Genomic DNA, 72,089 nt, shown 5'->3' with positions numbered 1-72,089 from the left:
CCCGCGGCGTTGTCTGAACAACTCAATCAAGCACTCTCCTCGTTTATAGGAGGTCACCTTTGTTCGCTTTGAAAACCAATAACATTGCTTATATTCAGCGGTTTTTCTTATCTAATTGGCTGACAAGAGGAGCACGCTCTAGTGGAGAGGGTTTCGATGGGGCCGAGCCAGCACAGTGAAAATAGATAACCGCATGAAGAGGGTGGTGTCAGCTTCTCCGATTGGTCCGCTTTGCCTTACTTAGCTTGCGGTGGCTGGTCAAAAATCGCGGCAACGTGCAATGGAAGAATAAGAATGCCGCTAAAACGGATCCTCAGCAAGGAAGAGTTGGCAGAGCGATGTTGTATGCATGGCGAAAAGGCTCGATAACGTTTTACTCATACACAAAAATGTTTATCATGCGCAAATAATTACATGCTCACCGGCTGGTACGAGTAGCGAGAGCCTGAGTGATCCGCGGGCAGCCATATTTTATTCCTTTCGGAATGGGGCAGTCTGTGGCTATTAAGAGAAATTTTCCGTTTTATTCGGCATAATTCATTTTTTTTCGCATACACGTCACTTTGACGTGGTGAGTTTTCGCAGTTTTGTGAGGTTGCGTGACAGATAGGCGAAGTGGGCGTATCCAGAAAACATTGGATAATAGCAGAGGGCTAATGGCGAAAAGGCGTCGAATCAGGAATGATTATTTTTCTTTTGTGCGGTTTAATCATGCATAATCAGTGTGTACACGTTATATCATTTGGGGAGCTGTCGCAGTTTTCGTGACGTGACGTGACAGACAGGCGAAGTTGGGAATGGCTTGAAAATGTTTTGGACCAATCGTGGAGGCTGATTGCAGAAATTGGAATCAAAACAGTTTGGAATCTTTTTACGTTATAGCGCCCCTGAAACACAATGATGACGGAGAAATGTGATGAGCAATTAACAATACATATACATATGAAACGGTGCGGATCAAATATACAAGAATAACACATAACAGCATTTCACTAAAATAATGTTCCAAAGAAAACAGCGATGTCATACGCGTGGCCGGGCAGCAGCAAGACCATAAACCGTGAAGTCGGCGTGCGAAGCTTTCCGGAAGAATGCTGGCGGGCCGATCTTGCTGAGGTGGCTGCAATTGCTGGGCTGGATTTCCCGGGAGTCTAGATTTGACGTCTTCTCTTAAGCAGGTTGAGCTAACTTAAGGCGATCTACCGTGAGCTTCGTTGCAGACGTTGGTTTGTAGTCTCGTTCGTCAACTAGTTCCTCGGAATTCCGACGTGGCCAGGCAGCCCAGGAGATACTGGACGGCACTAGCCCCCTGATGGCTTCTCAGCAGCACATAGGTTCAGCTTCTAGACTAATTAGCTGGGACCAAAACGTGCACCTAAATAGCCTCTCCTTTCTCTAGTTCCCTATGTAGGGGAACTGCCGGTATGCAGAGTTCACCTAATTAATTCATGACTCCCCCCAAAAGTCTTGGCCGTGCCCCTTTCAGCATGGACGAAGGATGGTAGATTGCCCTCTCTCCAAGGTCGAGCCCCGGCACTGCATGCACCACACGGACGCACACCTCTAGGTCCGTTAATCGGCGTGTCGATGTCTCGAAACGAGATGCCACCCCGTGGGGCCACGACATTTTTGACGCCCGTTAATCGGCCTGTCGCCTTCTCGAAATTATACGCCGCACAGTGAGGACACGACGTTTTTTTTTTTTTTGGCGGCCGTTAATTCGCGTCAAAACCACTCGAAATCTCGAAAATATGCCGCTCCGTGACAAGGATAGCAACCCCTTTATATTGTGCTTACACAAAAGCATTAATATACTTTCATGATCAGTAAGCTTTCTTTGTTGTCATTGCAGGACGAGAGGGTTCCACTCACCCCCTGTGTGGTGTATTCTGGCCACAACCTGGAACAGGCAGAGTTTCTCCACCTCTGTGTCGACAAGGAGCGGCTGTTCATGGTCAAAAATGCGGAGGAAGGGGTCATCGCAATCATGAGTGCATTTTTTGTATTGAACATAGTATATGGGCCTAAATACTTCAGCACCAGTGCAGTACTGGAACGATTGTTTTTTGGTTTGAATGTAATAATGCCAAGTGGTTGTTACAAAGTTTGTGAACAGAGTTGTGCAGGCAATGCGACACCGAGGTTCATGTACATTACCATACGAATGCTAGCCTGACAATTTTGTGCAATAGCTTGAGCAATAGTTTTGTGCAATTTTTAATGTATCATTTTCTTTCTTTTTGATCACGATAATAGCATGATCCAGTAACTTCTTCCGCTGCTTGTGCCAACCACCTATAGACTGCACCTTTTTTTGTTCTGATGACTTGACAGAAAATGTAATAGTGCCCAAGTGTAGGTCAGCAAAAAACAAACGTGGTGTACTGTACTCTGCACGTACTTATCGAAAACGTTGCTGGGTGTTGCTATGTGCTGAAAAGAAGATTACAATACGTCTAGTTCTAATGAGGTCTGCCTTAACATTAATGTGTGTGAAACAATTGTCAGCAGTTTTATACAAAGATTATAGCTTGCTTGCTCTTCCTTAACATAGTTCGTTTATGAAACCTATTTGCCAGCCAGGGAACAATGTCCCAGCTTATAAGTACTGCATGATACAACTGTAAACGTTTGTATTCCCTTATAGGGCACATCAACACTGGCAGCCAGTGCTCAACTTTTCGTAACATGCTGCTTGGTCAATATTTTATATTTTGCGCATGTGTTGCATTGTGTAACCTTTCCAATACAAGTGAAAGTTTTTGTGGTTTGACTGTCCTTTTATGAACTATGTTTTATGTTTATTATGTATAACTTAGCAGCTGAGGCCTGACATACTAGTCAAAACGCAACAGAGTATCCAATTTTTATAAGGTTTTACAAGGTTTTTACAAGTTTTCGATTGTAAAACAATGTTGCGTGGAACAATTGTCAGGCTGAAGTACTGTTACATTGTCATGAATACCGGCAGCCTTTGCTTAACCTTTATGAATCTGCTGGCAGGCTGTAGTATCTTTAGCTCGTTTATTTTTTGTACATGTGTTGCCAATGCCTCATCCGAGTGAAAGCTAGTCGCTTATATCTACATATACTGGTGTTTCTACAAAGAATTTACGTAATATTTAAAAATAGCCGTTCTGAAGTACAAGGACGGCTCGTTAGAAGACAGCAATGCTGTCAGTGGTGCCGACCATGGGTGGATGGCTGATATCTGGTAATTAGTTGCTAATTAACAATCTAATATATCTTACTTTTAGTTTCAGCAGACTCATTGTAACCAGGAAATTAAAGCAAGCTCTCTGCATAAGACATGTGAACTTTTGGATCTGGAAAAATACAATTACTCGCAGAACTGTGGCGTGATGAATTTAGGCTGTCTGAGCACGTGAAACTGAGATGCTGCTGAAACTCAAGGCAACATTTTGCTTACGTCGCCCAGAAGCGGGCTACCAGCACACTGCACGAATCCCTATTGCTGCCCACTGTTGGGTGATGTGAGCAGAACGCCCCCTCGAAGGGCGCGTCTGTGCTCACTGTAGCCTCGGGTACAGTTTCGCGTGCTGTGATAGCCAAAGTTCATCGTGCTGCAGTTGTGTGGGTAATTGCATTTTTTCCAGATTCTAAAGTCTATATAATTTCCCGATTACGATGAGTCCACTCAAACTAATGCATTTTATTTTTGTTATTTAGCAACTAATTACCATGTATCACCCATAACCTCGTGGTCGACACTGCTGGTGGCATGTCTCCAAAGGAACAGTTGTTTTATTTCAGAACGGCTGTTTTTACATATCAGCAATGTGTTTGTAGAAACACCCTTACAGGGTTGTGTCATATTACTGTTGAACAAATCTTATTGTGTACTCAGGTGAAATATGCACAGATGAAGAGCAGATATATACGTGGTGTCACCTCTGTTAATGTACTATAATTTTTTTGTGTGAAGACCACCACACAGTTTTTTTTGCAAATGGCTGCTCTGCTTTTACTCACTCGTACTCTCTCACTTGTACTCAGTATACACGTATATTATACCACAGATATACTGTGATCTATGTGAATTACTGTGATCAGTTGCAAACTATATATTGTTAACTGCAGTGATACTTTACAAATAATGTTCGTATTTTATTGCTCCTTGTATGAAATACAATAAAGTTCATTCACATTTTCTTTTCAAATTGTTACATATATATGTCTCGTATATATGCTTCACCATTTAGTTAAGCTTTGCATTTTTGTACGAATGCAGCAGTGACTTCTTTTGCATGTCCATGGAGTGAAGCAGAATACATATTAGCCAGAGATCTAAGACATGCTAAATGTGATGTTTTTGTGTGTGTATAGTGCATGTGTACGATACGTATAACTTGTGTTTGAATTGTATAGCTTGAGCAGATTTTTAAAAAAGTGATACATCTCCGATGACTGAGACCATGATGCATATTGAACTCCTGCATGAGACAACATGGACTTTTCAAAGCACGGCTCATGGAATAATATTTTAAATCTCCACATGCATTATACATATATATTGTTTAACTATAATTTAACTTAAAAAAACATTTAAGTTCAGGCAACTGTAAGCAATATACCATAGGTCTCATTCATCTATAAAGTGTTCCACTTTAAAGTTCGGTTCAAGCTATTTGACATCTCGTACAGGGGCTGTACACCCATCTGGCACCCTCCACAGTGGGTGTTAAATAAGGAAAAATAAATGAAGGGTGTAGCTGCCACCCTTCGGTTGGGGTGTTTTCACAACACCCTACAGTTTCTTTACATGGGCACCCTTGTTTTAGGGTGTGCCGAAAAGGCACCTTGTAAAATAGGTGCTAACTTACACCCTTAGGGTGTCGTCTCTGCGACAAGCCTATTTACACCCTTCTGGGTGTAAAAACTTTTACTGTGCAGAGGCCAAAGGGCATGACGGTGAATTTATACAGGCCATCAGGTGTTACAAAGGCTGTCTTTTGGCGATCGGCCTCTGCCATCGGCACTTGCCAGTACCCGGAGCACAGATCCAGTGAAGAAAAACATTCCGCACCCTGTAGGCTGTCCAAGGCATCGTCGATGCGCGGCAGAGGATAGACATCTTGCGCATTATGCGGTTAAGGCAGCGATAGTCGACGCAGAACCTTATGGCGCCGTCTTTCTTTTTAACGAGGACAACCAGAGATGCCCAGGGACTGTTAGAGGGCTGGATGATGCCACGCTGCAGCATGTCGTCAACCTGCTGGTCGATGATCCGGCGTTCAGCGGCCGACACACGATACGGACGCTGGCGCAAAGGGGTTTGCTGACCGGTGTCGATATCGTGAACGACTGCTGACGCTCGACCCAAAGACGGTTGGCCAATGTCGAAGGAGGCCCGAAAACGCTGGAGGAGCTGGATAATTTCCTCGTGCTGGACAGGTGTGAGTGCCGAGTCGACGGCATGAGCAAAGACGTCCCCAGGGGCATCGGTCGCGCCAGGAGGAGTGACGGCGCAAAGCGGAAGTGGTACCGCATCGTCAAACATGGTGGCTGGGAGGGCGCAGTCGAAATATTCAGAGCTTCCCAAGCACTCGCCGCGGATTATGGATGAAGGGCACGCGGAGGGATTGCACATGTAAAGGGCAGCAGAACCACCGCAAAAAGTGACAATAGCAAAAGGAAGCAGAAGGTTCCGACGGCTCGCACAAGAGGCTGACGGCGTAAACAAAACAGATGAGTTCGCGACAGAGTCACACGACACAGGGACCACAGCGGCTGAGAAAGGTGCGATGCCGATGTCCGTGGCAGCAACAACTTTAGTAGAATGGTGGTCGGGTCAAAGCACGGCACTGATAACGTAAGTTTGGCACGAGCGCAGTCGACAACAGCTTGGTTCATAGAAAGGAAATTCCATCCAAGAATGACGTCGTGCGAGGAACGGGATAGAACGACAAATTCGACAACATACAAAACGCCTTGAATAACGACCCGAGCTGTGCATGATGCTGAAGGCTGAATGCGATGCGAGGTTGCCGTACGCAGCGATAGATAGGTAAGTGGAGTGGTCACTTTGTTCAAATTGTGGCAGAGTTTTTCACTAATAATAGAAACGGCGGCTTCGGTGTCAATAAGTGCGTGTACGTTGACGCCATCTACAGACAGCTCAATTTTGTTAGCATGAGAAAAATGAGGCCTTGAAATGTTCGACGTAAACGCAGTTCTTGCCTCGGGAACTGCGACTGTTAGTTTTCCTCGCGGGCTGGGCTGAGTCGACGAACCATGGGGGAAAGGGATCGGCGACGTGGGGAGGGGGACCGGTGTGAATCGAAGGGGCGGCGACTAGAAGACGAGTCTGGAGGAAGATTAGACGCATCATGACGCGGAAGTCGAGCATGCATGTAGCCGGAAGCGCTCCCACTGCCAGGAAAACGGAAGTTGCGATGGCGGCAGAATCGTGCTACGTGGCCTGGGAAACCACAGGAATAGCATATTGGCCGGTTATCAGGTGTGCGCCACGGGTTGACGACAGGGGCTCCAGCGGCCAAGTAAGACACGGGAACCGGGCGTGAAGGTAGTGGCGGCACATGGAAAGTTCCGGTGGTCCGGTAGGCGTCAGGAGCCGGAGGAACATAAGGCCGGGCGACAACGTTAGCGTAAGTCAGTGGTCCAACAAAGGGCTGCGGATGAGGGGCAGGTGGCAGCGCCTCAGCAACTTGCGTTTGAAGCAACTGACGAAGCGAAGGAGCCAAGGATGTCACCGGCTCAGGAGGGCTAGTCGCCAGAGACAGTGGCCGCGCGACTTCCTGGCGGATGAACTGCTTTATTTCCGGCATTAAAGCAGAAATGTCGGCAGCATCGCGACTGAAATCCAAGGGAGCGATATCCTCGGTATCCTTCTGAGCAGCACAACGTGTTGCGGCACTCTGCTTGCGCAGCTCGTCGTACTGCTGACAGAGCTGAATTACCTCGGCAACCGTCTGGGGACTCTTGGCGACGAGCATCTGGAAGGCGTGGTCATCGACGCCTTTCATGACGTGCTTGATCTTGTCAGCTTCGTCCATGGATGAGTTGACGCGCCGGCAGAGCGAGAGCACGTCTTCAACACTGTCGTCATTGTTACGAACCATTCTACGGGCCTGCCTATTCTAAACTTCGGACCATACAGCCACGTTCTACTGCAACACATGGTCTTAGGCACGCTGTCATCTTGCGAAGACTACTTCTTGGCCATGACTGCTGAAACATCGTCTCAAGGTGCTTCATCGCCTTCTTCACCAGCTACCTTACCTGACGTCCCCAACATGATTTTACCTGATCTCGCGCCTTAGACCACCGACCAGTTACGTCGTCTCCTCGCCTCATTCCGCTGACATTTTTGACTTGGATGGTCGCCCTTTAGGCCACACTTCTATTGCTAAACACATCATTGACACTGGCGACGCCCATCCGATTCACAGGAGACCATATCGGTGTTCCTGAATGAGCGACAAAATATTCAAACGTAAGTCTAAAAGATGCTTTCTCGGGGAATAATTGAGACGTGTTCAAGACCGTGGGCGTCCCCTGTAGTCCTAGTTAAAAAGAAGTAGAACACCTGGCATTTCTGCATGGACTACCGGCACTTGAACAATATAACTAAAAAAATCACAGCATATCCACGGGGTGAATGATGATGAGTGGGGCGAAGCTCCGGAGGGAATCATCGGTAAACCGTGAAACTCTTCCATGAAATTGGCCCAGTGCATCATATAAAGAGCATGGTCATTCTTGATTCCGGACACCGTTACGAGATTATTGGAGGACCATAATCTGTCACACACACTGCAGCTGTGTCCCAACGCAACGTCTAGAAAGTCTCGCTTAAACCGCGCGTCGGCACCTTCGGGTTGAGCTCGCCTGATGCGTTTTGCAGACACCTCACGAGCTCTCGCTGCATCGGGTCTGCCTGCCGATACGCGGGCTTTCTCGCCGCTTCCCGTTCGCTGACGTTCTGCACATCCTGTTCACGCCGCAGCCGTGCCGCTTCGGCCTCCCGTTCTCGAACGGCTCGATCTTCGCGACGCTGCCGTGCCGCTTCGGCTTCCCGTTCTCGAACGGCTGGATCTTCGCGACGCTGCCGTGCCGCTTCGGCCTCCCATTCTCGAACGGCTGGATCTTCGCGACGCTGCCGTGCCGCTTCGGCCTCCCATTCTCGAACGGCTGGATCTTCGGGACGCTGCCGTGCCGCTTCGGCCTCCCGTTCTAGCACTGCGGAGTTTTCCCGGCGTCGCCGAGCAGCCTGACGACACGCTTCGGCCTCTCGTTCTCGCACGGCCGGATTCTGTCTGCGAGAGAGCGCTGCCGCCGCCTTGCGCGCTCGTCGCTCCGCAGCCTTCTCTTCCATCCGGCGACTCCGAGCGAAAGAGAAAGCGCGCCAAGAGCGAGCGCCTTTTCTTACTATTAGTGATATTATTTCCAAGGACATATACACAGAATATACACATATACACAAGTACATATACACATTGTATAAAATATTCACCAAGATAATTTCCAATAGAATCAGGGCAACACTTGACTTCAGCCAACCAAGAGAACAGGCTGGCTTCAGGAAGGGATATTCTACGATGGATCATATCCATGTCATAAATCAGGTAATCGAGAAATCTGCGGAGTACAATCAACCTTTCTACATGGCTTTCATAGATTATGACAAGGCATTTGATTCAGTAGAGATACCAGCAGTCATACAGGCATTGCGTAATCAAGGAGTACAGGAGGCATACGTGAATATCTTAGCAAACATCTACAAGGATTCCACCGCTACCTTGGTTCTCCACAAGAAAAGTAGAAAGTTACCTACCAAGAAAGGGGTCAGGCAAGGAGCCACAATCTGTCCAATGCTATTCACTGCATGCTTAGAAGAAGTATTCAAGCTCTTAGACTGGGAAGGCTTAGGAGTGAGGATCAACGGCGAATATCTCAGCAACCTTCGGTTTGCAGATGACATTGTCCTATTCAGCAACAATGGAAGACGAATTACAACAAATGATTGAGGACCTTAATCGAGAAAGTCTAAGAATTGGGTTGAAGATGAATATGCAGAAGACAAAGATAATGTTCAATAGCCTGGCAAGGGAACAAGAATTCAGGATCGCCAGTCAGCCTCTAGAGTCAGTAAAGGGGTACGTTTATCTAGGTCCATTACTCACAGGGGACCCTGATCACGAGAAAGAAATTTACAGAAGAATAAAATTGGGTTGGAGTGCATACGGCAGGCATTACCAAATCCTGACTGTGAGCTTACCACTGTCATTGAAAAGAAAAGTGTACAATCATTGCATTCTACCGGTGCTAACGTATGGGGCAGAAACTTGGAGGTTAACAAAGAAGCTCGAGAACAAGTTAAGGACCGCACAAAGAGCGATGGAACGAAAAATCTTAGGGACTAACGTGCTTAGGACTAACGTTAAGAGACAGGAAGAGAGCGGTGTGGATCAGAGAACAAATGGGGATAGCCGATATTCTAGTTGACATTAAGCGGAAGAAATGGAGCTGGGCAGGCCATGTATTGCGTAGGATGGATAACCGGTGGACCATCAGGGTTACAGAATGGATGCCAAGAGAAGGGAAGCGCAGTCGAGGTCGGCAGAAAACCAGATGGGATGATGAAGTTAGGAAATTTGCAGGTGCCAGTTGGAATACGCTAGCGCAAGACAGGGGTAATTGGAGATCGCAGGGGGAGGCCTTCGTCCTGCAGTGGACATAAAATATAGGCTGATGATGATGATGATGATTATACACAGAACGCCATCTATTGAGCAATTCATAAACTAGAGGTAGCAGCCTGACGACACACTTCGGCGTCTCTTTCACGTACGGACACACAACGCCATCTATTGAGCAACTCATAAACTAGAGGTGGCTACATACTACTACTACTACAGAGGAGGGAACGACCCACACCCTAAGGAGCTTCGCCCCTAAAAAAATGCCAGGCCTGCGCGGCACACGCAGCACAGTCACAGGGTAAGCTAGACGAGCGTTTTGACAGTACTATCTAGTAATTTTAGTGAATGCGTCACGAACGCGCTTGGGACACCGTCGCGCGTGCCTAGCGCCGTTCGGCCCAGCCAAGCACCCGACAATACAATGCAACTACGGCTCTCACATTCGCTCCCGTTGCAACGCGCCCAATCTAGTGCAATCAACGTGATCCCGAGCGTCCGTCGGTATGTTAGCGCCATCTACTTAAGGCGGCAGCAAAATTTACAGTGTCTGAAAGGTTGCGTTTGCCGGCGCCTTAACTAGATGGAGCAGCCTTAACTAGATGGAGCCACCATACCGGCGGAGGCTTGGGACCGCGTTGTTTGCGTTCCGCGTCTGAATCGCATCTCGTCGTCTGCGCCTGCGCCTGCGCGCCTGCATAGGGTGCGTTTATATGGCGCGTTTCCCGCTCCCAGGTAGGAAGCGCTTGCATGGATCAATGGTAGAGTATCCGCCTCCCACGCAGGGGGCCTCGGTTCGATCCCGGTGGAGAGCGGGTACTTCTTTAGGGGCGAAGCTCCTTAGGGTGTGGGTCTGTCCCTCCTCTGTAGTATGTAGTAGTAGTCGTCGTAGTAGTAGGTAGCCACGTCTACTTTTATGAAAAAAAATTCTGAAAGTTGTGTTCGTAGCGCGGAATCGAACCAGGGACCCCTCGCTTCCGAACGCGCGGCACTAACCACTATACGCCACGAAGCGCGCATGGACACACGCACCACGATGACAATAAATACCCAACATTAACGAAAGACTGCGCGTTTCTAACGCGTTGGTGCTAGCGCGTTACGGCCCGTGTAAGAAGCTGGTGTAAGACGCTGTGACCTCTCCGCCTTACCCCCGTATTCATAAACGCCCCTCGACTTGAACTTGACTTGCCACCGCCTTGGGCAGCGCTTCCGAAACGCGTTGAAGGCGGTGGCAAGTCAAGTTCAAGTCGAGGAGCGTTTATGAATACGGGGGTTATACTCTCTCAGCAGTCATGTGATGGCGTCGGCAAACGCGGTGCACGTTCCGGCATGTGTAAACGGCTGCGTAAGACGCTGTGGCCTCTCCCCCTTACTAGAGAGCACTGCACGTTTCTAACGCGTTTGTGCTAGCGTCCCCTTAAGCGGGAGATGGTGCAATTATAATGAAGGGCGCTGTTATAAAATAGGAATGACGTCACATATGGCGCGTGTAATTGGTGGAAGTCAATCGTTCGATTTAGTGCGGCGAGACTGAGCGAATTACACGGAAGATTCACGGTTTACCGATGATTCCCTCCTGAGCTTCGCCCACTCATCATCATTCAACCCGTGGATATGCGGTGTTTTATTGCGATAGCAATTATATGGACACTCCAAAGCAGATTTCTGCCGTCGGCGTCGCCGTCGACGTCGCCGTTTCCGTCGCCGTTTCCGTCGCCGTCGCCGTCGCCGTGAGGTTCCGTATGACGTCAATGGAGATGAAATCGTAGCCGCCCGCCGCCGAACGCTGTATGTGCGAGTGAAAGGGTGCGACGGACGCGCGCTTTCACGGGGAGTGAACCCACGGCGGAGAGCAAACACGCGTTCTGCGCCGTGCTCCCTTAAGGGCTGCAGAAGTAGGCGTCTCTTTCCTCCTTTACAATCACAATATATGTAGAGCAAACGCGCGTTCTTCCGACGCGCGAAAGGCCTTGGGGGGGGGGGGGGGAGGCGACGTTTAGCTGCGGCACCAAGTGTCTATTTGTATGAGAGGCTCCGACAACAGTCAGCAACGCCGCACGCATTTTGCGCGAACGCGAGCAAACCACCGACGGCGTCGACAACAGTTCTGCGTGTTGCCGGTGCTGCTGCATGTCCAAGTTTATACAGCTGATAAAGCTACTATCATTACTCCGTATAGCTCTCTACAAATTTGCTATCGCAATTCATGCTTCGCCGTTCAGGTTAAACTGCGACTTTTTTTCTTCCATCGACCTTCGGTCCGGCTACAGGCAGATTGCTGTAGACGACATGGACCGCGAGAAGACAGCCTTTGTAATTCCGGATGACCTATACCAGTTCAAAGTCATGCCTTTCGGCTCGTGTAATGCCCCAGCCACGTTCGAACGTATGATGGACGCACTTCTGCATTGACTCAAGTGGTCCATCTGTATTTGTTACCTAGATGACGTCATCGTTTTCGCTCCTACGTTTGCCACACACCTCGAGCGCCTTTCATTACTTCTTTCTGTATTTCGAAATTCCGGCCTCGAGCTTAATTCGTCTGAGCGTCACTTCAGTCACCGCCAAATCACTATCCTTGGCCATCTTGATGACTGACTCATCTGGTGTGTGCCAAGACCCAGATATAGTGCGGGCTGCGCAAAATTTTCCCGTACCGACAAGCGCCAAGGATGTACGGAGCTTTGTGGGCCTGTGTTCTTACTTCCACCGCTTTGTTCACAACTTTTCGGAAGTCGCCCGACCTCTTACTGCGCTTCTGAAAGCTGATGCTTCATTTTCCGGGGGCCCAGAGCAAGCGACCGCCTTCTCGAAGCTCATCCCCCTGTTGACATCTCCACCTATTTTGGCGCACTTCGACCCGTCTGCGCCTATACGGAAGTCCGCACTGACGCCAGTGGTCATTGAATCGGCGCCATTTTGTCTCAGCGTCAGCGAGGGAATGACCGTGTGATTGCATACGCAAGTCGTTTGCTTTCTGCTGCTGAACGCAACTATTCTATCACCGAGCGAGAGTGCCTTGCACTTGTCAGGGCCATCGCGAAATTTCGTCCTTACTTGTACGGTCGGCCATTTACAGTCACTACAGACCACCACGCGCTGTGCTGGCTCTCTTGCCGGAAGGACCATACAGGACGCCTCGGTCGCTGGGCATTGCGACTTCAGGAGTACCCGTTTACCGTGGCCTACAAGTCGGGTCGTTTAAACCAAGATGCCGACTGTCTGTCACGTCATCCTGTCGACCCTCCGGATATTTGTGCGACCGACACTCCTGCTCCCTCGCTCTCTGCATTCGCTGACCTCGCCACCGAGCAGCGCCGTGACCCCTACATACGTGACGTCACGGACAAGCTCGCGTCTGCGACGTCCGACCCCTCCCTTCGACGGTTTCTCCTCCAGGACGGCACGTTGTATCGGCGCAGCATGCACCCTATTGGTCCCGAGCTGCTGTTTGTCATTCGCCACCATGTGCGTACCACCATTCTCTCTCAGTTACACGATGCACCCACTGCTGGTCACCTTGGCGTCTCTCGCACGTACGATCGTGTCCGACACCGATTCTTTTGGCCCGGTCTATACCGGTCCGTCAGCCGCTACGTCGCTTCTTGCGAGCTATGTCAGCGCCGGAAAAAGCCACCTGTACTCCCTGCTCGTCACCTTCAACCTATCGACGGGACTTCAGAACCGTTCTTTCGCGTTGGGTGAGACCTGCTTGGACCTTTTCCTATGTTTGCTTCCGGCAACAACTGGATTGCTGTCGCTACCGACTATGCAACTCGGTACGCGATCACCAAAGCTCTTCCGACACCCTGCGCGACCGACGTCGCTGAGTTTCTTTTGCACGACATCATCCTTCATCACGACGCTCCTCGTCAACTTCTTACAGTCTGCGGCCGGTATTTCCTCTCCCGAGTTGCGGACGACCAACTCCGTTCCTGCGCCACCAAGCACAAGCTTACTACTTCCTACCATCCGCTGACAAACGGCCTTACTGAGCGCCTCAATCGCACCACCACAGACAGCATATGCTATCAATGTACGTTTCCGATGACCACCGTGACTGGGGCAATGCTCTCCCCTTCGTCACATTCGCGTACATTCCTCGCGTCACGACACAGCCGGTTACTCACCATTTTATCTATTGTACGGCCGTGACCTTGTATTGCCTTTCGACGCCATCCTGCCCATCGCTCAGTATTCTACGTCGGAATACGCCCGAGACGTCATTGCCACAGCCGAACAGGCACGTCAAGTTGCTCATCGTTGCCTTTCTATTTCCCAAAACAAGCAGAGGAGCACATATGACTGTCGCCACCGTGACGCTAATTTTTTCCCGGGGACCTTGTCCTTCTATGGTCTCCTAGCCGCCGCGTTGGCCTATCAGAAAAGCTAATGTCGCGCTACGCTGGTCCTTACCGGGTCCTCCACCAGGTAACAGCTGTAACATACTAAATATCCCCGGTCACGAATCCCGCTTGCTATGCCCAGCCTCCGCGTGACGTCGTGTATGTTGGCCGCCTTAAACACTACTAGTCTTCGTCCACATAAGACACACCGGGACGGTGCTTCGACGCCGGAGGGCCATATGTTAGAACGCTGGGAACAAGGCGGAAGAAGAGGGCACGTACGGGTGTCGGAAGACAACAACGTTAGGGACTTGCCTGCGCTGCCTGTCTTTTGTATATCAGCTGTAAATAGATTTCACTGTTACTTTAATCCTTGTGTCACAATATAAAATACGAGTGAGCAACTTACGAACATGGCACTCGGACTGCGCCCAGGTTTCCGCAGGACTATCAACAAGTCCGTAAAAGATCAAGTTGTGACATCGCGATTTATCCTCAAGTACATCGAGTCGCGAATCTAGTGTTACAGTTTCATTCTTAACAACACTGCTCACAATACCAGATAGGTTCTCGTCATGTCTAGATGAATCAAACCATTCAACAACGGATTCGACCGCAGAAATTCTGGTGGTTATGTCAGACACCTTTTGTTCCAGTTCCTTCTTACTTCGGCTAGTATTTCCTTCTTACTTCTGTTAGCATTTGCACCATCTCAGCATGACCTGCTTCTACTTTTCCTGACAATATGGCAATCGCAGCCAGAATGTCACTATCATTGGCAGGCCCTGGATTCGTTTCAACATCGCCAGCCAACAACAACAACAACATGCCAACATGCGCACATTCACTTGCAACATCCAAAAGAACTATTGGGCTTTGGAGGAGCAGCAGGCAAACATCATCTGAGCGTTTAGCGTGTAAATAGGGATATTTACTGACCTGCACAACGAAGCAGAAAGGATTAAAATTCGGCTGCACAGCCGCTGCTCCAAAGTGCCCACTAAACGGAAATGACAAGAAACAATGCCGACGATGCGTTTATGTCTGCGGTGGTGACTGATGCTGTTGCCGATGGCACTGTCCTGGTGAAGCCAGTCAATGCTGCTGTGTGCTCCCTCAGTGGCGAAGAACCGTTTGGAAAAGGCAGCACCGGTATCCCGGAAAATAACGGTACGACAGCGACTGATCCATCGGTTGGCAAGGGCGGCCATGCTGAAAACAAGGCAAGAATCTGCACGACGAAGCTGAAAGGATTGAAAATCGGCTTCATAGCGGCTGCTCCTCCGTGTCCACTATAAGACATAGTTCATTGAGCTTGTTGCCATTTATCTACACGTTTTAACACAATTCCTACGCGACGTGTACTTTGTTTATGTACACACGACCTGGTCGCATTTTGTGTGCTTAATCGTTAAATACGCTAGAAGGCTTGACTTCACGGGCTCGTGAGGTTGCGTTCGTGAGCTTGATTATGAAACCTTTAGATTCAGCACAGTCCTTTCCAGTAACTTCGAGGCTCGAACGTGAAACATCATCTTAGGAAGGCAACTCTCTGCCTTTTGTGGTTACTTACTAGCCTTCTTTAGAGCGAATAGCTTTGTCTGCTCCTTTCTTTTGTGTGGTTACGAAACCAGAACCAGAAAAAAAATTGCGTAGCTTGCACTGGAGGCGCAATGCTAAAGCGACCGCGGAGCTGATGGGCACTTAGCTAGTCCTGGCTTTTGGGCTAGGCTAAGCAATACCAGGTCATCCCAGCATTTTCCGAAATTTATTGATTATCGACCAATTATGGATTAGCTATTGATTAGCTATCGATTGGCTGTCACAAGGTATTGCCAACGTATTTGTGCTAGGCAAAGCACTGCGAAATCAACCACAGCATTTTCCGGAATTTATAGAATATTGATCGATTTATTGCTTGGCTATCGATTGGCTATCGCAAGGTATTGTCCACGTATTTGGGCTAGGTTAAGCCCTACCCTGATCATGAGAAAGAAATTTACAGAAGAATAAAATTGGGTTGGAGTGCATACAGCAGGCATTGCCGAAGCCTGACTGGGAGATTACCCCTGTCGTTCAAATGAAAAGTGTGCAATCATTGCATTCTTCCGGTGCTAACATATGGGGAAGAAACTTGCAGGTTAACAAAGAAGCTCGAGAACAAGTTAAGGACGGCACAAAGAGGGATGGAACGAAAAATGTTAGGCCTAACGTTAAGAGACAGGAAGAGAGCGGTGTGGATCAGAGAACAAACGGGCATAGCCGATATTCTAGTTGACATTAAGCGCAAGAAATGGAGCTGGGCAGGCCATCATGTAATGCCTAGGATGGATAACCGGTGGACCATTAGAGTTACAGAGTGGGTGCCAAGGGAAAGGAAGCGCAGTCGAGGACGGCGAAAAACTAGGTGGGGTGCTGAATTTGCAGGCGCAAGTTGGAATCAGCTAGTGCAAGAGAAGGGTAATTGGAGATCACAGGGAGAGGCATTCGTCCTGCAGTGCACATAAATAGGCTGCTGCTGCTGATGATGATGAAGCACTACCAAGTCATCCCCAGCATTTCCCGAAATGTATTGATTATTTATCCATTATCGATTAGCTATTGATTGGCTATCGATTGGCTATCAATGACTGACTAAGCTTAAGTAGTCCCAACCATGCTTAGCTAGGCCTAGCCAGGCTCATCTTCGCTAGTTCACAGGGGGTATGTTCCATTGCGCTTGGACGCTTTCTGCACAACCGCCAGGATCGGCCCACAATTTCTATTCGAACGTTGCGGAGTAACGCTCGGCTTAAACAGCTCCGCTGTTAAAAGCGGTTTTGTCTTTTCCGGATTCGGACATCAGTATCTGTCAGCAGCCAGACCGAGACTCACTTCTGTCGGCGCCATATATCGAATCTAGTGCGTCATCTATTTCTGGCGGGGTATAAACATCTTCACATGTGATTTTCTTTAGCGCACGACAGTCGGTGCAAAACCCCACTGAACCATCATTTTCCTACATTAAAAGGACTGCGGATGACTAGGAACTTGCGGAAGGGTGTAGGATTTTTCATCCGAGCATGTCAGGTAAATTTTCATCAATAACGTTGCGCTCGGTAAGGAATACACGATATGGTCACGGGTGAACAATGCAGGAGCTGTTAGTCTGTATATCTGATGAGTTGCGGCAGTAGTCTTACCGAGGACGGGCAAATGAACATCGTACAAGGTGCCGTGCTTTTCCAGCAAGGCGAGCGAATCCAAAAACTGGGCAGGTGTCACGTCTTGGCTTATGCTAGGCTACAGAAGTGTGAAAGGGGCACTGAGAGACAGCGAATTTGGCTCTGGTGGTGTAGTTGGGGAGGAAAGAGAAAAACAGAAAGCAGGGAGATTAACCAGAATAACATCCGTTTGGCTGCCCAACACCGGGGGAACGGGAAAGGAGACCACAAAGGTGACAGAGACAGTGAGGAGGGAAGGAATGAAGGAAATTAGCGATGAGTTCGCCGACGCGTGTTAATTGCACTATGAGTCAAAGACGTTCACACAAGCACGTCGTCCTACATAAGCACAAAAGTGCCTTCACCACTTTGTGGGCTGACGAGCGATGGGGTGGTGTTCCAGCAACACCTGCACGGAAAGCAGTCGATTGTCCAGTTTTTGTAGCGCGTTAGCAATTTTTTGTCTTTCTGAGGCATATCGTAGACAGTGGCACAGCTGGTGGGCGATAGTTCCTTCGGTGCTGCAGACCTCGCATGCTGCACTGTCGGTCACTCCGATTAATGTAGAGTACGCCTTTGTAAAGGCAACTCCTAACCAAAGGCGACAAAGAAGCGAAGTTGCACGTTGAGGAAGTCCGAATGGAGGTCGGAGTTGCAGTGAGGGGTTTAATCGATGCAGTCGTGTATGTCTTAAGTTTGGCGAGTTCTACTCGGTCAGAGAGACTGCGTGCCAGGTGTCCAAACTGCCTTGCGGCTTCTGTCCTTGAAAGCGGAATTGGAACGCTGTGCTCTTATTTGTGTAATGCGTGAGCAGCGTTATCTGCGGAATTATTGCCACTGATTCCACAATGACCCGGTACCCAGAGAAAGAAAACCTCGTGGCCTTTTTGTTCGACGTGAGGGTGAAGTTTCACGATTTCTTATGTCAGCTGTTTATGACATTCGCGTCGGGGAACTGACTGCGTGCACTATAATGCCGGTTTTGAGTCAGAAAACAGAGCCCATTAGGAAGGGGTCCTAGCATAGTGTCTGAGATGCGTAGGCATTGTCTCAACGGTAATGTGCGTCGTTATTGGGTAATCCAGCGCAATGGCAATTGTTTCAGCCGTTGACACACTGCGTGGTAAGCCAAGACATATCTTAAGCGCTTGAGCTTGAATGCTCTGAATTGTACGCAAGTTAGTCTTGCAGGTGATGGATATTGCAGGCAAGCGGTACCACAGGAATCCAACGAACAACACCATGTACAGCTGTAGCATAGCGTGTATAGATACTCCCCAACGTTTTCCTGCAAGGAACCTGAACAGGTGACAGATAGCAGTCAGCCGCTTTTTCACGTAATTCACGTGCGGAGTCCAAGACAGGTCTCTGTCAATTACGACTCCCAAGAACCTGTGACTTTGGCTGTACGGTATAAGTTGCCCGTTAATTGATATGCCGTAAGGACACATTGCTTTCCTGGTGAATGCCACCATTGCGCACTTTCCACATGAAATTTCAAGTCCTTATTGACGAAGGTAGCAAGATGTCATTGTGGCTGCCTTCTGAAGCCGAGCGCGAAGCTGAAGTCGTGTTACACCTGATGCCCAAATGCAGATGTCGCCCGCATAGATGGAAAGTCATACGGTGCTTGGCAGGTTGCCAACTGATCCATTGAGGCTTAGATTGAAAAGCGTCGGGCCCACCGCCTTGACGCACTCCTCGGCTACCGTAAGGCTCAGGTGTCGGGCCATTTTCTGTGTTCACGTAAATGATCTCCTCCGTAAGTAGCTGCACACCCACATATATATCTTACGACCAAGTCCTACTGCTTCTAACGCGCTAAGGATGGCTTCATGGCTGACATTATCGTAAGCCCCTTTAACGTCTAGAAACAGCAGAAGATAGTCGTTTACAGGCCTTCTGGTGTTGAACAAATGTTATCAAGTCAACAACGTTGTCTGTTGAAAAACTGCCGCGCCTGAATCCGGCCATAGCGTCTGGCTAGATTTCATAGTACTCCAAGTACCATTCCAGACGTGCTAAACTCATTCTTTCCATTGTTTTTTCGACACAGCTGGCAAGTGCGATCGGACGGTATGAGGAAATGTCCACAAGCGATTTGTCAGCTATTCGAAGTGAAATGACGTCACTTGACTTCCATTCCTGCGGAACCGTACCTGTCAGCCAGGAGTCAGTTGTATAGATGCGAGTGCCTTCGAGCTTGGTTTCCTAGGTTACACAGTACGTAATGCCATCAGGTCCTGGCGCTGAAGAACGCCAGCACAAAGCCAGTGCAGCTTCTAGTTCTTCCATAAAAATCAGCACTCCATGCAGGGATCGCGTGAGAACAGTAGGTGAGCGAGCGTCCCCGTTCCCCTTCCATCGGAATTTGCCTCGCAAGAAATCTTTCTGCAGAAAGACTCTGCGACGTCAATCGCTCTACATTGTAAATGGAGTGCCAGACATTTAAATGGGTGTCACTGATTGAAGGTTGTGCTAATACCACGAACAGTCCTCCCGTTTACCCATTTACCACGAATTGACGACGCTCTTGATTGTCTTCCCGGTGCCAAATACTTTTCGTCCATTGACCTTCGATCTGGTTATTGGCAGGTTTCCGTCGATGAGCAAGATCAAGAAAAGACCGCTTTCGTCACTCCAGATGGCCTCTACCAATTTAAGGTTATGGCGTTCGGTTTATGCAATGCCCCCGCCACGTTCGAACGGATGATGGACTCTCTGCTTCAAGGTTTCAAATGGTCAACTTGCCTTTGTTACCTCGACAACGTCCTTGTGTTTTCGCCTACATTTGAGACGCACCTTGAGCGCGTTGCAGCCATCCTTGACGTCTTCCGCAATCAAACTCATTGACATCGGGCGCCGACAGATTACAGTGCTCGGCCATCTCGTCGATGCTGCCGGAGTACAACCCGACCCGGAGAAGGTTCGAGCAGTAACGGCATTCCCTGTACCGCAGTCTGTCAAAGACGTCCGGAGTTTTGTGGGGCTCTGTTCTTATTTCAGACGGTTCGTGAAAGATTTCGCAGCAATCGCTCAACCACTCACAGAACTTATGAAGAAAGACGTGCCTTTTACGTGGGGTTCCCCTCAGGCTGCCGCATTTTCACGCCTTATCACGATTCTGACTAATCCACCGATCTTGGCCCACTTTGACCCGTCCGCACCAACAGAGGTCCGAATAAGTGGTTATGGGATCGGCGCCGTCTTAGCGCAACGCCAACACGGACACGACCGCGTTATAGCCTACGCTAGCCGACTCCTGACAACTGCAGAGCGCAGCTATTCGATTACCGAGCGCGAATGTCTTGCTCTCGTCTGGGCTGTTTCAAAGTTCCGCCCATATTTATATGGCAAGCCCTTCTCAGTAATCACAGACCCTCATGCGCTGTGTTGGCTTTCGTCGCTCAAGGATCCTACTGGCCGGCTCGGTCGTTGGGCTCTCCGACTACAAGAATATCCCTACACAGTGACGTACAAGTCGGGACGCCAACACCAGGACGCAGATTGCCTCTCTCGCTACCCAGTCGAAGACCCGACCTCTACGTCTGAGCCTGACACCGACGCCTGCGTTCTCTCTGTTTTCCACTGGTCCATGTCGCCGACGAGCAGCGCCGTGACCCGTCCTTGCGTGTCATCACTGACCACCTGGAATCTCCACTTGCCGACAGTTCCCTTCGCTTATTCACACTTCAAGATGACCTACTCTACCGCCACAACGTTCACCCCGACGGCCCAGCATTACTCCTTGTGATCCCTGTTGCGATTGGGGATGGTCCGAGCGGCCACGAAGGTTCCATGTATGATGCCGTGCCAGGTGCCAAGAGGAGGAGTTATCCAGGGAGATTAGAAAACTGTTTTATATACACTGTACATGGTATATTACAAGATGGGCTCCATGATATTGGAGCCGTCTACGTGCTAACATCTTTGCATGTGGTAGCGTTTACATCTCCGAGCGTTCTCCATGGTCGAGCGTGCTCTACATCGTCAAGCGTGCTCTACATGGTCAAGCCTCAAGCGTCACCACAACACTCAGGTCCCCTGTTTTATCCCTTCCGTTTCCCTCTTTCACTCGACGAGGGAATACACTGTAGTTCTTTTAGCCAATCAGCATCTTGGATCAGGTGGCCATATCCCGCACGTGATGTGTCGTCGTTTCCCGCCGGGCTCCGCCTCCAGTCTTGCTAGGTCGTCCCCGAACACAGGCAGCGGTTGACACCTTGGGAACCGAATGTTGATGTCGTTCCCCCGGGATTGCCAGACACTGGTCCTTTCAAGATTCGCCTCTCCATAGCGGTCAGTTCGCGGAACCAGATAGGGCGGTGGCTGTCTCGAAAGGGCGCCAGTTTGGCGCGTTGCAACTGGCGCCGGACCTCGTCGTGGTTCGGGCGGCGCTGGTAATTCACGGAACCGCACCAAAGGGCGACGCTGCCGTTGAGCGACGCATGAGGTAGCCTGGAGACCAACTGCTAATCCCTCAGTCCCAGGTGACGATTCTCGGCCGCGAGAAAGGGCGCCAGGTTGGCGCGTCTGAGTCGGCGCAGGCCTCCTTTGTCCCGAGGGACCGCCAGACACAACAGCACCCCCGCCGCCAGATGATGCATCGGGAGGTCGAGTTGTTCCATGCAGCTCGGCCGGTTTGATGCCTGCTTCGCTCAAAGCCATGGGGCCGCTGCTTCCAGGAATGGTGATCTTCCCGCCAAAGGCCTCTTCATAGGTGGGCTCTGACTGGGCTGCAGAAATGACAAGCTCCAAGCTCCAAGGAGCGACCTTTGTCAGCCACACACAATGCTGCAAGCGCCACTGTAAGCCACTCTCATCGCCAGACTTTACCAATTCCAAAAATCTGACTGCCCCCTATCTAAAGAAAACCCTGAAACACAAGGTGCTCGTTGATCCGGACAAGTACCAAAAAACTTCCGATGATGTGTCTTCGCAAATAGACACCAACTGGGTTTATGTAATAAAGCTAAGTAATTATGAATTAGAGCTTCCACAGATCAGGAACGCGAAGGGAGAACTGACCTTCAGTAATTCATAGTTCGTAACACTTAGCACAACAAAGCTACATAATCATTACATAATGCCGTAAATTCTAAATCGGAAAACCATCTATCCCGTGCCCAAAGTGGCTCACAAGGCCTAACATATTCTGCATTTTCCCCTGCGCACTTCGAAATTGTGCTGCTTTAATGCTATAAGCTCCATCTGAGCAGGTGGCCGTATTCATGTGAGATACCCTTTTGCAATATTTTGAAGAGAAAATAACTCTATCGCTAATGGCGATCGGCGCAACCTGTTCCTAACGCGCGGTCCTCTCCACGTGCGTGCGGGAACAATCATCCGACGTTTTCCAAAGTCAGCCGAAGTATACTGCCTAACAAAATTTCTAAAGCTCAAGGTCGTTGAAAAGAAATGCCCTCCAAGAAATTAAAATTAATAAACGCAACTTCGAAAAACGTGCCGTGAAAAAAAATAAGGACTGCCGTTAAGAAAACACGACTTTCTACGCACTCGAGCAAAAGCGCAGGTCATCAACTTGCGCAACCTGCGCGTGACCTTCTAAACTATTGCAACCCTGACACTAAGTCTATAGCTGACACCAAGTGTACAGCTGTCGTCGCGTAAACCCACCCCTTTAATCTGTGGGTCAAACCCGAGCCGAAAAGGCTAACAACTTAACAAAACACTGCGGTATTATTTACGCCTGTAAAACATTCAACACGCATCTCCCACAAAATGAATACAAAAGAAGAAGAAAATGCTACCCGTCTTCCTTGTTTACTTATTCTCGAGCCCCAATCGCACCCCTTTCTTTCAAACGAACTCGAGGGGGTCGCGCATTCCGGGGATTTCGCAAGGTGCTGTCGCGAATAAAGCAAAAGCCACTAATTTGCCTGACGCGCCTTGTAGCTGTGACTTTAGGACAGCTGCTTTCAAGTGCTGGGAGGGGAATGCACTGACAGACCCGTGCGCAAACTGTCCCATTATCTGCTACGCAGACCCTTTTCTTTTCCCCCGCGAGTGATCGGCCATTGTAACAGCCTACAGGACGCTTCCCTCTGTCCCTCTGCTTACAATGCGCTGTACGCCAGGCGGTTAGGCGACAGTTGCCATCCCTCTGTCTACAGTGCACTTTACGCGTTGTGGTCAGGCGACGGGCACTACGCCTGAGTCTTCGGGAAACTCTCCGTTTCGCGACGTGTGTCACGCCGATCCCCGATCTTAGCAAACGCCTAAGCTTGGGGTCTACCCTCCGTTGCTTTTTCGCCGTCTCTGGCTGGGTCGTGACCTTAGCGCATCTGCTAATGTCGCCTTGGCGCTTCACATGTTTGATTCTAAGCGCCTCGACCGCGTTCGCCTTTCGCATCCTGCGCTTACGCCTTTTATGTTTGGCATGCTTCGTTGGTCCTGCGGCATCAGCATACGCACTTGAAATTTCGTTGCCCTCTCGGGTTTCACAGTGCGTCTGCCTTTGTAATAGAACATGACCAGATTTGACCATTGAGCAAGCTGGCTCGTCATGAAGTCTACCTTCAGCTGGCCTAGCTCTATCACTGCCGTCGACAGCATGCAAAACTCCTTGCTGGCCTTCGAAGTCGGCCTCTGTTTCCAGAACAGCCTCGCTAAATGGCGAAACAGCTGTTTCTTCGCGCTTGTCACTGTGTCCGTTATCTAGGGGCACAATAACCCTCTCAGCGCACTCTAAACTAGCACTATCAAGACTAGCTTTGTTACTCTCGTCTTGGCCTTCGCAGTCGGCCACAAGTTCTAGGGCGGGAAAACCACCGCTCACTTCAGTGACCGAATTCACCTCGCTTCCGGCTACTAACACCTTTAACTCGTCACTGCTTGCAGCTGCCTCTGGAATCGTATCTTGGTCCTTTGACCGCTGCTCATTAGGGGACACGCCTAGCAGTCTCTGAGTCTCCTCATGTGCTTTTGCCCTGAAAGCTCCCTTACTGGAGAAGGAACTCTCCCTGCTCCTCCTTAGAGAAAAACTCTCCTGGTTCCTCTTTGGAGAAAACACTCGCCTTTCCTTGGGCGACTTTTCTGACCTATTCGACAATAAATAGGGCAACCTATCTGGCAGGCTGGCTGAAATTGCCGCCGCCGTACACACTTGGCCTAAAGGGCCTTCCGTTTCTGGTGCGGGAAAACCGCCGCTCTCTTCGCTTTGTGTGTGTGTCACTTGCATCACACCTTTTCCAAAGCTTTCTAATCTAGCCATCTCAGTGCTAGCAGTACCTTCGACAGGATGGGCTTCTCTCTCACTTGGGCCTTCGAAGTCGGCCTGCCATGCTACACCAAAGCGCCTGAACAAAGCTCTCTTAGCCCTGTCGTAGTCGCGCGCTTTCTCATCGGACAAGCAATGCAAGAAACACGCAGCGACACTAAACGGCAGCAGTGCTCCTAATCGCTCGGCCCACGAGTCCCGGCCGACACCCTCTTCCTCACACACTCGCTCAAAACGGGCGAGGAAATTAACTATGTGCTCGTCTGTCCTGAAAGTGTGGAGCTGGCAGTCGTGCTGTCTGCCATCTAAGCATCTGGCATTCCCGTTAAAGCTTTTGCATCCGAAGAGCGTGTTGTCGCGCTTCCTCCTGCATGCGCTTCTCTGTTTCTTCGCGCTCGCGCCTCTCGCACTCAGCTTTTTGCTTCCTTTCCTCAATCATCTCCCAAGCCTCGTCAGCCTCCCCGACCGTCACCTCTTCTGCTTTCATGACGTCGAGAACCGCTTCTATCGTTTTTGCGGAGTCGACCGAAATGCCTAACTCCTCGCAAATTAGAAGGAGGTCCTGCACTCTGAATTTCTCCATAGCGATCTTGTTTGCCTTCAAAATTCACCCTTCCTAAAATTCGCTATTTAAAGAAGGTGAATTTTCCAAAATGGTGCCCGCCAGAAAACACACAGTTACTCTCCTAGCAACTGCCTACTTGTACTAGAGAGTTCTGGCGACATGAAGCGCAAACTCCGCCACTAAGCCCGTCCTTATCGCTGCCACTTTGGGAGATTGCAGAATTTCCTCTCTTCGCTTACGAAACAATTTTCCTGGCCTCTCCGGCCTTCTCCCCACTCACTTCCTCATACTGTAAAAGCTCCAATTGTTGACTTTTGCCTACTGCAGGGACAACCAAAATGCCCATCGGCTCACAACTTTTGAGGAGTTCCTGGATTTCAAACTTATCCATATTTACAGTGCACCCTGTGTTTCTTCCCCTTAGTAACCTAGCCCACGAGACACTATATTCTTGGTCTGCGAGATGAAATCACTAACAACACAAAACACCATTAGCGACTTAGTCACCTGCGCTAATGAGTCTGGCGAAAAGAGAAGCAAACACGTAGCACTCACCACACCGATGTAGCCAACGCCGGCCGATCCCATAAGCTGCCAGCCACTGTTGCGATTGGTGATGGTCCGAGCGGCCACGAAGGTTCCATGTATGATGCCGTGCCAGGTGCCAAGAGGAGGAGTTATCCAGGGAGATTAGAAAACTGTTTTATATACACTGTACATGGTATATTACAAGATGGGCTCCATGATATTGGAGCCGTCTACGTGCTAACATCTTTGCATGTGGTAGCGTTTACATCTCCGAGCGTTCTCCATGGTCGAGCGTGCTCTACATCGTCAAGCGTGCTCTACATGGTCAAGCCTCAAGCGTCACCACAACACTCAGGTCCCCTGTTTTATCCCTTCCGTTTCCCTCTTTCACTCGACGAGGGAATACACTGTAGTTCTTTTAGCCAATCAGCATCTTGGATCAGGTGGCCATATCTCGCACGTGATGTGTCGTCGTTTCCCGCCGGGCTCCACCTCCAGTCTTGCTAGGTCGTCCCCGAACACAGGCAGCGGTTGACACCTTGGGAACCGAACGTTGATGTCGTTCCCCCGGGATTGCCAGACACTGGCCCTTTCAAGATTCGCCTCTCCATAGCGGTCAGTTCGCGGAACCAGATAGGGCGGTGGCTGTCTCGAAAGGGCGCCAGTTTGGCGCGTTGCAACCGGCGCCGGACCTCGTCGTGGTTCGGGCGGCGCTGGTAATTCACGGAACCGCACCAAAGGGCGACGCTGCCGTTGAGCGACGCATGAGGTAGCCTGGAGACCAACTGCTAATCCCTCAGTCCCAGGTGACGATTCTCGGCCGCGAGAAAGGGCGCCAGGTTGGCGCGTCTGAGTCGGCGCAGGCCTCCTTTGTCCCGAGGGACCGCCAGACACAACATCCCTAAACACCTTCGCTCGGCTGTTCTCCACGAACTTCACGACCTCCCCACTGCCGGTCACCTCGGTGTGTCACGTACCTACGACCGGATCCGCCGACGCTTCTTTTGGCCTGGGCTTGCTCGCTCCGTTCGAAGATACGTAGCTGCGTGTGATAAATGCCAGCGACGCAAGACACCATCGACGCTACCTGCTGGGTACCTACAACCAATCGACATTCCCGCGGAGCCATTCTTTCGAGTTGGTTTAGATTTACTTGGTCCCTTTCCTCTTTCTACATCTGGGAACAGGTTGATCGCTGTGGCCACAGATTACGCCACGCGCTACGCCATCACCCGAGCGCTCCCTACAAGCTGCGCCATAGATGTTGCCGATTTTCTTTTACGCGACGTGATTTTATTACATGGAGCTTCCGCGACAACTTCTCACAGACCGTGGCCGGACATTCCTGTCAAAAGTTATCGCGGACATCCTGCAGTCCTGTGCCACGAGGCACAAGCTATCCACGTCATACCATCCGCTAACTACTGGCCTCACGGAGCGTCTTAATCGCACTCTCACAGACATGCTCGCGAAGTATGTCTCTTCAGACCACACAGACTGGGACCTCACTCTGCCGTTTGTCACCTTTGCCTATAATTCCTCGCGCCACGACACAGCCGGCTATTCCCCATTTTTCCTCCTGTTCGGCCAAGAACCAGCACTGCCCCTCGACACAACTCTCCCTGTTCATGCGGCACCCACTAGTGAATATGCACTTGATGCCGTCGCCCGCGCTGCTCACGCAAGGGAAATTGCCCGTGACCGCCTTCTGAACTCCCAAGAGAGTCAAAGGCGTTTGTACGACCAGCGACACCGAGACGTGCACTTCCCGCCTGGTTCTTTGGTGCTTCTATGGTCTCCGTCGCGTCAGGTCGGCCTGTCAGAAAAACTGCTGTCGCGTTACACAGGCCCCTACCGAGTGCTTCGTGCCGTGACTCCCGTCACATACGAGATCGCCCCTGACGCCCCATCTGCTTCCCAGTTCAGCGATATCGTGCACGTTACACGACTGAAGCAGTATCACCCTCCCAGTGATGACATTTAAACGCTCCGCGACGTCGCTTCTGCCGCCGGGGGATTATGCTACACGCGTGTGGTATTTGATTGTTTGACCGAGGCGCGCGGGCGCCATCACCCGAGAAAAGAGGAAGAACGAGCTGGGCTCGCGCTGTGAATCTAACCGGTCAGCGCTGCAACCGCTGTTGTAAACACAACCTGTGAATAGTTGCCCGTCTTACTGACTCGTACTTCACGTAACAATATAAGCATCAAAGGTTTTCGGGGTTCCAGGGACTCGCAAAAGGGAACCCATCCTCGTGAAGCCAGCTTGTTCTCGTGACGCTGTATTTTCTTTTCTGTTCGTCTAGTCAATCTCAAATCATGATTGGACTTCGTGCGTCTATATCTTCGTTCCGCAAGACGGCGAATCGTTGGAAGTTTCTCGGGTTCAATGTCGAAATCAGTGCGGGCAGAGCTCTTCAAAAGGGAATGTGTGGTTGTTTGTATGGCATCCTTTATTGCGCCCTTTAGGTTGTAGGAGGTACCGTCACAACAACAGTCTTCCATGATTATTTTGTATTTAGGCCAATCGGTGCACTGGACGGCTCTGGAGGAGTTGGAGCTAGGCGAGCCTTCAACCTTCAAATAAGTTGGGATGTGGTCGCTACCCCGCGTTTCTAAATCCGAAAACCAGTGCACTCTTCTCGCAAACGAATGTGAAACGAAGGTAAGGTCCAGACAGCCAATATACGCTGAACCACACAGATAAGTAGGATTTGCATCATTTGACAGGCAAAGTTCGCGTTCAGATGTAAAGAACAACAATGTTCGGCCTCTAGAGTTCACTTTGGAGCTTGCCCATAGGTAATGGTGGGCATTAAAGTCGCCAGTGATCACCCATGGCGGTATAGTCGGTGTCAAAATTCCCAGTAAGCGCTCACAATCCAAACGATTGGATGGAGATAAGTAGGCTCCAAGAACTGTGAACGTGAGCCTTTTCTTCTTCACTGTTAAGCAAACGTATCGATTTACTTCGTCAGCAGGCACTGGGCGATGCACAGAAGTCAGGTCACGGCGTATAAACACAACAATCTTGCTGCACACTCCGTGGGTAGAGGACATAAAGTACTCAAACCCGGACAGTCTGATGGGAGCTGACAAGTTGGGCTCCCAAATCACGATAATGGGGAATAGGTGCGTAAACACAAACTGTCTAAAGTCGGACATGCATGACTTCAGCCCTCTGGCGCTCCACTGAAAGACAGATGCATTCCTAACCTCCTCTTGAAATTACCGCATCTCGCGGGCCGTGGTGTTACCCTACAGCACCTGCAGCGCGCTCTGCGCAGGCGGGGTTTTCATGTTGGTCAGTAGAATGCTCATGGCGTCCATATGTGACTTCAACATCACTATTACTTGGCGATCTTCAGTCGTCGTCGCATCAGCGTTTCGTGATGTCATTGAGGGCGGCGCGATTTGATGCGACTCCGAGGGTGGTTGTGCACGTGGAAGTGTAGGACACTCTTCAGGAGGTGCGAGTCTTGTTCCTTTCTTCGTTTTTGCAGTGTTCGTCTTTGTGGAAGTCGGCATTGGTATGGTAGCCGCTTTGCCGGAAGATGGTGCATCTCTATCGGTAGATGCAACTCTTCGTGATGCTCTCCGTTGGCGATGTCGTCGTCGCCATGAGAGTAGCGGCAGCCTGTGTGTTGAATGGTCCCGTAACATACGTTTGAGTACCCCTCGCTCGTTCCTCACCCGCGTGTAATCCTTGGATGAGGCCTCATGAGTATCATGGCAGTTAGAGCACTTTAACACAGTTGCGCGGTAGGCTTCTTCTGAATGAGATTCAGCGCACCGTGGGAATACGAGATTGTTCCTACTATAAAGGAGATTTATTGAGGTTCGTAGCGACAGCCGGTCGTAGGATGCACCGAGCACAGTCCTCTCGCTCGAGCTTCTGCTGCGTGCTTGATGCTGCCGATGCTGCTGACTCTGCACCGACGTTCGTCATCTTCCTTACAAGGGCCCCGCGGAAATAAAGGAGCCATCCTGGCGACTTAGTTGTCCCGAAGAACGATAGAAAGGTGATACGGCTTAAGGCGCTGAACGTGAATGACTTCGCGGTTCCGACGTCGCATGTCGGACGGCGGCGTGAGCGGCTGAGCCAGGTAATTAACGGGTGATGTCCTCTCGAGAACGCGGTATGGCCCGACGTACTTCGGAAGGAGTTTTGAAGCGAGCCCAGGCGTGTGGTGTGGCACTAACAACCAGACGAGGGCGCCCGGGAGAAAATTGGGAGTCGAGTTCCGGGCGTCGTGTATGACTTTTTGACGGTTCTGGTCGTCTGAGGTGAATTGGCGGGCAAGCCGGCGACATTCTTCGGCGTGTCTGGCTGCTTCCAAGATCGGCAGGCATTCGGATGGGTCCGGTCGGTAGGGCAGGACGGTGTCGATTGTGTGCGAAGTATGACGGCAGTTAAGAATGTAAAATGGGGAGAATCGGGTAGTGGCCTGAGTCGCGGTGTTGTAGGCGTAGGTGACAAACGGAAGAACTAGGCCCCAATTAGAGTGATCACGTGAGACGTACATGGCGAGCATGTCACCAAGAGTTCGATTGAAGTGTTCCGTGGTACCGTTAGTCTGTGGGTGATAGGCAGTGCATTTACGATGAACAATAGCGCATGCAGCAAGCAGTTGTTCGATGACTTCAGATAAGAAGGTGCGGCCTCTGTCGCTTAAAAGTTCACGTGGACCCTCATGACGAAGGAGAAAACGGCGTAGTATGAAATTGGCGACCTCCTGCGCTGTAGCATTTGGTAGAGCAGCAGTCTCCGCATAACGTGTTAAGTGGTCTACCGCAACGATAATCTACCTGTTGCCGGTAGGAGTCAACGGAAGTGGCCCGTAGAGATCTATGCCCACGCGATCAAACGGGTCGGGATGGGCATTGTATAGGCTGGAGTTCACCGGCGGAGTTGTGCGGTGGCGCTTTGCGGCGTTGGCACTCATGACAAGAGCGGACGAAGTGGCGGACGAAATTGTACATTCCCCGTCAGTAATAGCGGTGTCGAAGTCTTTAGTAGGTCTTGAAGTCTCCCGCGTGGCCACACTGAGGGTCGACGTGGAACGAGGAGCAAATCTCTGAACGCAATGTTCGCGGAATGACGAGTAACCATGTGCGTCCCTCTGGGTCATTGTTGCGGCGATACAGTAGCTGGTCTCGAATCGCAAAATGAGGAACTTGGCGCCGAAGCGTGCGTGACGCTGGAACTTTCGACGTATCCGAGAGAAGGTCGAACAGAGATGCAGTCCAGGGATAGTGTCAAAGTCCAGAGATGCAGCAGCGATAGTGTCAAAGTCCAGAGATGACAATGTGCACTCGCAGGAGGAGTCGTGACTGGCCTTCGGAGGAAGCGGTGATCGGGATAGCGCGTCAGCGTCGGAGTGCTTTCGCCCGGAACGGTAAACCACGCGGATGTCATACTCCTGAATTCGCAATGCCCAGCGGGCAAGGCGGCCCGATGGGTCTTTTAGCGTCGACAGCCAACACAGTGCGTGGTGGTCGGTCACTACGTCAAAAGATCGGCCGTATAAATATGAGCAAAACTTGCCAAGCGCACACACAATGGCCAAACACTCCTTTTCTGTTAATCTGTAATTGGCCTCCGCCTTGGTTAACGCGCAACTCGCGTATGCGACGACGTATTCTGTGTGGCCAGGTTGACGTTGTGCCAACACAGCACCAAGGCCTACACCACTTGCGTCAGTATGAAGTTCGGTTGGCGCTTGAGGGTCAAAATGGCGAAGAATGGGTGGCGTCGTGAGAAGACGGCGCAAGGTTGTGAAGGCGTCGTCACACTCTGGAGACCATGATGAGAGATCTCTAGAGCCACCAAGGAGCTGCGTGAGAGGTGATATAATTGACGCAAAGTTTCGAACGAATCGCCGAAAGTAAAAACAGAGGCCGATGAAACTGCGTAGCTCTTTGATAGTGGTAGGTTTTGGGAACGCAGTAACAGCACGTAGCTTCTCGGGATCCGGGCGAATGCCCTCCTTTGACACGACATGGCCTAAAATTGTGAGCTGACGAACAGCGAATCGACATTTCTTCAGGTTAAGTTGCAACCCGGCGTTGGTTAAGCAAGTGAGTACGTGCTGGAGGCGGAGCAGGTGCGTTGCGAAATCAGGGGCGAACACCGCAATGTCATCAAGATAGCAAAGACAGATTTTTCATTTGAGGCCACGCAGAACATTATCCATCATTCTTTTGAACGTAGCAGGTGCGTTGCAACGTCCGAAAGGCATGACGGTGAATTCATACAAGCCGTCTGGTGTAACAAATGCAGTTTTCGGGCGATCGGCCTCTGCCATCGGAACCTGCTAGTAGCCAGACCGCAAATCCAGCGAAGAAAAGAACTCGGCTCCCTGCAAACAGTCCAGAGCATCATCGATGCGTGGTAATGGGTAGACGTCCTTCAGTGTGATATTGTTCAACCGTCGAAAATCAACACAGAAGCGGATGGAACCGTCTTTCTTCGTGACGAGTACCACGGGAGAGGCCCATGGGCTCTGTGAAGGTTGAATGACGCCCCGACGAAGCATGTCATCGACCAGTTCCGCAATGACGCGACGTTCCGTAGCGGACACGCGATATGGTCTTTGTCGCAGCGGTGAGTGAGATCTAGTGTCGATGTGATGCTCGACTGTCGATTGCACGGCCAAGAGATGCTTGCGCAGCGTCAAAAAACGGTGGAAGTGCTGAAGGATTGCGAGAAGTTGAGATCGCTGCGAATGTGTCAGATCGTCGGCGATGAATGGGCTGAACACATCTGTCCATGCTGAGTCGGCTACGCAGAGGGCACTCAGTTCATGGACGGCAGTAGAAGGCATTTCGTCGAGGACGGAGACAATTCATGCCGAATCAACCGACTCGACGTAACCAAGGCACTCGTGGTGGAGCAGTGATAGCGGCGATCAAAGATGATTGTAAATGGGCATCGTGCTGACACCGGCGGCGAGGTCAAGAGCTGCAAAAGACAAAGGAAGCGCTTTTCGGGTAACAAAGGGATGAGAGGGAATGAATAAGACCGTCCCGTCGGATATAGAACTACACGAGACTGGTACGAATGCTGAAGAGCACGGCGGAATACAGGTGTCTTCTTTCACGAGAAGTTTAGCGGCAGGATGAGCATCGACCGAGGCCAGGTCACCCAGGTGGGAAAGTTTAATATCAGCCCGGGCGCAATTGATGATGGCATTGTGGCGTGAGAGAAAATCCCATCCTAGAATAACAGCGTGGGAGCACGATGAAAGAACTACGAACTCAATCGTGTATAAAACGTCCTGTATGGTTACACGGGCTGTACAAGCAGCGGTAGGGCGAATGGGTTGAGCACTTGCCGTTCGAAGCGACAATCCAGACAGAGACGTCGTCACTATACCAAGCAAGCGGCAAAACCTGGCATCCATAACTAAAATAGCGGCACCGGTATCGACGAGGGTGACTGTACTGACATCTTCGACAAACACATCAATGACATTGGCAGGTAAAGGAGGAGGACTTCGGCATGTCGACACTTGCGCAGTTCTTGCTCAGGAACTGCGTAGTCTAGTTTCCCTCTTCGTTAGAGACGAGTCGCTGACGCATAGGGGAAAGTGATCGGCGATGTGGGGAGGATGGCCGGAAGCGTTCGAAGCGAGGACGGCGATCAGTCTGGGAGCGAGGTGGTGATGGATCGAAGGGTCCATAAGGCGCATTTGGATCGGGTGGCACATAGGACGCTCGTCGATCGTCATCGAAAGCCTGCGATCGGCGGCGGCAGAACCTTGTGACGTGACCGGGATACCTACATGCAAAGCATATAGGGCGATTGTCCGGCGTACACCACGGGTTAGCGACGGCAGTGCTGGCCCAGGGAGCGGGAGGAGGAGGGCAGGTGCACAGGCTGCTGGAAACGTGGTACGGGCGCACTGCGAGGGGCCATTGCAGCAACCGCAGCATAAGTTAACGGTGTATCCACGGCATCCTGCTGGTGAACAGCTGGCAGCGCTTTCGTGACCTCTTCATGGATCACGTTACGGAGAAAAGACGGCAAAGTGCTGGCAGACTCCGGAGTGATGGACACCAGAGACAGCTGTCGTGCGACTTCTTCGCGGACGAAATCCTTGATTTGGGTTATCAGGGAGGCTTGTTCGGGGCCGGTGGTCAGGTGGCAGAGTGACGCCGCATTAAGTGTCGGATGTCGACTTGTCAGAGCTCGCTGCTTACGCAATTCATCATAGCTCTGACACAAGCTGATAACGTCGTTAACAGTGCGCGGATCCTTGGCCGGAAGCATCTGGAACGCGTCATCATCGATTTTCTTCATGACGTGCTTAATCTTTTCCGCTTCCGTCATGGCAGCGTACACGCGCCTGCACAAATCGAGGACGACTTCTATATGGCTGATGAACGTCTCACCCGTGTCCTGTGCGCGTGTACGCAAACGCTGCTCGGCTCGGAGTATCCTGACGGCGGGTCGGTCAAATACTTCGGTAATCGACGTCTTGAACGCCGACCACGTTCGGATATCCCTCTCATGATTCCTGAACCAGAGACTGCCGACGCCCGCAAGATAGAAGGATACGTAAGCCATCTTGTCCGAGTCATTCCATTTGTTGTGAACGCTCACCCGTTCATAAGATGACAGCCACTCTTCAACGTCGTTGTCGTCGGTTCCGCTGAAGACGGGAGGTTCCCGCTGGCGAACGGTGCCAACACAAGGGACGGGTGGCGATGGAAGCGTCTGCTGGTCGGCGTCCGCCATGGCAGAGGCTAGCGTCCGCGAACGAACTTCCAGGATGGTAGAGTGGAACGTTACCCAGGACGGCTCCACCACTTATAAAGCAGATTTAATGAGGTTCGAAGCAACAGCCGGTCGTAGGATGCACCGAGCACAGTCTTCTCGCTCGAGCTTCTGCTGTGCGCTTGATGCTGCCGATGCTGCTGACTCTACGCCGACGTTCGTCATCTTCCTTACACTACAGACACCTCTTACGTGTCCCAATTTGCAGCATTTGTAGCATTGCAGGGGCTTCGGTACGTATGGGCGGACTGGATGGCGGACGTGGCCACTTTGACGTGGGAGGGAAGGTTGTCTCCCTTAAACACAAACCTCAAGCAACGTGTATTGTCAAGTCTTGTGATGTGCGCGATAAGAGTGCCTTCTGTAGTTGGCTTTAATAATACCGGCAAGTCGTCTGTTAGTATAAAAATATCGACATCATAAATGGCACCGACAATGCCATTGCAGTCAGTAGGAATCATGGATCGCACTTTCACTTTGTCGATCTCCGTTACGTGCCGCAGACATAGCAGAGCACTACGGTGTAGAACGTCTACTGCGCGAATATTCTTCCGTGCGTTTATTCTCACGTCTTTTATCTCGTTTGGCGCGATTCCCTCAAGAAACGCAGAAAGGAATTGTATGTGTGGGAGTCGCAGATTGGACACAGGGTCCACGGGCATGAAGAGCATAGTGTATACGGCCAGCGTTGTGGTGTTGTCTTCACGGTGGAGACACTTGCCGACGATGACCTCCGCAGCAGTCTTCTTTTTGTAGTTCGGCTCATGACAAGCGTGAAATCGTCGTCCGATGAGTCAACGCTGTCCGATTACCACTCGGTTGCCTCGCTGTCCGGGTCGCTTCACGCGTCTCCACGATTTTATTGCGACAGCAATTATATGGACACTCAAAGCCGATGGCTGACGTCGGCGTCGCCGTCACCCTCCCCGTGAGGTTCCGTATGACGTCAAAAGGCGATGAAATCCTCGCCGCGCGCCGCATGCTTTATGTGCGAAGTGAAAGCGCGCGAGGGATGCGCGCTATCACGGGAAACGAACGCACGGCGGAGAAAAAGCGCGCGTTCTGCGCTGTGCTCCCTGAAGGGCTGCAGAATTAAGCGTCTCTTTCCACCTCTACAATCACCATATTGAGAAGTATACATGTTTATCTTTCGCCGATGGTCGCTTTCAACCAGCTAAGAAATGCTAAACGTTATCGCTCGGCGCAGGACGCGCCTGTATCGGAAGTTTCTAGAACGTTATCGATGCTTCTTTCCGTTGCCTGTTTTCACCGACGCTTATGTTATCTGATTGTATAAGCGACGCGAATTGTCTAGAACTTTCTGCAGCTCTTCCCGTACAACCGCTCTGATCGTCTCGCGCAGGTCGTCGGCGCCTAGCGCTTGAGCTTCGGCGTAGTTTGTCAGTGCACGGCGGTTGTATTGCCTAGCTCGCATTTCTAGCGTCTTCTCGATCGTTGTGGCCTCCGAAACAAATTCTGCCACAGTCTTGGGCGGGTTGCGCATCAATCCGGTGAATAGATGCTCTTTGACGCCCCGCATCAAGAACCGAACTCTTTTCCTCAGACATATCGGGGTCGGCGTGGCGAAAGAGGCGAGTCATCTCCTCCGTGAAGATCGCGATGTTCTCGTTCGGCAATTGCACTCTGGTTTCTAATAAAACTTCGGCCCTTTCCTTTCGCACCACGTTCGTGAAGGTCCTCACGAAGTTCTCACGAAATAGGTCCCACGTCACCAGGGTGGTCTCTCTGTTCTCAAACCAGGTCCGAGCAGCATCATCCAATGAAAAATAAACATGGCACAGCTTGTCGTCGTCGCTGCATTTGTTGAACGTCGCGGTCCTCTCGTATGTTTCCAGCCAGGTTTCAGGGTTTTCAGCCGATGATCCACGAAAAGTAGGTGGCTCCCGAGGTTGCTGCAGCATTATGGGGGACGCTGGTGCTGCCATTCTGGTCGTTCACTTGGCCTTGATTGCAGTGGTCTTTTCGGGAAGAAGTCCGAACTCCGGCAGAAGTCCTTGCTGCCTACGGCTAGCTCGCTGGTCCTTGGCGACGTTGGTCTCGTCCTCCGGTTTCGGGCTTGGGTCGCGGCTTTGCGGGGGCGTTCGGTGCATGAACGAACTAGCACCTCCACCAGATGTCACGTAATAGTGACGCTGAAGTAAACAGTCGTAACACTGTGTATGACGAAACTGGTTGTTTATTGGGCGAACCTGTGCCCACAAAAGCAAGCTACACTCAAAGCACAACGATAGCGGCGAACACAGTCGGCGATCGTCGAAAATCTGATCAGCGGCGAAACGCGTCGGCCTTTATATCTGAGTCATCGAAGGTTCCAGAATAATCCCTGGTACGCGCGTGTCTTCCAGAAAGTTCTAGACAATTCGCGTCGCTCATACAATCAGATAACATAAGCGTCGGTGAAAACAGGCAACGGAAAGAAGCATCCGATAACGTTCTAGAAACTTCAGATACATGGGCGTCCTGCGCCGGCCGATAACGTTTAAGATTTCTTAGCCGGTGGAAAGCGGCCATCGGCGAAAAATAACATGTCTACGTGTCAATATATATCGAGCAAACGCGACATCTTCCGTTACGCGAAAGTCCGACTCTATCTCGCGACTCTATCTCAAGCAGCTACACACGCTGATGAATGCCGCTAACTTGCACGTTCATTCACATCACAAGACCAGTGGCGCCAGAAGCAACACCACGATGCATCCGCAACGACTACGTGCTATGATCCTGGCTCGCTACTCTGGCTGCGTGTCCCGTCCACTACACCTGGCATTTCAATGAAGCTGGTCTCCAAGTACCAGGGTCCATATCATGTACTTCACCAAACATCTCCGGTGAACTACCTCATCGAGCCGTTAGAACCATCTTCGGACCATCGTCGTCACGGCCAAGAAATTGTGCACGTGTCCCGACAAAAGCAGTGCTACGATCCCCCTGTGTTTTCTTGCCCCTAGGTCACCAGGATGGCTCCTTATTCTGCGGGGGGTAGTTTTACGGAAGGCGAATGACCGCGCTTCGATGTTGTTGTTGTTGTTGCCTCAAAACAACAACGATGTCTGGGAAAAGACGACGATGAGTGGTGGTTGTTGTTGACGCTCTAGCTCGCGCTTGCCAGTAACCAGACCTGCCTTTCGAATAGCCTTCTGCAACGCCACGTCTATGCCTGCTTGAAGACCCTAATATATATATATATATATATATATGCGTGCGTTCTTTTTATCTTACTGTTTCCCACCTAGTGCCTCGTTGGGAACTGCTCAATTATTTTCCAATCGAGCTCCCTGCATTTCACTTCCCGTTTATCGGTCTCTCTCTTTTGAATTCTAGTCTTCGTACCTTATGCATGAAAAAAGCTGCCATGCCTCCGGCCGTAATGGACTTTGCTCCCATAATTTAAGACACAAGGCTGAAGCACTGCTTCTTATCCATATTTTCTCTCACATTGAATGCGTTGTTTTACTTACTCGGGATTATCTTCCAGAGCATAATTAACAATTGTCAGCTTTAGGACTGTGTCTGGGAAGAACGTTCTTATTGCCGAAACTATTTTGGCAGGACTATGTATACAGGCACCCTGAAAAAAGGACATTTTAACTATTTTGTGCATCGAGGACAACATCCATTTCGCGCCACTCCAAGTTTTTCTCTTTCATTCATTCTAACTTTAATGAGCGGTCACCTCTGCTCACACGACTCATGTTAGCGCCGCAACGTGTTTGGTCACCTATCGGATGGCTGTTTGGCTTCCTGTCGACGTTGTCACGAAAATTGTGCTATCACGGACAGCCTCAGGCATCGTTCATACGTAGTGGCGGCCGCGGCCAGAGAACGGCCAGCGGTGGTTGCGAAGCCACAATCTCAGGAAACAGATCGGCTTACGTTGACGGAGACTGTATTGACCAAATTGCGCTCGAACGAAGCAGGTCACAGGTCAACATCGCATCAACCTTTCACGACAGCTAACGAAGCCTCAGCATCGACTCGGGAGGACACGGCAGGGTTGTCGTATTAAGACTTTACAGCATTTCCAAGCTCGTCGAGCGATTGATGCTGCGCAAGCACTGTTGAAGACGCGGATGACAAAGGCTATTCCTCGGAAGCAATCGGTTTCAACTCTCAAGACTCGAAACAAGGCGGCTGTGTTACCATATTTGAAAAGTAGCAGCGCTAACTAGGCGAGGGTGATGAAATTGGGATCACAACAGATTTTCTTAAATATATATACCTTTGCTATGGTACTTGAATAAAATTTCGATGTGGCTTAAAGCAATAAAAATGTCGCTAAATGATAACGAAAGTGAAATCGTTGTTTTCCCCTTAACTGAGCTATTCACATAACACTGGCGTATGGTAAGTAGATAATTACACAGGTAAAATCATTAAAATATTTGGGAATGATTTATACAGAAAAACTTAATTGGTGGAAACCTATAGAGTGCATGGCATCTAATGGAGCACGTGCTGCTTCATCACAAAGAATCAGCAGCAGTCACTGTAGAATGAGCAGGGAGACTGAGTTGATGGCTTAGTGTATGTATGTCCGCCTCGTTTTAGAGATTTGTTGCGTGTTATTTTCTGGAGGTCCAATTTTAGATTACGCCCTCTCGTTCTTTTAGAATGTTAATCATTTCGCCTGTGTCTTGGCGTTACAAAATTTGTAGTGAGTAATATTCTTATCATGAAAATCACTTGCCTTCTCTACAAACTATATTTTGGATATTGACAGTGCATACATTACTGAACATCTGTGCTTCTCCTCAGAGACAATCCTATACGCGTTTATTCCAGAGCCCACTGCATTCATATAGAATCAATGGCTTGGACAGCATTGTCCACAGGTAATTTTTTGTAGGGGCTATTAGAACTATCAGAAGCATTATTCCGTGATGGGGTTTTCCTAAATTTACCTACTGCGATACTAATTGCTGCATATGATGATTTAGTTCCGAAAAACGCTAAGCTTCTGCCTATTAGATATTTAAATGTTTGTTGTATGACCACCTTGAGAACGTCACAGATGCTTCCGTCAGTGAATAGAAGGCAGGAGTGGGCATTTTTTTGCCATCATTAAATTGGCCTTTCCCTCTTCGACTGCCCGACTTCACAGCTATATTCCAGGCACAGTTTACTGTGATCATTCAAGCTCTACGAAAACTTCCGCATCTATGTCTTCAGCCGTAATCCTAACCTATTCTTTGTCCGTTTGTTCTGCTCGATCAGTGCCAACTTCATCTACCATCTTCGACAATTTTATTCATATATCCTCCAACATTTACGCCCATAGATTTGGCATGGGTACCAGGGCAAATTGGACTTTAAATAAATCAGCAGACGCACTAGTGGCGGCATTTCTTAAAGGCGTTGTACAGAGGATCCTAAAGGCCGAACCGCATGCACGCGATATTCAAGCGACAAGCGACGCGACTGGCACACCCTGTCGCGCTGTCGTGTCGCAGCGTGGAGCAACCACATGAACTCAACATCGTGGAAAAGAGTAGCGACGGATTACATTGTTGGTAAAATAAATGCGATCATTCGCGCGTAAAGAAACCTCCAACGTATCAAATGGTCAACATTTTATATAGATCTAGCTAAAATATGCTATAATCCCCAGTGGAACTCCGTCCCATGCCGCCAGCGTAAAATGCCGTGGCGCCATCTGGTGAGTAAAACTTAAAACACGCGCGGTTTGACGAAGAGCGAACGCATGGCGGAGAGCAAACGCGACGCCCCCGTCGCGCGAAAGGCCGTGGGGGGGATGGAAGCAAGGGAAGGGGGGCGCCGTTGTGCTCCGGAACCAACTGCGCATTTACTACCCGGCGCAAGGAGATATCTGGCTATTCAATCTCGCGTGCCAAAGGAGGAAAGTCGGAAGGCAGCGCGGGAGGGAGAGGGTGCGGCTTCTAATCCGCCAACAACTGCGCACTTGTACTTTGCGCTGCTGCGAGCGGTTGCGCACACCGTATCTTTAAGGTTATCCGCACACAGCTCCTACCTTTGTATGCGCGGTGCTTTCGCCGCTCCGTTCCCGTTGAAGTGATAGACCGCACGAACCTTCGCTCGCTGCTGCCGCCGCTCTTGCTCACGCCAGCGTTTCGACAGCGCTTGTCTGCAGTCATCGAGTGTGATATATTCATGTTTGCTCGTGCGCGCTGACACCATGCTTGTTAATTCAGTTATAAGTAACTGTGTTCAAGTTTATACACCCGTGAAAGCGCAAGATTCAAGTTTATACACAGGTGTGAAAGCGCAAGATTGCCAGACGACGTTCAGTTTACCGAGCTTTATGGCAGATATCAAGAGGAACGCACACCGCCTACAAATTCAAGCTAGCAGATTCAACGAGCGACTGCAAAAGCTGCAAAACAAATGCGACAATGTTCAGGAGAAGCTAAAGGAATACGAAGAGGACCGGGCAGTACAGGCTAGAGCACTGCACGGGCCGATTTTTTCAGCCCGGGCCCGGCCCGAGCCCGACCAAAAGTTTTATGGCGAGACCCGGGCCCGGAAATAATCTACGTTACCTGCCCGGCCCGGCCCGCCACGAGCCCGGCTCGCAACCGGCCTGAACCCAGCCCGAGACCAAAAAAGGCAGTGTTCTTTAGAGTAGAGACGCGTGAGGATAACTCGCAGCACGTTACATGCACACCACCAGAAAGTCCGAGCCCGAGCCGGGCCTGCGTCAAAACACCCGACACCGGCCCGGGCCGAGGTCCTACCCGGCCCTACCCGGCTCCACCTGTCCTACCCGGCCCAGCCCGGCCCATGGGCTGGTCCGAGCCCGGGCTTTCGGGTAAGCCCGAACCCGTGCAGTGTTCTAGTGCAGGCTATAACGAAGATAAGACAAACAGCAGCGGAAGGTGACAAAACTACCGAGTTTCTCGTGGAACAAGTTGCAAATTTTAGTAAGGCCAGACCAACATGGCAAGAGAATGCAATTCCAGAATGCGTGCTGTAGAAGGCAACGTCCCGTAAAGGGCATGAACACGTGAGCACGAGAAAGCTTCTCAGGCTGCCTTGCCGATCTACGCTGCAGAAATTAGTTGGGTCATCTACAGGAGAGACCGGAATAACCAGCCTCATCCGCGAACGTCTCCATGTGGAAAGGCGCAGTTTACTCTCAGAAAAAGCGCCGTACTGCAGCCTCAAAGTTGATGAAATGTCAATACAACAGAAAGTTACTTATAACCGACAAGTAGACAGAATTCTTGGGCTCGTCGATGTACAGTGCCAGGCGCGAGAACCTGCTGCTGTGGTAGCCAACAGGCTTCTTTGCTTTGTTTTGCGTGGACTCGCAACAGTGTATGTGATTCCAGTAGGTTTTTTTTTCAGCAGAAATTTGAAGCACCATAAGCTCCTCCTCCTGACGCGCAGTCAGCTGAAGAAATATGATTTCTAATTGTTCGCATTGTCACTGACAAACACCAAACCAACACAGCCATGTTCTGGAACTTGTCCAATGACAACACCCTCCAGCATGTCGTCCGACATACAGAGTGCGAAGGCGAGCCTCTATTTTTGTCATTTGATCCCAGCCACCCGATCAAAAACTTGAGGGCGAACTTGCTGGAAAGAGAAATGTTCATGGTATCGAGCCAATTAGAGGAGGCATTTTCCGAAAGACACTCTACAACATCCAGAGAGATATGCTAGTCAAGCCAGCGCGACTATTGAGCCGAGCTCACGTTGAACTCAGCATTCTTGAAAAGATGAAGGCCTGCCTGCACGACAGTGCTCTTCTCGCCTACGATAATCGCCATCCTCGAGTACCTTCAGAAAAATCGCCGATCACATGATAAGGCTGGGCAATTTCAGGATTGTCGGTCGACTATCACATTCATGAAATATGTTGAGTTGTGGTATGACCACCGTGACATTTCTGGTTGGAAATCAAGGGAAAGGCCATTCGTCAAAACTGAGGACGATAGGTTGGCTTGGCTTGAACTAGACTTTATCGGTTACCTCGAAAATGTGAGACATGAAAGCATGAAAGACCGTTTGCAGTCGCTTACAAGGGAGACCTACGACGCTACCATAATGACAACTAGATCAAAGGTACATGCTGACCGATCTGGGGTAAGCACAAATTTCGCGAAACTTTGGCTGCTCATTTTACGTTTTGATCATAGCGGGGCTAATGTAATGCGTGACTTCAAGGTGTTACCCATACTTGTTTTTCTTTTGCTTTTAAAAAACTGCAGCTTCAAGTATGTACTGACCCGTGGGCTCAACAGCGACCCAGTAAAGTCTGTGTTCAGCTGCTTCCGCGAATTCAATGGCGGTAATGACCGAGTTGATGCAAGAGCAGTAGTCTACCCCGCCCTGGAAGACCAGCTTTGGCTCGTAACCAGGGGCCAGGCGGCGAGAACAGCATATGTATTCCCGTGAAGTGGGAACCACTTCCATCCAGCGCATGCGCTGAAAAGCTCACGAAATAAAGTTTTTTTCATTCATTCATTCCCAGCACAGCAGTTGCTGAAGGTTTGCTTAGTGTTTGCTTCATGCAGTATCTAGTGTTTTGGTTTTTGCAATATTGCCAGTCACCAACCACGTGCTGGGGCACAGGTCGGGATCTTACAGGCTGCCAGCACTGGAAACGCGCCATCAAGTTCAGAGTGCAAGACGGCGCTCAAAGGTTGAAATAACGACGGTGACCGAGAAGACCCAGCTATACCGGACGCAACCTTGGCAGTGTTGTGGAAGTTGCAGTATGGTGATGCAGCACGGCGAGGTCCCTCCAGAACTTGAGTTCGCACCACTCACATACATGGCAGGGTACCTGGTTTTCATTTGTGAGCAAAAGGTGAGCTCTGTTTTTTTAATGGCCATACCTACTCTATGATTAGCCGTTGAAATGCTGGTCGAGTTGAGGATAATTGACGGAATCAGTGAAATCTGAATCTGTGAAATATGCAGGTGGCGTGCCGTGAATGCATGGTGCGACTGAAGCGACTGAAAGGAAGTGCTTCGTGGGCTGGAGCGTATCAATTCCCATTCAGCCTTTACCAAGGTCGACTGAGCTACCCGCAAGGGCCGACTCAGTTTCGCACTTAACCAAAAGAGCGAAGTGTGGCGCGACTGCCTCGCTTATCGGGAGTTCGCGAGAGGCTGCGCGTGGGTGAGTCGTGGAGGCGATTCACCGCAGCTGCCGCTGACAGACCTCCGCTCTCGCAGAGCTTTGTTTCCATGTATGCTATCGGTGGACGTGCTCGCCGCATGCCTTATCGATGGCGTCATCGGTGAATAGCCGACCGTGCGCTATTCTGGCGCCATCTCGTAGCGGTCGTCACCGCAGATCCCGTCTTGCGCGTTAGTACGCTTTTATTCGCACGCTGTTGTGTTACCCTCCTCCACTACTTAGCGTCTCATGGCTCCGCTGCACGCTCCCTCTCCACTTACTTCCTTGCGCTCTCTTCGTTATCGCCGTCTTTTTCATCCCCCACTTCGCTCTTTCATCCTTTGCTGTACTTGTTTTCTCGGTTACCCAAGGGACGCCGCTGACACTTCGGGACGCCCACGCTCAACGCAGGAATGGGCTCTTAGGATCTGCGCTCTAAAACCGTTCACAGCGTTGTGATCTATGGTTTGTCGTAGTTTATGAAGTTATCAATGGTTTATCAGCTGTTTTATTCGTGTAGGAGATATTCACAGCAAACATGGTTGTTACGAATTACGAATTAGAAAACCGTTCACAACGGTGGGATCTATGGTTTATCGTAGTTTATGAAGTAATCAATGGTTTATCAGCTGTTTTTATCCGTGTAGGAGATATTCACCGGAAACATGGTTGTTACCGGCGATAATATCGAGCAATTTCACAGGCCTCAATTACAGATGGAAGGACTGTTTAAGATTTTTCGACTTCAGAACAAAGGTAGACGTCTTATAAATACTCTTATAAACTAAAAAGAACACGCATTCGTTTTAGTGAAGATTTCTATACTCACGTACGTAGTATACTTAGAGAACTCTGGCAGCATTGTGCTAAACTTCGCAAGGATGCTGTAATGTGAGTTTCCAGTTTGACTACCTCGTAAGTAACATTGTCGAGCATGTGTGAGACTACGTGAGCAATTCTTTTCTTAAGGTGCCTCTAAATGTTGATGTTTTCCTGCAGACCATTTATAGACAGTTTTAAACAAAGACGCACGAAGATTTTTGAACAAAATTGCTTTTTTATTTAGTTTGTAGAATCAGGAAATCCATCAATTATTTGCGTAACAGAAAAGTGGTTCAACGACTTGATTTCCGTTATTGAAATCGTTGGCCTCCAAGGTACTCTGTTTTAATAAAGGATAGGCCTGCTGGTCGAGGTGAAGCGGTACTATCGTTTGTTAGAATTGACATTAAATTTGGGCCCCAGGCTGGCCTAGAACGACCGACAATGTCAACAGTAGTAGTTTCGTGCTCTTGGTTTGCGTCATATATCGCCCCTCAAACACCGACAACGGTTTACTTTTCGACAATAATGAATACTTTCTATAACACCAGTTTCCTTGTTCAAAAATGGCAATCTGTGCATATCTTAATCTGCCATGTGTTGATCGGTCTTCCTAGGCTTCGACTGGTCATGACAAGATGTTGTGGCACTCCCTTTTTGATCTGATTATTTTGTTATCTTAAAGCTGGTAGTTCTAAATCCTGTCTGTTATAGTGCTCTTTTTGATCTCGTGGTTTTTCGAGAATGGTAACAAATGAGAAGTTACTGATGGTCTTCCTGGCCACAAAACAGTGGTTATTAGTGTGAAGATTCCATGTGGACCTAACGAACCGGAATACAACGTAGTCACAAATTTCAGCCTGGCTCATGATGACCTAATTCTTGCTCATATTTCATCTTTTTCGATAATTTCATATCTTGCATTGAACAGTGCGATGTTTATGTGTTACTCAGCAAATTTTATTTCGTTGTACGAAGATGTATTGAGAGATATCTTCTTTCGAATTTGCAAAGAGAAACCCTATGCGCTCATGGCGCATTAAAGAGAATATATTCAGCTTATCCTCCGTATTTCATACTAACCGTTACCCTTCTTTAAAACGACATTAAAACTTAAAATGCATTAGGCTCGGAACTACAATTGTAATACCTTACTATGAACTTTGAGAAAAATCGATCTAAAATTTGGAAGACCCTGACTCCACTTGCACCTGCACCCGCACCTACGCAATTGACAGTTTGTAAATATGACCAGCTTCGTTCCCATCCCTAAATATATCGTAATGCGTTTAACCGCCGTTTTAACATTCAACCTTAACAAGCAATTGGCGACGTTCTATCTAGGCATAAGTTGAAATGGTGAAATTCATAACGTCATTCTAAATATTGATTCCACTAAAACACTCAAATCAGATGACATTCCAAACAGGCTTCTCAAAAGATACGCTGAATGGAATGCCACGCATTCAACAAATTTTTCGCAAATCTATGAACTCACGACAGTTCCCCGGAATCAGAAAGTGCTCACGTAGTTCGGGTCGCTTCTAATCGGCAGTAAAGGAAACATCTCAAACTACAGACCAATCACAGTGGTACCTATTGCCTCCAAACTTCTTGAGCACATTATTATAAGCACACAATTTAGGACCTAACTGATTATAACTCTCTCAATAAGCATCAGCATGCGTTTCGTGCAGGTTGACGCACAACAGTGAGGGCCATAACCTTCCTCAAGTCGATAAATTCAGGCAACTCGAAGTCACATTTGGCTTCAAATCTTCGATTGCACAAACACAGAGATCTGATATGCTTCGAGGCACATAGTAAAATGGGGTATCTAAAACCTACGCCCACGCACGCAACAAAGAGCTACAAACTGATAGCTTACGAATTCCTGGTTTGGTCTGCGCTTGAGTATGCGGTGATTGTTTCTTCTCCTCATTTCAAATACTTTCAAATACCACGAAGCTATGCGTGAACTTGGGCAGAAAAAAGGCAATACGTTTTATTTACAATCGTTATGGCAGGTTGTTCTCACCCTTATCACATCCTTAAAGCTTGTCGCTTCACTCGTTGCTGCGAAGGCGTAGGTAGAAACGAATTTGTACTTTGCATATCACTGTGAATGGAAGCGTACGCATTAAAGAACCTATTTCATTTATCCTGTCACATACCACCGTAACTCCTTGTTCAAGTCCGCTTAATATTGTTCAATTTGGGTCAACGTCAAATTGCTTGAAATATTCTTCCCATTGCGTCTGTAATGCGGAGCAGCTTATACAGGGATCATTGGACAACTTATTGAGTGAATAATTTAATCACAGTGACTTTTAATGTTTTTCACCAGCAGTTATTCTTTTTTTTTTAGTGTCTGCATCCACTCCTGCAATGCCTCTACTTATAGACAACAGTACGTCGTATACCGGTTTTCGTATCCCCCACTCAGGTTTAGTCTATATTTTATGGAATGTCTATTTACTTCTGCTGTCCTAGATGCCCTGATCCAATACGGCATTCTTCGTGAAATCATCGCTTCATGTACCGTACTGTACTCCGGTAAATGTCTTCGGGACTCAGGTGTTTTTCAATCTCCGTTCTTAGCAGGACATCGCGTGATTTTCTTCTGGACTTTTGAATGGGGCAACTATAGCTTTCAAATAAGTTTGCTTGTGCACAAGCCCGTTTTCTGGAATTCTACATAAAACTGCAGCACCATTCTAATTACAAAAAAAATGTTATTGTCAATGAAAAGTGTGAGCGTGGAGAATGAGCATCTTGCCTTAATATAGTTGTGGAAGCCGGGAGCCTTTCGTGCTTCAGAAACCTGTGAGATCACCTTCGGGTCCTTCATTGTTTCTAGGATAAGAGGAATGGGCTCAACCGCACACATGCTTGCTGATTGTAAAGACTTAAATAGTGGACACTGCTTCTTAGAAAAGCCAAAGTGGGGTCGACGGACTGCTAATGCACTGTATGAGCACTACTAGTGGTCCGTTGTATCCTCCAATGCGGAGTGACTAGAACCGCCTATGAAATATGCGCTGAGAACAGCTGGTTCATGACAGGAAGCAGGTGGGACTGTCTGCGTGAGCAGGCAGCAAATCTTCTAGAATAATCTATCGAACGCCCTACAGCTGCGTCACTTCCTGCCATTTCTCAGCAGATCTTTGATCAGGAAAATGCACAGTAGCTAACAGTGCTATGTTGACAGCTTAATAGAATTTACGCTGACGCGCTTTTGCGAACCACGCAAGGCCAAAGCATCCTGAACGATGCGAAGCTCTGAGGTTCAATGCGTCCTGTCTATATTTCTTTGTTCCTTTAACAAAGCAATCATCTAATTGAAACCGAGAAGTAGCATCACGCCGCTTTTTGTTGACGTAGGGTCAAGAGGTCTGACACGTGAGTTCAAAGTTATCGCAACATATGGAATAATATATCGTCATAGACAGAAAATGGACGGTGCAAACTTTTTAAGAAAGAACCTCATCTTGAGCGCTATACCAGCATTTGATCTCAACCTGTGCCGCGTTGCGCATAATTAAAATGATAACGCTGCTTACAGCTAAAGTTGAAGAACGTTAAAGAACCCCAGGTGGTCAAAATTAATCCTGTGCCCTCCACTACGGCGTGCCTCATAATCAGAACTGGTTTTGTTACGTAAAACCCTAGAAAGAAGAAGAATCTAAAGTATCGCAACTTTCGAATGATGAAGCGGCAGTTTCAAACACTGCTTTATCAGCAGACAAACAGCACTTGAACGCTACTATTGAGAATCAGCTGTTTAGCCCGAGACCTCCTTTCTTTTCCCTAATCCAATATTTATAGCCTCGTAAAAAACCTTTAAGTGAAAACAGGTATACAATACAACACTTGATGCTTACGGAGCTTTATATTCACCAGGCGAAAGCACAGTCACAAAATTTCCGTTTTCTTGTACTTAGAATAACCCCAAATGTCACCAACTGACACCTATAGCGCTGTTACGAGGCTCACGGTTGCCGGCACCCGTTATGCATTCGTGCAACGTTTCAAAGAAGCGCAGATGCTATAATAAACAAGAGAGCCTCACCCAGGCGGTGCTCCTGGATGGATGCATGCTATGAAACAGGGTGGTGCATTACGCCACCAAGCTTTTATTATTTTACCCAATATGTTACCTACCTTTACAAAAACCCGAAGAAGTCTCAGCATCAAACTTTCTGAACCCCTATAGGGAACGTTGTTTTTTGTACGCCTCCCTTGTTTGTCGTCTTCCTGCTTTTCTCCCACCAAACTGTCAATCGCCTCTTACAGCTAATATTTATTGCGGACATGTTTACCTTACCCTGCTATCGCTGAATCTAAGGGTTTCAATGAGCCCAGAGGACTCCCACATAAGCTCGAGTGTTCGACTCCCACCGAAGGTCGTGGGTTCGAGTGCTTGAATCATCATCATCATCAGTCTATATTTAAGTCCACTGCAGGACGAAGGCCCCTCCCTGCGATCTCCAATTACCCCTGTCTTGCGCTAGCGTAATCCAATTTTCGCCTCCAAATTTCCTAACTTCATCGTCCCACCTGGTTTTCTGGCGTCCTCGACTGCGCTTCCCTTCTCTTGGTATCCATTTTGTAACCCTAATGGTCCACCGGTTATCCATCCTACGCATAACATGGCCTGCCCAGCTCCATTTCTTCCGCTTAATGTGAACTAGAATATCGGCTATCCCCGTTTGTTCTCTCATCTACACCGCTCTCTTCCTGTCTCTTAACGTTACTCCTAAGATTGTTCGTTCCATCGTTCTTTGTGCGGTCCTTAACTTGTTCTCGAGCTTCTTTGTTAACCTGCAAGTTTCTGCCCCATATGTTAGCACCGGTAGAATGCAATGATTGTACACTTTTCTTTTCAACGACATTGGTAAGCTCCCAGTCAGGATTTGGCAATGCCTGCCGTATGCACTCCATCCCAATTTTATTCTTCTGCAAATTTCTTTCTCGTGATCAGGGTCCCCTGTGAGTAATTGACCTAGATAAACGTACTCCTTTACAGACTGCAGAGGCTGACTGGCGATCCTGAATTCTTGTTGCCTTGTCAGGCTATTGAACATTATCTTTGTCTTCTGCATATTCATCTTCAACCCAATTCTTACACTTTCTCGATTAAGGTCCTCAATCATTTGTTGTAATTCGTCTCCATTGTTGCTGAATAGGACAATGTCATCTGCAAATCGAAGGTTGCTTAGATATTCGCCGTTGATCCTCACTCCTAAGCCTTCCCAGTCTAAGAGCTGGAATACTTCTAAGCATGCAGTGAATAGCATTGTAGAGATTATGTCTCTTTGCCTCACCCCTTTCTTGATAGGTATCTTTCTACTTTTCTTGTGCAGGACCAAGGTAGCTGTGGAATCCTTGTACATGTTTGCTAAGACATTCCTCTATGACATGCCTCTATGACTGCTGGTATCTCTACTGAATCAAATGCCTTTTCATAATCTATGAAAGCCATATAGAGAGGTTGATAGTACTCAGCAGATTTCTCGATTACCTGATTTATGACATGGATATGATCCATCGTAGAATATCCCTTCCTGAAGCCAGCCTGTTCTCTTGGTTGGCTGAAGTCAAGTGTTGCCGTGATTCTATTGGAAATTATCTTGGTGAATATTTTATACAATACTGAAAGCAAGCTAATGGGTCTATAATTCTTGAATTCTTTAATGTCTCCCTTCTTATGGATTAGTATAACGTTGGCGTTCTTCCAGCTCTCTGGTACGTATGTATCTATGTATGTATGTATGTATGTCTATATATATGCATATATCTATAGTACGTGTGTACAGTATATACAGCGCTTATATAGCCCTTGGGCACCGCAGCGCCCCTAGCGGCCTCCATGCAAACCAGAGCGAGTACTAGCGTGGCTACAACGGCGCGACGGCGGACAAGGCTAGACCCTAAGGAGCTTCGCCCCTAAAAACTTGTTAAGCTGATTTGAAAAGATGCCAACTCCGGCCTTCTCTAAATTTTCTGTTGCATATATGTAGAAATAACCAAGTGAGATGGAAATTGACTGAGATGACTTTGAAGGAGACCTTCAAGTATGCGCGCTGAAAGAAGTTTTGTGTGCTTTGCAACAATATCATAAAATATTAGTTCACCTTTAAAGAATTGGTTTTTGGAGAAATCAGGCACGGTACCATAACGTGAGCTTTGAGAACAGTGTCTGAACAAAAGCCACTTGTGGTTGCCGATAACGCCGCCAACGCGTTCTGAAAAATGAATCGGGAGAATTGATAAAAACGGATTGCAAACGGGAGAGCGATGCATCGAAAAGCAGGAAAGTAAGTTATTGGCTCAATTCTGGTAAGATCTGGACTCAAGCGGGAGAATTCCAGCCTCCAGAAAAGCACATAATTAACCACAACACTTGGCAAACCAAGACAAAGACGCAGGGATTGCCTTTCTATTAGCATTAAAGGCTTAGTTTGTATGCTGCACATGCTGAAAAAAGAACACCGCCGAATTCGATAATGGGGCAGACGTAAAGTTTATAAATCATCATTAACGTAGCCGTACGCATACCCGTCTTTTTATTGCTGAAAAGGTGCAGCAATCCCATTGCTATTCCTAAGTACTTCAAAGCTGCAACTTGCGGTATCGGCTCATTTAGATAATGCACAGAAATGAAAAAGGGATTCCAGAATGAAAACACAAGTAACGAGCATTTCTTGACCTAAAGGAAGAAGACAGCCGGTCCAGTCAGGACTCGAGTGCAGACAAATATGATTGCAAAATTTGGTGTAATGTATTCCTGTCTCGGAATGAGGAGAAAAAATCACATCATCTCACCCTGTGGGCAACCATGGTGGGATGCGAAAGCATCGCGGGGGGTGCGCATCGAGTTTCCGTTTCGTTTCACTTAGCAACACAACCCAATGAAAGTTAGAGTGAGAGAATGTATTGAGAAGAGAGGAGACGTTTGTACGGGGTTGTTGCGTCTTTATTTAGAGATCGTACGTGATTCCTAGCGTCGAAGTTCGGGGTCCGCTTGCCGACGCTGACGTTTACGTACGGCTTCCCGAGCCTTCCTCTGCTCCGCGGCGGTGGCGCTGCCGCTGCAACTAGCGCCGACGTTGACGTTGTTAATGGTGTTTCGCACATCGTTGCACAGAAAGACTGACGGAAGCGCAGCGAACGCGCGCTTTATACTGCGCCGCGTCACATCCGCCACCTACCGGCGTACCCTTAGAGAGAGAGGGAGAGAGAGAGAGTTATATGCAATGATTTGCTGCGCCGCACCTGTGGCGGAGAGGGGGAGAGGGGTAGAGGGGAGGAGGAGAGCGCACACCTGTGTAGGAGAGGAGAATGAGGGAGAGTTGCGCATGCGCAGTATGGGTGCGCCCGCCGCAGAACGGACACTGCCCCGAGCATAAGATGCTCTCGCATCTAAAATGCAATGTCATTAACATAGAGATAGAGTTGCACATGCTGGTGATCTGGGAGGCAAGATAACAAATTAATAAGCAAAAGCGGGGAAAGAACCCATCCCTGTGGTACGCCTCTAGTCGGTTTATAAATGCCCGATCTAACCCCATCCTTGAAATAAAGGGATTGTCTATTAGAAAGGCAATCGTCTATCCAGGCCACTATATAGTCTGGAACAGCACAGCTCCCTAATTCAGAAAAATTCCATGCTCGACACTGTGACACGAATGTGGTTTTCTAAATAAACTGGAACTGACCATATGGATCATTGAGGCCTCAATCCTATTCGTCTCGAGCACAGAAGACCCTAGAATAAGTGAATCTATTCAGCCGGACATGGAATTATTTTTCTATAATTTTGACTAGATTCGATCTAAGGGCAACTGGCCGAATGTTGTCCGAGACATATGTATTCGAGGTATTAATTTTTAAGTAAAAGCGCAATTTTTGTAATTTTCCGAGAGTCCGGGCTCCATGTATATTGAAGTGAACAGTTAACTATGTTCAAAAGGTCATTAGGTAGAGTTAAACAATTTAATCATAGCAGTTGTGATACGGTCTGGTCCAGGAGCCGATTGTGCGCAGTTAAGATGACGGATAATTCCGTCGTGGTTACTTCTACAAACTCATATGTCGAACTATTGAACCTCCTAGGTCTAGGACACTGCGAAAAAAGCGTGCTTCAAGCCTTTTTGCGATGTAATACAGTGAATCTTCCACTTATTTGAGGGAGAGAACAGCGAAATGCGACCATACGGACTAGTGGAGAGACTTTTTGCTCTGTAAAAACCCAAAAAGTGTCGATCTTCTCTCTTGTTTGGCAAGATGAATGCAGTCTGTTCTTTGTTCATCTTTAGCTAATGCCACAGTTTTTTTTTAAACAGAACTGCGTAGAATTTATAGGAAATCCAATTTCCGGTGAATAATTATGTTGCAGACTTTTCGACGCTGCTTATCTTCGCCTAAGACATAACCGTAAACTCAGCGGATTGCATCACTGAATTTGAAAGCGATACCACCGAATCAGCCCTCCGGTGTTTATCACAAGTGGTCAACGGCGATAGCCCTGAAGTTATAGCTGATTTATAAGTTTTATATTTAATAAGCCGTTTCCAACGTAGAAAAGGAGCCTGACGTAAAAGCATAATTTACAATGTAGTGGGTAAATTATCACTATTTGTTCCATTGTCAAAGGTGTTCCACGGTGAAATAGGTATCTCAGCAGAAGAGAAGGTCAGGTCTAATGTAGATGAGAATCGCTAACGCAGAAAAGGTGGTCTCTCCTGTATGCTGTTTTGCAGGCCGATGTGTCTTCCTTCTTCTTTGGGCAAGTTCAGCTGTCCAAACAGTAAAGTTAACCCACATGTTGTGTTTCTATCGTGCCCACTCCTGCTGGAAATGCTCCGCAATTCTCACACACAGTGTCCCAATGTGCTGTTGGGGTAACGTCCATTTTACATCAAGAGTACGCGAAGACCTGTGGACTCAGCTGCGCGCCGCAGAAGTCGGAACTCCTCGTAATCCAACCAGGAAAGCCCCGCAAGCAGCCGCCACCAGACATCTGCATCGAAATTGACGGCACCACAGTCAAGCCGACGGACACATGTAGAATTCTCGGACTCCTAATACAAGACAATGGAAAAGCACAAGCCGCCATCGCCAAGATGAAGACCAGCGCGGAGAAGATCTTAGCCATGCTGAGAAGGGTTTCAACTAGAAACAGAGGACTCAAGGAAGACGACGCCCTCAGACTAGTGCAGGCATTCAAAACATCCAGGATAACATATTCGGCCCCGTATCTCAATCTAGACAGGACTCAAAAGAATACACTCGATACCATCATCAGAAAGGCCACCAAGCAAGCCCTCGGCCTACCCATCTATTCGTCGACCCAGCGCCTTCAAGCCATGGGGGCACACAACACATGTGACGAACTCATAGAAGCCCACCTGTCTAACCAGCGACTTCGCCTGAGCCAGACAAATCATGGCCGTGCGGTGCTGGATAAGATAGAGTGGCGCAAGGGGAGAGCAACAATGAAGAGGTACATCCCAACTGAAATGGATGACGACAATCACCACCAAGCCCTTACCCCGAAACATGACGCCGGAGAAAAATGATGGCAGGAGAGAAGCCAGAGCTCAAGCGCTTAATTCCAAAATGCAGCGGTTGGAAGGAGTCCTATACGTGGATGCGTCCCTCGTCAAGGGCAGCAGCAAAGCAGCGGTGGTGGTAACCGACGGGGAACAGTTGATAAAGAGCGCTGCAGTCAACACCAGAGAGTCAGCGACAGCAGAGGAAGTGCCCATAGCCCTGGCGCTCGTCCAACCAGGCGCCGACTCCAAAAGAGCTTACGGCGACTACAGGAAAGGGGTGATCTCCTCAGAGGCAGCCGCGATATTAACGAAGAAAAGGGCACCGGAGCGAGCCGTAGAGCTCGTATGGGTGCCTGCCCACACAGCGGTAGCCGACAACGTCATAGCCGATTACCATTCCCGAGCGATGACCCTCCGGGCAGGGCAGGACGCCGACACCACCAACCCCCGGTGCTCAAGTACAGAGAGGTTACCTCCGAGTATATATATAGGGAGGATCGGCGCACGTTCCCCGAGCCGCACCGCACCCTGAGCAGGGAACAACAAACAATCATCAGACGCATTCAGGCGGGTTCACTTACCCACCCTGCCCTGATGAATAAATTCTAGCCAGAAACCGAAGAGGACATTTGTCCATTTTGCAAAAACAACAAAGGCACCCTCGCACACATCCCGATGGAGTGCACTTCACTCTAATCCCCTATACCCCCCATCCTTCCCCCACTACCCCACCCCATGAGCGATGGGAGACCTTACGGTCGAGCCCCGCCCTGTTGATTCAGCTCGCGCTGGCGGCTAGGGGCCAGGAGCTGCTGGCCGTATATGGGTCCCGAAACCAGGGAAGCACCCCGTCCATCGTCTGAGAAGACGCCGTCATTTGAGCTCAATAAATGTTTTTTTTCTCTCTCTCTCCATCCTGTAGATGTAGATGTACGTCCATCCTAAGGCTGATGATATGGCACAGAGCACACTGCACAGCTCTTGGTATATATTGTGAGAGGCCGATGAAGAAGACGTTTAAGATTACTCGCACGAAGATGACCCTCTTAACTTCGAGGGCTAACTATGATCTTTCCAGCCGCTACAGTAATTGTAAATATTGTGAGCGCATTTTGTGCATATCGTCGTCGTCGTTTGTACATACGACTCATCATCATCTTTTGTCTCGTGCGGTGCTTCGTCTCTGACTCGGGCGGCTGCCCGGAAATAAAGGCATCGCATCGGCCGACGTCTCACAAGTGGTGGAGAGTGCTTCGATTCCCACGTCCTCTTACTTTCCCGATTCCCCTGAAGCTCCGATCCGGTCGTCGTTTGCTCTCGCCCTCCAAGATGATGGCAGAAACCAACCCGTCCACCAGTGCTGCTACCACCTCTGCTCAGCCCGCTGGGCCTACCTGGACGGTGAACACCACACACCGAGATCCTCCCGTCTTTTCCGGCCTCCGCGGCGACGACGTCGACGATTGGCTCGATCACTACAACAGAGCCAGCGACGCCAATCATTGGGACGACACGCACAAATTGCGGTATGTCGCTTTTTACTTAACCGAAGTTGCGAAGACATGGTTTTTTAACCACCAAAGTGACTTTTCGGACTGGCCATCATTCACCCAGCAATTTCGCCAGATATTCCGCATGTCCTCTGGACGCTCCGCAGTCGCGAAAAAGAAGCTGGCAACGCGCATACAAGAGCAGGACGAGTCCTATATGTCCTACATTGAGGAAGTCCTCGCTCTCTGCCGCCGCGCACAGCGTGACATGGCGGAAGCTGATCGCGTTCGCCACATACTGATAGGCATCAACACGGTCGCCTTTAATGCTCTCGTCATGCAGAACCCAAACTGCGTTGGGGATATTATCACGGCCGGCCAGCGTCTAGACACGCTCCAGTCTATTCGCCTGCCACGCGCCTCTGCCGACCCTCCTCTCAACGGTGATGCTGAGCTGCGAGCCCTGATACGCACTCTCATCAGGGAGGAACTCCACGGCCATCTTTCTGGACCTACGACGCTTGCAACCGTGCGCCCCGCTCCTCCTGGACTGCGTGACATCATCAAGGACGAACTGGCGTCGATGACAAACGTCCAAATGGACAAGTCTACTGCACCATTTCGTCCGCCAAGTTATGCCGAAATTGCCTCCCAGCCTCCCTCAACCGTTCAGTCTCCACCTGCCGAAGCTTACCGCGACCCCCTAGCTTCGCTGGCAGCGAATACTCCTGCACAGCCGTACTACTCTCCGTGGCGGTCGTCGCGCCCTGTTTGTTTCTACTGCGGTATTCGCGGCCACATTTCTCGCTTCTGCCGTCGGCGTCAGCAATATGAAAGGTGGGGCTATGCTACCTTTGAGCGAGACAGCGCACATATGTTTGACTCCTACGTTACCGGGCGTCACCCAGGTGAAAGGCGAGGTTATGACACCTTTGAGCGAGAAAGGATACCAGGGCTAGATTCGTACGTTCCCGGACCGTACACAACCTCTTCTGGTCGCTCTCCTTCACCTTCCCAGGACTTGGCTCGAGCATCGCGCTCGCCCCGGCGTCGCTCTCCTTCACCTTACCGCCGTTCCTCATCGCCCTTGCGTGCTGTTTCCCATGTTGTGGACACCCGTTCGGAAAACTAGAGGCTGCAGTTTTAGGAGGAGAAACTGCATCGTATCGGACTTTATTAATTCCTCCTGCTCGCCCCGCCAATTTGCTCTCAGTTTGTGTGGAAGGTGTTTCCGTCGACGCCCTTGTAGATACTGGATCCGCTATTTCTGTTATACATCGTGAACTGTGCTTTCGTCTGCGAAAACTGCAAACGCCGTATGTTGGTCCGCTCCTATGTGGTGCCAATGACGTTCCCATCTTTCCTACCGCACAGCGCACAGCTCGCGTTCTGATAGACGGTATTCGTCATCATGTGCAACTTGCGGTGCTTTCGACGTGCGCTCATCAGATGATATTAGGATGGGACTTCCTGTCCGCTGCTTCTGCACTAATTTCGTGCGGCGACCCAAGCATCCACATCAGCGACACCGAGACTTATCCCGTTTTCGATTCCCCGTGTCCCAACCTCATTGCAGCAGCGGATTTTATTATACAACCAGACGAAGAACGTGTTCTTACCCTTCAGTCAACAGACACTGTCGACGGAGACGCATTGGTTGTACCTTCTCAGCGCTGCATTTCTGGAGGACTCGCCATCGCTTCTTGCTTGGTCCGGTTCTCGAGTGGCTATGCCAACCTCACAGCCTTTAATACGACTCCTGAGCCACTACTACTGCCGAAAGGGTCTACCGTCGCCAAGCTCGCCGACGCTGCGCCGGTATGTGTCGTCAGTGTTTCGCCTGCCACATCTTCCGCGCATTGTGCGCCCGCAGAGGGCCACACTAGTGCTATTAAGGCCACCTTGAGTGCAGATCTCAATCCGGCCCAGACGGATGCACTCCTCACCATTTTAATGAAGCATGAAGCTTGTTTTGACGTTTCTTCGCGAGGCCTGGGTCAGACCACTGTAACTACTCATTTAATTGAAACAGACGGCTCTCGCATCATTCGCCGTCGCCCGTACCGTGTGTCACCTTCGGAGCGAAAAGTTATAGAAGAACAAGTGAACGACATGCTGACACGCAACATTACCAGGCCTTCAGCAAGCCCTTGCTCTTCTCCTGTTGTGCTTGTTAAAAAAAGGATGGTTCTGTGCGCTTTTGCATCGATTATAGGGCGCTAAACAAAATTACCCGCAAGGATGTTTATCCAATGCCTCGTATTGACGATGCTTTGGATACCATACAAGGTGCCGAGTATTTCTCGAGCCTCGACTTGCGCTTCGGATATTGGCAGATTCCAATGCATAAGCAAGATAAAGAAAAGACTGCGTTTGCTACACCTGATGGCCTTTTCGAGTTTAACGTGATGCCTTTTGGACTGTGCAATGCACCAGCTATGTTTGAACGTATGATAGATATAGTACTCCGTGGCTTAAAATGGAAGACATGTCTTTGTTACTTGGACGACATTGTCATCTTTTTGTCGAGTTTCTCCCAGCACCTACAACGTCTAGACCAAGTTCTGACGTGTCTAGCAAAGGCTGGTCTCCAACTCAATACTAAAAAGTGCCGCTTTGCAAGCCGAAGCATTAAAGTATAGGGCCACGTCGTCAGTAAGCATGGCATCCAACCTGACCCCGATAAAATCGCTGCAGTGCTGCAATTTCCGCCACCAACCACACTTAAAGAACTCCGCAGCTTTCTAGGACTCGCGTCCTACTTCCGCCGCTTTGTCCGTGACTTCGCCACCATCGCCGCTCCTCTACGCAAACTTCTGACTTCGAGCGCGTCCTTTGTGTGGTCGGACGACTGTGAAGCCGCCTTCCAGACCCTCAAACGACTTTTCACGTCAGGGCCCATGCTCCGTCATTTCGATGCAACCGCCCCTACTATTCTATACACTGATGCCAGTGGGCATGGAATTGGCGCTGTCCTGCTGCAGCGGAATCAGAAGTCTGAAGAGCAAGTCGTGGCTTATGCAAGTCGTACTCTTTCTCCTGCTGAGCGCAACTGCACAATTACAGAACAGGAATGCCTCGCCATCGTGTGGTCAATAGAAATACGGCCGCCATTTCACAATTGTGACCGACCATCATGCTCTCTGTTGGTTGTCGTCTCTGAAAAACTTGTCTGGACGCCTCGGCCGTTGGGTACTGCGCTTGCAGGAATATGAATTTACTGTCACGTATAGGTCCGGCAAACAACATCAAGATGCCCACGCTTTGTCACGCTGCCCGCTGTCTCCACACGCCCCTGCTTCACCTTCGGTCTGCACGTCACCATATAGCCACACGTCTCAACACACGTCCAGTAGCCCGGGACAGGCGGTTGCCTCAGTCGACTTTCTTCCGTCCACTGACCTCGTCTCACTCCAGCGTACTGTCCCATACTGCCGAACGCTGATCGACCGACTTACTGGCTTGGCACGACCCCCCAACAGTCGCTTAAGACGACAACTTTCATGTTTTAAGCTTCAGGGTTAATTAGTCTACCATCCTTCCGGTAACCGGTGGGTACCAGTCATACCTCACTCACTTCGACTCCAAGTATTAGAAGCATTTCACGACGACGCGACGGCTGGCCACTTCGGCTTTCTGAAGACCTACGACCGCATCAAATCGCGTTGTTTCTGGCCGGGCCTTTCCATCTCTGTCGCCAAATACGTTAGCTCCTGCGTGTCATGCCAACACAGAAAACGCTCGACATCCCTTCCAGCCGGTCCTCTGCGGCCTCTACCATGCCCGTCCACCCCCTTCAAAATTGTGGGCATAGACTTGTACGGACCCCTCCCACTCACGCCCGCTGGTCACCGCTGGATCGTTACCGCAGTGGATCATCTAACGCGGTACGCTGAGACAGCTGCTCTTCGCTCTGGTACTGCCTCAGAAGTCGCCGAGTTTTTCGTGCACGGTATCGTTTTGCGCCACGGCGCACCTCGTGTGCTCCTGAGTTACCGTGGCAAGACGTTTCTTTCGCATGTCCTTCGTGAAGTCCTCCAGGCCTCTGACACCACCCATAAGACCACATCAGCGTACCATCCGCAAACAAATGGCCTTACCGAGCGTTTTCATCGAACTTTGTCCGACATGATGTCAATGTATGTTCGACCCGATCACACCAACTGGGACACCATCCTACCTTTCGTTACGTTTGCGTACAATACTGCCGTCCAACGTACAACCAATTACAGTCCCATCTTCCTTGTGTACGGTCGGGCGCCGTCTTTCGTCTTGGACATTACACTCCTTTCAGCACCTGCTGCTCCATCCCCGTCTCCTCCTGAAGAATTTGCTGCTCGCATCGCCCGCTGCCGTGAAATTGCCCGCGCCAACACCGCTAACATTCAGGGCAAAAGGAAAATTCGCTATGATGCGACGCGTCGCGTTGCTTCGTTCCGCCCAGGCGACGAAGTTCTTTTGTGGGCACCTGTTCGCGCACCGGGCCTCTGTGAAAAGTTTCTCCACAGATATCTCGGCCCCTACACCGTTTTGCAAAGAACTTCGGCCGTTAACTACCGCGTCACTCCTGTCAGCTCAGCTACTGACCGCCGCCGCCGCACTACGGAAATCGTTCACGCCTCTCGCCTGAAACCTTACATTCGCCGTACCTACCCTTTCTAGCTTGCGGTCTTGCTGACCGCTTTCCTGAGGGGGGGGGGGGGGGGGAGGTAGTTTGAGCGCATTTTGTGCATATCGTCGTCGTCATCTGTACACATGACTCATCATCTTGTGTGAACGCTCTTTGTGCATATCGTCGTCGTCATTTGTACATACGACTCATCATCATCTTTTGTCTCGTGCGGTGCTTCGTCTCTGACTCGGGCGGCTGCCCGGAAATAAAGGCATCGCATCGGCCGACGTCTCACAATATTCTTTAAATATAGTTCTTAACATTTGTGGTGGAATTTGTGGGCTCAATAACACGACAAAATTACACAGCGGGCGCTCCTTGGCTGCATTGAGAATGCCAGCTCAAGGCTAGGATGCTTCGCGAACGTCGCCCCCTCCCCGCCAACTGTCATGCTGGCAGAACCGCGTGACCCAGGAACGTTTTCTGGCACAGACGATATTGATGTTGAAGATTGGCTACAACTGTGTGAGCGGGTGAGCGCAAGCAACCACTGGGACCAAACTATCATGCTAGTTAATTTGATATTCTATTTCGGGGGGACGATACGCGTCTGGCTTGAGACCCACGAGGAGGAACTTACCAACTGGCGAGTCGTCTTCCCGCGCTTGGCGGCAATCGCCAGTTGATCGCCAGTCTCGATCGCGGGAGCGGTCGGAACAGAGGACCAAAAAGGCACCGGGGCGCTGGTTCGAGTCGATGGAGGAGGAGGACTTCTATCGACGCCGATCGAGATCCAGATCGCCACAAGGAGGCACAGCGAAGAGCAGTACCCCTTCGAGCGGTCGAATTCGCCACTGCCTAAAAAACAGCAGGTGAGCTGGGCGAGGGTTGTTTCTCCCACTGCTCCAAAACAAAACACTGACGAAAATGATAAACGCATTCAGAAATTGGAAAAGGAAAACGCGCGACTTAGAGAACAGCTCTTAGAAGAAGAACGCAAACGAAAATCACTCGAGAAGCAGATGTCAGAGTTAGAGGCGCGACTAAATAACAAAATAGAACAGCTGGAAACGTCGCGTCCGACTAAAGAAATAGTCGAAACGAACGCGGCGACAGACATAACCTCGGGCTCCGCGCCGTCTCCGACAACTTCAATCGCAAATAACGAGCAGACAACAACAGTGCAAATCCAAGCAATGATAACGGAAAACCTAAAAATATTCATGTACGAAATGATGACGTTAGTCAATCAAAAACTAATGGAATTTCAGCAGCTATGTACGAACGATTTTGAAAAACATAAGGTATTTGTGGCAGAACAACTTAAGGCAGTCACGAAGGCTGTTCCGACCAAAAAACGCGCAATTGCGATTGGAGCGGGTTCGGCAAAAGCTAAAGTAAGCCACTGCATAACATAATCTGATAGCTCGGACGCGGAAACGTCACGGGCATAATACAAGAGTGGGCAACATGGCTAATCAAACTAGGAAACCACAACGAATAACAAATTCAGAACAATTGCAGATCTGGCAATGGAACTGCCGCTCCTTCTCCAGGAAAGCGGCAGCGCTCCGACAGTTTATCAAAAACTTCAAAATCGCTCCGGACGTGATATGTCTGCAGGAGGTCGGAGCCAAGCCGGCCAAAATGCAGGGATATACACCCTGAGCGATCCCCAAAAAGTCGAAGGTCGCCACGCTGGTGAGCAAGTCTACTAAACGCTCAATTATTAACACTTCCACAAATTGAGGAAGATACTCATTCCATAGTTATCAGTGTGATGCCAAAGAAACGAAGTAAAACACAAACAATAATCATAAACTTGTACAGTCCTCCCAAAAGCAAAGGGGACGATCTACCACAAATTCTCTCGGCAACAAAAGATTTAATGGGCACCAGGGATAAGGCGGTGATAGTGGGGGACTTTAACGCGCCCCATATACTATGGGGATACGCGAAAACATCGCCCAAAGGGCTCCTACTCGAGCGTACCGCCACAGCCTTGTGCTTACGGGCAATCAATCAAATTCGCAAACCGACGCGCACGGGTAACAGCGTCAGTAGAGACACGGCGCCCGACCGTGCATATACAATTGATGTCAGAGACGTACAATGGCTTTCCCTCGACGAAAACCTGGGAAGCGATCATGACATAATCAGAATAGCGCTCTCCACACCCAACATACGGAGAACAATAGCAACCACCAAGTTAACCGATTGGCCTCGTTATAGAAAACTCCAGAGGGCACAGGAGGATTCAGATACCGCCCCGACCAACATGCGGGAATGGACTAAATTCCTTCAACAAGTGCACGGGGACACCACCAAAGTCGTAGAGCGCACAGCGGAGGCGCCGGTGATCGACTCTCACCTAGTCAGCCTATGTGAAGAGAGGCGGAAACTCGTGAAGAGGTGGAAAAGACAGCGCCTAAACAAACACCTAAGACAACGCATCGCTCTATTGGCAGAGCAAGCCCAAGGCCACGCCAACGAGCTAGCTAAAAACGAGTGGGTGACCTTCTACGGAAACCTATCAGGGACACTGGGAACGACCAGTACGTGGCGAATACTCCGGAGTATGCTAGACCCAATGAGCACACGTACTGAGAATAACAAGAAGCTCCAAATTATAGCAGACAATTTCGAGGGTACAGACCAAGAACTAGTCGACGTCCTTCAGAAAAAAATACATAGTACCCTCACCCGCGGCGGGATCACCCTACATGGCGAGACCATACGCGGGAGAGGCCAACCCTAAATTAGACGAAGAAATAACGTACGTGGAAGTGTACGAAGCGGCGCAAGCCGCAGTTAAAAACTCAGCACCGGGCCCAGACACGATCACAAATTCAATGATTCGAAACATGGATTCGGTGGCCCTAGCGAAAATAACAAAGACTTTCAATAGCGAGTACTGGGCCAAGGGAAATTTGCCCCACGAATGGAAATTTGCTAAAATAATCATGATCCCCAAACCGAAAAAGAATCCCTCGATCGATACCCTCCTGCCGGTATCGCTCACGTCCTGCCTCGGTAAGCTCTAGGAGAGGGTGATCCACAGCAGACTACAGCGATACCTGGAAGAGCGGAGCTGGTTCCCAGACTCCATGATAGGATTTCGCACAGGTTTATCGTGTCAAGACGCGTTCCTTCTACTAAGGGACGAAATTCTAACCAATATGCCGTACGGTGACGAGAGACTAGTCCTAGCACTAGACCTCAAAGGAGCCTTCGACAATGTCTCTCACGGCGCAATACTCGAGGAACTCGAACGCTCGGGTTGTGGTGAGCGCACCTACAATTACATAAGGGCGTTTCTTTCCAACCGCGAGGCCAGCATCAGTATTGGCCAAATCACATCGCAGATATTTAAAATGCCGAGCAAAGGAACCCCTCAAGGAGCGATAATATCTCCTCTGCTCTTCAACATGGCGATGTGTCGCCTCGCGCGCGATCTCGATCGGATACCCGACCTAGGTTACACGCTTTACGCTGACGATATCACGCTGTGGGCGAGCAGAGGTTCCCTAGGGGATAAAGAATACACGCTCCAAACCGCGGTATTAGCGATGGAGAAATTTTCCCGAACGAGCGGGCTGAAGTGCGCGCCCGAAAAATCCGAGGTCATCCGGATACACGCGAAAGGCTACAAATCGAGAGGGTCGATTAACATTGTGGTTGAGGGCCAAATGGTCCGAGAGGTACCTACGATGCGAGTCCTGGGTTTGTGGCTTCAGAGCGACGGGAGAGCAGCACAGACGCTCAAAACCATCAAATCCGCAACCCACAACATAGCCCAAATGATACGTCGAGTGACGTATAGAAAGGCGGGAATGCGAGAAATCGATAACCTAAGGCTCGTACAGGCCTTAGTGATTAGTCGAATCACATATGGCTTGCCCTACCAAATCCTGAACTGGGAAGAGGAGAGGCAGGCCAACACGATAATTCGAACAGCTTTCAAGGCGGCTCTGGGCCTGCCTAAATCTACCTCCACGGAGCGCATGCTAGCTTTGGGAGTACACAATACTTTCGACGAACTGAGGCAGGCCACTCTGATGCGACAGAGGAAGCGCCTCAGCTTCACAAAAACTGGTAGGGCAATATTGGCACCACTTGATATCCCAGCATACCCGATTTATCTCACCGAAGAGGCCGTACCTCTCCCTCCTTCGGTGAGATCCAAAATTACAGTAGCTCCAATTCCCAAGAATATGCATCCCGAGTACAAGGAAAGGCGCAAAGCACGCGAACAACATATTCAATCGATGTATTCCAATAACGCTAGGTACAATACGTACTACACGGACGCAGCTGCCTACGCAGAGGCTACCGGGCAGCGCTACCAAAGGAGGTACGCCCTGGCAGTCGTGAACGCGATCAGCCAGCAGCAAATTACCGCGTCGACCACGGCGGGCTCCCCCACCTCGGCCGCAATGTTAGCAGTAGAGCACTGCACGGGCCGATTTTTGCGGCCCGTGCAGTGCTCTACTGCTAACATTTGCCCGTTTTCACATTGGGCGGCCCGCCCGAGCCCGATCAAAACTTTTATGGCGAGACCCGGGCCCGGCACGGGCCCGGAAATAATCTACGTTACCCGCCCGGCCCGGCCCGCCACCCCTTTACCTTAAGCCCAAGCCCGGCCCGAGCCCGACTCGAAACCGGCCCGAACCCGGCCCGAGACCGAAAAATACATGTTTTTAAGAGTTGAGAAGCCCGAGAATAACTCGCAGAAAGCCCGAGCCCGGCCCGGGCCCGCGTCAAAAAACCCGATCCCGGCCCGGGCCCGGGTCAAAAAGCACACGCCGTGCCCGAGCCCGGCCCGAGCCCGTGAAAAAACTCCTCTACCCGGCCCGGCCCGGCCCACGGGCCGGGTCGGGCCCGGGCTTTCGGGTAAGCCCGAGCCCGTGCAGTGCTCTAGTTAGCAGTGGCGATCGCACTCGCTCACGCGGAGCGTTCGGAAAGGGACTCGGTCGTGGTCACTGACTCCCGGGAGACATGTTGCATGTTTCTTAAGGGGCACGTGATTGCGGCTAGCCAAATCGTTCAACCACCGCCATCGCCTACTCTGGTGCCCGGGACATGCGGGGTACAAGGGAACGAACAGGCTAACGCTTTAGCTCGAGCGTCTACTAACCGAGCGATGGCGTCCTCTTCGAACCCCAACCCCTCACACTATCCCTCACAAAATCCCATCAATTTAAATGTAAAAGACATCCTTGCTCATCAGCGCGGAGTCCGCAGAAAATACCCGCCGCCTCACCCACAACTTAGCGGGGAAGAGGCCGCCGATTGGCGCAAAATACAGACCGGGGTATTCCCCCATCTAAAACTGCTAAATGCCATGTATCCCACCCGCTATAGGGTCACGTGCCCTCGGTGCGGTGGCATACCTGCACTAATACATGTGACCTGGGAGTGTACTAAGCACCCTCATAGGCCAACTAATAATATCTCAATGGAGCAGTGGCAGGCACAGCTCGCCCGTTCCGGCTTGGCAGGACAAAAGTCCATAATTAGCCAGGTCAGGCAGGCGGCAGAGGCCAGTGGGACCCTGGACTGAGGGGCTCCGACCACCGCTATACTTAAAATATTTTCCAGCCAAATAAAGTTTCCTTTCCTTACCAACTGGCACATTTGTAAACAGCAGCTCAAGAATTTGTTTGGAAAGCCTGTTGGACGTCAGCGCGCCGCCCAAAAGGACTGGCTTCGTGTGTCCAGACGTGCACCGAGCCCTACCTCACGTACATCCAGGACTTGCTCGCTCTGTGCCGCAAAGTTGATCTGAAGTTGTATGAAGCTCAAAATGTCGCGCATGTCATTAAGGGCAGAGCAGATGAGGTCTCACTTCCTGCTGTTTAAGAATTATTCTACTGTACAAGCCTTCGTTACCGAATGCCGGCCGTTTGAAGAAGCCAAGAGCCGGCACACTGACCATCCATTTTCCCGCCTTCCCAACACGGCAGCTACATCCACCTGTGAAGACCTCCGCAGTTTACCCACGCCTGATTGCTCTGAGGACATCGTAGACCTCAATCGGCGTGAAATAGAAGCCACATCTCCTATCACAGCCCTAACCCTTGGCCTCGACAATTGCCAGGCGACCGTTTCATTGATCCAGGCCGTAGTTCGCAAGGAATTATCCAAAGTTGGCTTGACCAACGTCTACTCAATTAAACGGCCCGACTATGCTCCGTCCACCTCTGTCACACGCCACCGAAACCTGAATGCCCCTACGCGGTATTGCAACTCGTTCGAATGGCGCACTCCTAACGACAGGCCTATTGTGGCCGTATTGACTATAATTCATGTTACTGCCGCTCTTCGTGGAATTCGACCCCTTGGTCCTATCCCACCGTCCGGCTCATGCTGCTTCTCGCTTCCCACCGCAAACGCCACCAGTAAATCTTGACACTTCTCAGCCCACCCGATCTAGCCGCTCTCCTTCGCCACATCGCCGCTTCTCGCGATCGCCCCCATCTCGTCGATCACCATTCCCTAACTCCTTCACGCACACGCCTTCGGAAAACGAACGGGTACAGCACCTGGAGGTGATGCTGCTATAGCTCGACGTGCGGCGCATGTGGTGGGGGTCGCCAACCCGTCTGACGAGTCCGGAGACGTGCTTGACGCGCCCCGGCGCACAATAATTAGAATTCGACGGCGATTGGATGTCGTCGGCGAACTTGAGTGGTGCCATGAAAAGGGTCCGTATCTAACAGCGGCGAGAACACAGCACACACGAAGCTTTGAGCCCTCGGCTCACTCTGTCCCCATCGCAGATCGCTATCAACACATGGCCAGCGTGGCCACCGTCCCCAGCAATTTGTGTCGCCGAGGTGCTGTCGTGTATACTGGACGGATCAAGTTTCATAACTGTGATAATGACACTGGGCTGCGGGGAGATGAGCAAATGACACCAAGTTTACTCATACTTAACAAATTCCAGAGGAGTTTCTGCGTTAATTTTTTGTGTTTTTCTTAGCCAGCCATGAAGGCAAACACTAAAAACGCCTTCAGAAATGAAATGGTATTTAATAAATTTTTATTAGGAGGAACAGTTTTATAAACAACAATGCTTGGACAAAAACGAAGTTCTTTAGTTTTTTACTAAAAAAGCATTGAAAAAGTCCCAAGTGCCTACAAAGTCCAACTGCCACGGAGTAAAATACCCATAGTGCGACTTTTTAGATCGTCGTGTCAAACTTTGCCGTCACTAACGAAATTACCAAACGAATATGCTAGTATACTGAACATATCCCTCCTTTTATTGAACTTTAATAATTTGCAGAGGTAACTCTAAATCATGCTGGAAATGTTACTTTTCAATAGTAAGCCCAATAACTCATTAGTCTAATAAATCGCGAAAGATTTTTGTTTTCTTCGGTCAGTCGGCAGATCCTACAACGCACCAACGTCACAAGCCATTTGACAATATATGTAGTGTGGTTCAGTGTTTTGGAAGCGGTGGTACGCAAATGGCAGGTGGTCACTCAACGATTTATTCATCAGTCAGGCTGCCCGTCCGGGACCGAAGAGTTGACGGCTGAAGAAGCATCTGCCGCTACCAACCCAGGTGCGGTCAGGATGCTGTACTGAAAAAGAAAGAACACGAAAGGTATGTCACCCTACCCTGAATGCTAAAAGACGCTGTAATCGGTGACAGCGTGGAAATTCAGCGGGCAAATACACTCCTGGTCATCTATAGACCTTGTATACACCTAAAACTTAGAAGTGCTAAAATAGAAAAAAAAAGAAAAACACTGAAATTTACTGAAAAGCAGCCAAGAACGTACGGCCATTCTAGCAATGGCAATCGGTCGTTTCTAGTCGCACTGCACCGTTGCACTGGAATGTCCCAGGTGCAGAAGAATTCGCAGTCGATCGTGTGAACGTTCTCCAGTGATGTTGAAACGTCGACAATGTCTCCAGCTACCGGGGTCGAAAAATAAACGCCCCAAATGTGGCGACCACAAAATGAGCGGCCCTGAGGCCGGAAAATCGGTGGCATCTACGCCCGGCTGGTGGTGCTAAAGCCCGGCCACACATCAAGGTCGTCGCTTATCTGGTGACAACGTCCCAACGTGACGCGCCATAGATTGGGCAATACCTTGTGCGCATCGGACGAGCGAACGCAGGGAGAGAATGGCGACAGAAGACGTTGCTTTCCCAAGGCTGACTCTGTGACAAATGAGACAGAGACACACATCACAATGCATGTGACGTGTGTCACTGCGCATACTTTGTGATTGTGCCTGCGCGCTGCCATATGCTGTCAACTATTGATTAGAGCATCGCGCTAATCTCTTTGCAATTCTCGTTGGGGCCGCCGTCGCCCTGAGGTTCCGTATAAAGTCCAAGTGCGGCAATATCGCAGCCCTACGCCGTATCAACGCCACCTAGATAGCACAAGGCCTGTTCACTTTGATTCATGGCACCATGCTACCTTGCCCGACTGCCATAGAACCTAATGGGGATGCGCTCGTATAAACCTCGTCGAGCTTGACGCCACCGGCTTTCGTGCCGCCACGATTGACAATATAAATTTCGTTCCAAGTAGCATGGCGTCAGTGCACGAGCCTGCTATCTAGAAGACGTTCGCCGTGTGCTGTAGGTGCGAGGGAAAGCGCGGGAGCGTAAGCCAATAAGGATGATTGATCGATCCGGCGGCGTCTTCTCACGCACACAAAGGGTATGGGGAAATGCGTAAGGTTAGTGCGCACCTCCTCCTTTGGTTATAGCTGCATGTCGCGTAGCTCAGGGTGGCCGCGCGAGCATTTTTTTTTCTTTAGGTAAACGGTGGTGGCTTCGTAGACTAGGAAACCAGAGATAGCATTGTTCTGTCGCGCTTAGTTCACGTTTAAGCGAGAGGCAGCATAAAGGTGAATTCGCTCGCCTGCTGCCCATCTCCATCATGGCAGCGTTCCGATAGCGAGTGTCCGCGGTCATTGAATAAGATATGTTCAAGTTTGGCAGTGCGCGCGTGAAATTGCTTGGTAATTTAGTTAGCAAATGAATGTTTAGACACCTTTATACAGCCGCTAGAACTGCTATTCTCATTTGGTAGAGTTGTCTCATTTGCTTTTGGAGTCAGTGATCCACCTTTCAGGCGAAACTGCGATTGTTTCGCAGAGACCCAAAAATAGGCGCCACTGGAGCCTACCTGCCTACCAAAGTTCATCTGAAGAAAAGCAGCCCTTGCCTGACGGGGCGAACACTCCGATGTAGCTTGGATACCAATGAGTCTTATATTGCGATCAATAACTACATTCAGTGCAGTAAATGACGTCTATGGGATCAACAAGAATGAATGCAAATGTAGAAAAATATCCAGCTCATTGACTCGGCCGGTAACTTCGAAATGGCTTGTCTTTTGCTTTGTGTGCCGCCGGGTATACTTTGTATCCGAAACACGACATTTCAATTTGCTGGTAACACTACTATATACAAGTCAAGAAAAAGTCACAGGCCTGCGCGGCACACGAAGCACAGTCACAGCGTGAGCTGGTGGAGCGGCTCAAGAGTAGCTCCAATTTGGGCACTACGTACAACAGGGTCTTCGCGGCAGTCTGTTCGCGTCGTTTTGACGAGAACGAGCTGAACTGTCCACCCGGCGTCGACGGCGAGCTGAGGCTTGTAATGCTCGCTGCACAGCAGTCTGCTAAGCCCGATCAAGCCTTACAACTGCAACTTACATGTCGAGCGCGCCGCGTTTGCAGGCACCTTAACTAGATGGCGCCACCACACTGGCGGAGGCTCGGCAACTCGGGAGCACGTTGATTGCGTGCCTCGTCTGAATCGCATATCGCCGTCTGCGCCTGCAGACGCTGCGTTTGCAGGCATCTTGCCTAGATGGCGCCACCATACTGGCGGATGCTCGAGTCGTCTCCCCCTGCATGCTTGAATTAAGGGTATTTCCGCGGCCCGATAGCAAGCGCTTGCGTGGTTCAGTGGTAGAGTATCCGGCTCCCACGCAGCGGGCGCGGGTTTGATCCCGGCGGGAATCGGGTACTTTTTTCGCGTTTCCGACGATAGCGATTACGCGGCGGGAGCCGCCGGCGGTGGCATCATGGCGACCCGAAACGGCTATTGGAATGAGCCCAGAACAGCTTACGCTGTAAAAAGACGCCTTTTCCCCAGCAAAGGACCTCCTTCCAGCCAATAGTGTCGCGGCGTCAGCGTGACGTCGCGGCCGACCGCCTTACACCTACGAGTAGCGCCGTTGGAGCCAGGTTTCTCTGAGGGCATCCGCACGCGCAAATGGTTCCGAAGGACGCCTTTATTTCGAGCGAAAATCACATCTTAGTTCAAATTCTCAATCTGGCCGTTAGAATACAACACGTGAAAGGGTTTATTTGTCAATGGGAGTAGTGAGTTGAAGAAAATGCAATGGCCGCTCAAAATATTTTCTATTCGGGGGCACTGCAATTAGCGGCGAGAACTTGGAGTGGCGCCCTCTACGAGTGACGTCACGGGCAGGACGGCGCTCGCTGGGCTGCTGCGCGCGCTCGTTCCCTTCGTGCATGCTTGGAGTATTGGTGGCTCGAGCCGTACTTATTGACAGATATGTCGGCTTCTTTTTACTGTCATGCCTGAACGGCAGTTTCTTCTTCAAAACCGCGAGTCGTGAAAATTTGCGGCGTGGATATCGCCAGGTATGTAGCATTGAAGGGGTCTACTGGTTTTGCAATGCGTATATGCACAGTGTCTGTCCATAAACTTTGCGCAAAAAGGATGTCTGCAAATTCAACACACGAAGTTGTGTATGATGCTCCGCAAAACACTTAACATTCCCTTAGTGCTTAGGTATGAGAGACATTGCATTTCACAAGGAAGAAAAAGCTTGGTATTGGTATTTGATGTCAATATTATAAATGCGTGTTGGAAGGAAACTGCACAGCGAATCTTTTATGATGATTCTTATTACTATGGCGAGTTGTTCTAGTCAAATATGGGTACTTTATTAATGCGTAAAAGGAAAACTTAGGCGCGCATTTTCCATGAAAACGTTTGCTAATACTTTCACCGTTCTCTGAAACAGGCACCCAGGAAAAGCATTGCTCATGGCTGTTTACACGACGGCGCGTCACGTATAGTATGTATATACTACACGAATACCATAACAGTAATCACCTGAAAGAACAGTTTCGTGGTTAAGATCGAGAACCTATCAATTGCAAGCGAGAAAATGTTTCATAGTGACCCTCAGTTGCCTTTATCGACATCATGGCACAGCCCTTACGCAAATAAATCTACCGACTGTCGATATGGCAAGGATGCATTATTCGCGAAACCCATCAGTCCACTACAACTTCGAATTGAAATCATGAAGCAGTTCTTTAATCGCCAATTGCAATGCCTATGTTATTTATACTCGGGGATATACAGCGCAGCTTAGGCTGCGCTGAAGAGGAAAATTCAAACGCCTTCTGCCTCACCATGTCTCGATCCTGCGTTTGTTTAACTACACAAACTGTGAACTATTTGCTTCGTGAGTACAAAAAAGAGGACCTCACATACCCGCCTCATAGAGAAGACACTACAAGCCTTAAATGAATTCATTTGATTTTTGACCTCCACAGGGGAATAATGATATCTTCATCAATAAGCCCCATACTACTAATGAATGAGGCTTCGGCTTCTTTCTAGCTGCAGCCATACGGTCCAAAAGGCATATTTCAATAAAAAAATTTGGGCCGAGCAGCCTGTGTCAGTCCGCCAAACAGATTCGTGATGTCTATTTCTCAAGAAACAAGCGGCAGTAAATTGCACAAGTGAGTTGAACGTGTAGCACGGAACCGTGAATAAATATTGGTACATTCTTTTGCGTATTCTGCAAATAGCTGTAAGCCTCAATTACGTTTACTTCAAATTACCGCAAATTAACATTAACCGATGAAGAACGGCCTAATTTTCAGAAGCAGTTAAAGAAACAAGTGATGCTGATTGAATCTAAACTGCAGTGTCAGGTCCTCGTGTTATTGTCGAGCGTTTAGAAATGAAAAATGAGTTATTATACCATGCGCTACTCGTCATAAACAAACACTTTTTAATGGGTTAAAATCAAGGTAAATGTAGCAGTCACATCTAGCCGACAGTGACATGCTCGTTGCCCCACTGCA

Source organism: Dermacentor silvarum, chromosome 5, assembly GCF_013339745.2.
Source record: "Dermacentor silvarum isolate Dsil-2018 chromosome 5, BIME_Dsil_1.4, whole genome shotgun sequence".
Taxonomy (NCBI): domain Eukaryota; kingdom Metazoa; phylum Arthropoda; class Arachnida; order Ixodida; family Ixodidae; genus Dermacentor; species Dermacentor silvarum.
The sequence above is the reverse complement of the archived record's forward strand: the minus strand, read 5'-3'. Positions refer to the sequence as shown.